Source organism: Gracilinanus agilis, chromosome 2, assembly GCF_016433145.1.
Source record: "Gracilinanus agilis isolate LMUSP501 chromosome 2, AgileGrace, whole genome shotgun sequence".
Lineage (NCBI taxonomy): Eukaryota > Metazoa > Chordata > Mammalia > Didelphimorphia > Didelphidae > Gracilinanus > Gracilinanus agilis.
Genome location: NC_058131.1, coordinates 179,443,206 through 179,515,294, shown reverse-complemented (window position 1 = coordinate 179,515,294; position 72,089 = coordinate 179,443,206). Strand labels below are relative to the sequence as shown.

The 72,089-nt window shown below is 35.0% G+C and overlaps 2 protein-coding genes across 6 annotated transcripts in view; both read left to right on the top strand.

The window, feature by feature from the left end:
- TIA1 (TIA1 cytotoxic granule associated RNA binding protein) overlaps positions 1–20,235 on the top strand; it is a 37,731-nt gene extending 17,496 nt beyond the window's left edge. The window contains exons 3-13 of one of the 5 annotated variants that reach the window (XM_044663574.1): positions 2,639–2,737; positions 3,347–3,401; positions 3,573–3,605; positions 4,888–4,975; positions 7,829–7,904; positions 9,844–9,952; positions 10,481–10,576; positions 10,683–10,767; positions 14,003–14,126; positions 15,182–15,324; positions 16,510–20,235. In XM_044663574.1, the coding sequence (XP_044519509.1) occupies positions 2,639–2,737; positions 3,347–3,401; positions 3,573–3,605; positions 4,888–4,975; positions 7,829–7,904; positions 9,844–9,952; positions 10,481–10,576; positions 10,683–10,767; positions 14,003–14,126; positions 15,182–15,324; positions 16,510–16,663 (1,062 nt within the window). In that variant the 3' untranslated portion in view covers positions 16,664–20,235. Of the gene's footprint in view, positions 1–2,638; positions 2,738–3,346; positions 3,402–3,572; positions 3,606–4,887; positions 4,976–7,128; positions 7,345–7,828; positions 7,905–9,843; positions 9,953–10,480; positions 10,577–10,682; positions 10,768–14,002; positions 14,127–15,178; positions 15,325–16,509 lie in introns of those variants that run through there. The other 4 variants (XM_044663573.1, XM_044663576.1, XM_044663575.1 and 1 more) reach the window with 4 other exon arrangements.
- Positions 20,236–32,885: 12,650 nt separating this feature from the next.
- Positions 32,886–69,461, top strand: C2H2orf42 (chromosome 2 C2orf42 homolog). Its single transcript, XM_044660890.1, has 8 exons — positions 32,886–33,708; positions 37,159–37,269; positions 38,556–38,660; positions 40,706–40,810; positions 44,499–44,606; positions 54,283–54,383; positions 57,881–58,043; positions 68,585–69,461. The coding sequence occupies exons 1-8, from the start codon at positions 32,886–32,888 to the stop codon at positions 68,791–68,793; spliced, it is 1,725 nt and encodes a 574-aa protein (XP_044516825.1). The 3' UTR covers positions 68,794–69,461.
- The last annotated feature ends 2,628 nt before the right edge of the window (positions 69,462–72,089 follow it).

Sequence of the window (72,089 nt, the reverse complement as noted above, 5' to 3'; positions counted from 1 at the left end):
CTCTGGATGCACTGAAATGGCCTTAGATCTACCATGTACCTATGAATTGGGCCAGAGGGTGGGGGTGGGAATCAAGGAATGAGACAGTTAAAGGGAGTTAAAAACTTTTCCCCCCTACCTTTTTCTTTCTTCCCATTCTAGATTTTTACCTTGACTTTAGGTAAAGGAAGAGTTTTAGGCTTTACTTTTGCTTAGAAAAGGAAAGATTGCCCTTGATAAGCTCACCTGAATACAGGGTTATTTTTGCTGGACTAATCTTTGAAGATTTTTATAAGTCATGTCTCCCCTTTCCTCTTCCCCTCACCCCAACCCTATCCCTTAAAAGCATGAATTCTCTGAGCATTTCTTGGGAGCAAAGGATTATATGAACATCCTTTCTTTGCTCTAATTTCCAGGTAGACTGCTCAAATGCCTTCTTGTGGTCCAGGCTTAGTAAGTCATATGAGCATTCATTTTCATTTGTATATTCTACTTGTAAGATAACTAGGTGCTTTCTAATTTTCCATTTTATTATATATAATGTTGCATTTTTATCTTTATTGTACTACCTTGTATCATTCTATTCCCTCCCCATACAGGAAGCTTTTAAAAAAAGATTTTTTTGGTGCCTTTTGTTTTTACACAATATTGTCATTTCCAGATAGCCTCCTTGCATCAAATGAGACCTCTTTTGCAACAAATAAAAGGAAAAGGAATTGACAGTTGATAATTCATATTCCTTTATGTTTCTACTGAAAGGAAAGAGATGCTTCCTTGTTTCTTTTTCTTGACCAAGATTGGCCATTATTACTAGAATTCAGCTTCATTTTAGTATTTTTTCATCAATTTTATTATCACTACATATTGGTCTTCAGGTTCTGTTTAGGATAATAAGATCATATATCTAGATCTGGAATAGACCTGGAGGCATTTACTTCAATCTCCCATGTCCACTCCCTCTATTTTTTTTTTTAAACAGGTGAGACCTAAGAAGTGACTTGCTCAGGGTCACACTTATAGTGGGGACTTTGAACTCAAGTTCTTTCGAGTTCAGCGCTCTTTCCACTACTGTTATCAGCTTCTGCCCCTACTTTATTTTATCTGTGTCAGTTCAAATAGGTCTTGCCTGTATTTCTCTGAATTTCTTATATTCATTGTTTCTTATGGTTCAGTAATATTACATGTATGGCAATTTGTTCAGCCATTTCCAATTTCAAAGGTCACACTTTGTTTCCAGTTTTTTGCTACCACAAAAATGTGCTGTTATGAATATTTTGGCATATAGTATCTTTCTCTTTTTGGGGAATGTACTCAGTACTAGGATCTCTGGGTCCAAGAGTATGAATAGCTTAGTGACTTTCTTACATAATTCTAGAATGGTTGGACTAGTTTATAGCTCCACCAACAGTGTATTAGTGTGTGCCTTTATTTCCACAACTGCTACATTAACTATTTCTGAATTTTACTATAATGGGGTATCAGATATAAATCCTCATTCTTTTTATAATTTGCATTTCTTCTTATTGATTTGGAATAGTCTTTCATATGCTAATTGATAGTTTGCAGTTGTGGTTTTTAAAAAATTCTTTGTTCATATCCTTTGATCTCTTATCTAATAGGGAAAAAAACACTGGTAGAATTTCTACAAGTTTAATAGTTTAAATTATACAATATTAATGCTTTCTTTGTTTTTTATAAGAGAAAAGGCTTGCATCAATGCCCCCTTTTGTAGCAAAATTGTTTCCTCAGTGAAGTCTTTATAAAATAATATTTGTTCTAAGATCTTTTTATTTCTTTTGGTGACTTTATTTTCTTGTCTATTTCTGATTGTTTTGCCTCAGTTTATTTGGATATATCTATAGCATTTTTCCACTAGTTAATTTAAATGCTTTAATTCCCCTGAATTTTGTTGAGCAGTAGAATTAAGAGATGGTTTTAATTTTTTAAAGAGATTATAGAAAGATAATCCCCTGAATTACAAGGCCATCTTGTATATCGTATGCATATTGTAGTGTGTACAGATAAAATATTGGAGGTGTTGTTGGTTTTTACATTTGAAATAACACCTCTTTCATTTAGTAATTAATGACCAAGAAACTTCAGCTTTTCCAGATGTAGCCATTTTCTAGGAAGAAACCAGTAAAATCCTCCATCAGCCAAAGTAATTGTTATAAAGTCCATGCACTAAAACCCATTTTATTCATGGAAAGCCCCTTTATATTTTCACTCAGAGACTATTTACTATTGTTTTAGACATGGTACTTTTAATAAATAAGCTTGGTAGTCTGTTTCTTAGTTTTTGATCACTTAGAAATTGAGTTCAGAAAGACTTTGCTGAAAAGTACATTTGCTTTTCTGTGTGATAGCTATAGGACAAAACCAAAAAACCTTCAAAAAGGAAAATTTACATAGCTTAATAGGTTACTTAGAAAGAGATTAAGTTGTATTTAATACATTCTGTCTTAAGGCAGCATGTTTTTAGGAAGATTTCCATGTGAAACAAATGCCAAAAAAATTTTTTTTAAATCACTTAGTTATAGCAGATAAATGCAATTTTCCCATGTACACCTTTTTTATATAGTAAATATTTTTAAGCAGGTTTAAGGAAATGTGTGACATGGAGCTTTAAGAAATTGTTTTACTGTGTTTTATTTAACAGACAGCTGGAAATGATCCTTACTGTTTTGTGGAGTTTTATGAGCACCGTCATGCAGCTGCAGCACTAGCTGCAATGAATGGACGGAAGATAATGGGTAAGGTAAGCTGTCATGACTGAAGGGTGGAGTGGAAATTCTAAAGTTCTTATATACTATTAAGTAGATGAGACACTTCTAAAATAGCAAACAAGGGTCAACTGAACTACAAAAGGTAAATTATGTTATTCCTTTTAATTTTTAATATTAAGGGAAGGTGGGGTAAAGCTTCTATATTGTAGCCTTCCTTGAAGGAAGAAACTACATTTATTTATCTTTGCATCCCCCCACTGTACCTCTGCATATAGTAGGTTCTCAGTTATTTGTTGAATGAAGGAATTTTAATTAAGCGTGGATGAAACCTCATAGGAGAAAAGGGTACTAAAGGGGAGGTTGGAAGCAAGAAGAAAAATGTCTCATCAGCTAATATTTAAGGTAAGATTAATCCAGTGATATGAACAGAGAGCAGGTTGTAGGATAGGTATTTTTCAACTTTTGTTTCTATATCATAGGTTAAAACTAAAACATTTAATATTTTGACCATAATCTAGTTAGTATTTCTTTTGTGTTCATTAGAGACTTGTGCAACTTCTTTTTATATGATGAATTCATGTTTTGAAAAAAGTTAGATTTAAATTTTTCTTGCATATAACTCTAGAAAATATTTTTTATAGGAGGTCAAAGTGAATTGGGCAACAACCCCTAGCAGTCAGAAGAAAGATACAAGCAGTAAGTGTATTTTATTCTCATTGATGAATTATTTTTATTGTACACATAGTTTTATTTTAAAGCATATAAGCATCATACATGTTTGCAGTAATGTTTTGATCATTATCCTAAGATATGATTTAATATGTTTGTGTTAATAAATTTAAGAACAAATCTAATCTTTGTCATCAGGTAGTACCGTTGTCAGCACACTGCGTTCACAAGGTAATTGTATCTTCTTAAACATAAAATGAAATATCTCTGAAGGGTATTCACTAACCACCTGAAGCTTTTTTGTTTTTTTGTTTTTTGTTTTTTATTTTTTTGTGGGGGGAGGGAAGGGCTGGCTGTATTTAGATTGTCTTTGGCAGTATTTCTCCCTTTTTCCCAGTATTGACAAAATGTGACCTGTAGTAGACTGTTTTAGTCTGGTGCTATTTCAGGTACTCTGAATCCCCTAGGGTAATAGCTGATGCTTTAGAAGTCCTTTATCCTACTAAAGAAGGGACAAGATGCTTTACTTCCTTGAGGTCATCCTTGACGTGTGCTACTCTTTACCCAGATCTTCAGAGTGCTTGAGTTGCTTCTGAAACCTGGGTTTCCCAAATGGCAACCTAATGTGTTGCTTAAGGCCGGCCAAATGAGGATAGCTAAAAATAGTTTATTGAAACTGATATCATACTTGTCCATTTCTAGAGTGTTGATCAGACTCTTCTGTACATATTAAGGTGTTGTGTATTTTTTTTTTAAAGAATGTATATATAATTAAACTATCTTCAGCTGTGGGAATCTTTATTTCTCTCCAGTGTACTCTTTAATGACTCTGACATAAAGTTGAAGGGATTACTGTTTTCATTCTGTTGCCTTCAGTCTTAGTTCACTTGCACATGGATTCACATAAACTGAATGGTGTAATGGCTGGGCAACCAAAACTGTTGGCTTTTGAGAAAACTGTCAAATACTTTAACAGCAAACTGTTGCAATGCAAGGTATTTCTTTGATTGTTCTTCACAAACTGTGGTTAAACCAAGTGTTATTATGTAGCTAGGTTTTGGTATCTTGTCATAACTGAAACATCTTTTTTTTACCACTATTCTGTTTTAATTTAGAAAGCATTATATAGTGGTTAACTGAATTAATGTGAATAATTAACACTACTTGGATAACTGTCATTCAATGTCTTTTTTGCAGAATTTAAATGAACTCATTATATAGTATTTTGTATTCTAGAATAGTGACTGGATATGAGTATAACCAAAAATATCAAATTCAACTTATGTACATTACAGTAACCTTTTAAAAACAGATCCTTGCTATAGTGTCAATGAGAAATTATTTTAAGATTACGATAGGATTTATATGCTTAGACTTAGAGCTGTGCTTTATGTGTAATTGTCCGGAAGTTATTTTATCAGCAATTTATTAAATTTACTTTTAAAATTTATTTTTCAAACTTTAAAATTTTATTTCTCTTTTTGCCCCACCCCTTTTCCTTCCTCCTTATAAGATCATTTCCATGTCTTTGTTGGTGATCTCAGTCCAGAAATTACAACTGAAGATATAAAAGCAGCTTTTGCACCATTTGGAAGAATATCGTAAGTAATAGATGGCAACTTAAACTTCTTTTACCCAGACACAAGCTTATATGATAATAAATTATTCAAATGATCCTTAATTTTTAGACTTTTAATTGTAACTGATCAATGCAGAAATATTAATATACATCTTTTAGTAACAGTGTGTCTTCTTTATAAAATCTTTATTCTTCAGTCATTTATAAATTTTTAGGTGTATCTTTTCTAAAGAAACTTGTTGGCCATGTTGCATTTCATTTTTTATCTGTCTTAAGAGATTAGTATCTAGTTTGGTGTCTGTATTACATTTGTATACACCAGGTGGAGGTTTTATTTTGGCATGCATTTTGTGTTGAAATATTAATAAAAACCTCAGTGATCACATTTAGGGGAAAAAAATTTAGTTAAAGAAACCAAGCTATTTTTATTGTTAACAGACATATATTAGTATTTCACGAAGTCCCCAAATGCTTGAATTTTGTTACTGGTCATAAATTGGTTATAAAGACAGACAATCTGGGTAGCAGTCAAGACAGCACTTCCTTGTTTTATAAAGCTTTTCGTTCTAGTGCATTTGCATAGTTCACTAGTTTTCCCAAAATGATAACTTATTTAAGGATTTTTCCCTTTGCTTCATCATTATTCCATTCAACCTTTATATTTAGCTAAAAGTTTTTAAAGGAACTATGTTCCAAATATGATTTTTTCCTTGATAGAGAAGAATATTCTAGTGATAAGAAATTGAATATTATGAGAAGTAATTTATCCATTAGTGCAAGAGTCAGCAAATCCGACCCATTACCTATTTTTGAGCTTGCTCTCACATCTCATATAAGAATGATTTTAATTTCTTTTGAGGTAGTAGGATGCTAAATGTAAGAAGCAGGCAAGAGATTAAAAATTGAAAAACTCAGAGGTGAAATAAAGACATATTAATTACAACATATTTTTAAACTTGCCTCAGTCTGTTTTAGGGTCTGGACATAATAAATAGTAGGACCAGCTGTTTTACAATCAGTATCTACTTTTATTCGTTCTGATACCTTATGTTGCACTTTCCCCTTTACATCATAGATAGGAATAAGGTGAATGAAATAGAACCTTAAGTTATTTTGTTTCATTCCTCTATAGTTATTCAGATAAAAGTCTAGGTGGAGGAAGAAATTAAAGATGCTGCTTTTTTTTTTTTGGTTGCCCTTTTTGTTTCTTGATTATCAAAAATTAGCTATATTTTAGAACCAACATATATGAAATGTAAATTTTAGTCTCAATTGATTTAGAACATTCATCCTCGTTAGCACATAACGTAGCTAATATCAATATGCTTTCCATTGATTTCTTTATTGGAAATTTTATACTTAGTTTTTTGTGTATATGTTTTTAAACATTAGTTTTACCGTGACTTTTCTTAATTTAAAATTTACATAAAAAGTAATAGAGTGAATCTGACAACTTTTTTTTTTTTTTACACTTTACGGTATTCAGATTACTTAAATCTAGAAAGCAATTTTTAGACACATGGTAGCATATTGATCACTCCCTCAACCTCTTTATTGAAGCTAAAAAGTTGTTCTTTTTCTTTTGTCAGATTCTCTCCTTTTTGAGCCTAGGAATAGGTTTAAATTAGATAATCAACTAAAGTATTACTATGACATAGTATTTAGACTACACAATCGAGTACATGTGCACAGAAATATAATTTTAAAAGTATTTTTAAATATCAAAAAGTGATTGACATTTACCTTTTTGTTAATCCATTGGGTCTAAAAGTGGCACACATGTTTCTCGAAGGTAATAGATATTATATTAGATCCTTTAACATAATATGGTAGATGCATGGCTTTTTGATATGTGTTTTTTGTGATAAGAATAGCCTGTTTTGATGGTGTGTAATGAGAGAAGGAATATTATATCATAACTGGCTAACTTAAAATAGATTGCCAGAGAAGTACAATTTCATTCCAGTTTTTTGAGGTATGGAGTTTTAGCTGTCATGGCTGGGTTTATACTCAATCTCAAATAATAGGGCTCTGGTTATTTTGCAGAGTATCTCTGAAGAATGTGGACAGAATTGCCCTGGCTAACTACAAGCTACGGTTCACAGTGGATAAATGTTGGAGTTCTTATTTATTTTCTGAATTTTATAAAATTTGCTTTTATGTCTTGTAGTTTCCAATCAGTCCTGTATGATTACTGTTTTAAAATGCAGTTTAAAATCTTAGTGTAAATTTTAGTGTGTAATTTAAACTGAAGTGTTTTTAGTGTTTTATTTTTCTTCAATAATGCAACCATTTCTGAAAATGTCAATTTCTCAAAATTTACAGCTGCCCACAGTCCAAAAAGGGGGTAACGAATTGACCTGAGAAAATTGAATTCAGTTAACAGGCGACGTATGCCTTTTTAATTCCTATTTTTTCCATTTTTTCTATTTTAACTTTTTTTTACTGAGTAGGTAGATTGTGTTGGTAAATAGCAAGTTGTAAATTTGCATGGTTAAAGAGAGCCATTCATCTGATGTGCTAGTGAGCTATAAGCGGCTTATTTAATGTGAATAGCTGCTTTGACCATGCCTAGTGCTTAACATAATGTAAAAGCATTTTGAACTACTGGGAATCAACTTCTGTAAAATATTTACATATATTTGAGAAGTTAATGATTTGCATGTTTATAAATTTGTTTAATTTACTGCTACATGAGAAAACATTAAATTTTATAATAGAAAAAGCAAAACTTGCTTTGACTATTTTGCTGGTGTGTTAAAGGGTCACTTTAATGATGAAACATGAAAATAAATTGTGCGTGAAACTCACACTTTTCTTTCTGTAAGAAAAGCTTGATTTGAAAAACTGAAATTCTGATTGCTTCTGATTTTAGAGATGCTCGAGTTGTAAAAGACATGGCAACAGGGAAGTCAAAAGGATATGGCTTTGTTTCCTTCTTCAACAAATGGGTAAGCTTTTACCTAATATGGAAAACGCGTTCAGCTTTTAAGTGTTACTAAAGAAATTAATATTTAGGCTTTCCTTTTCTGATCAAGCTCAGAATCATTCTGGCAGGTAATAGTCTTGAAATTTAGAAAGACCTGGCTTCAAGTCCTACTTCTGACATGTTGGCTGAAGAGGCAAGATGTTTTAACCTTTTTGTGCTCCCAAGTACATAATCCTTTAAGGGTATGAAAGTTACAGAAGAGATGCAGATTTGTATCATTGGAGGGGAATTTATTCATTGTGACTTCTACACTGATGAAACCACAGATACTTTCCTTTCCTACCATGAGGCTTATCCAGTACTGCTGTTCCTCATTATTTTTCACTTTTACTTATGATCATTTTCAGGTAATTAGTATTTCACCACAAGGTAGGTAGGGAGCCTTTAATCTTTTGCTTTTTATCTTTCATTTATTTAAAGAGGTATATTTTGAATCGTATGTATAAGGTACATATATGGGGAGGGGATCACAGAGACTGAAATTATTGTTTTAGATAAAGTTTGTGTCTTGTGGTTTTAAATTGTTCATATTTGGGTCTTTACCACAAGTTGTTGAAAAACTAGAAAATTTTGATGCAAAATAAGTTCTCTATTTGACAACTTCATAATCATTCATTTCAACATAACACATTTGAATAACTGTATAGTTTGTTATCCTTCATATCTTTGCTTTTTCCATTTGTTTTCCCAGAAAATTTTTTGAGGGTTGATACCATGAGATTTGGGAGTTCAAAAAAAAGAAAGCCTATGTCAATTCTAATAGTCCAGATAGATAATAAGAACATTCACTAAGAAAATGAAGTTTTTTTCTTTATAATGACTTCTCAAGGGCAAATTTTTGTTATATTTTTCTGAGATTTTGTTGCATTAAATATAACTTCATAAAAGTCCCTAAGCACATTCCTCAGCAGCCCTGTGAAGTAGGTAAAACCAATGTTCTTATTCTCATAGCAAAGAGAACTTGAGACTGAGGGAAGTTAAGGTTATAGTCACACAACTATTTTAAGATCCAGATTCAAACTCAGGTTGCCATGAGTACTCTTTATACCATGTTGGTTGCATGTATGGTAATGTTTCATTTTTGTTTTGTTACGGAATACCTTTTACTTTATTTTTAATAGAAAAAATTTAAAGTTACTGGATATTTCTTTGCTTTTTATACTGAACAAATCAAGCTTTTTTTTGATGATATGTTATGATGAATATAATGACATCCTCTGTGACTATTGATATTTAGAACTGTATGTTGTTGGGTCAGACTCTTTCTCTGTTTCTTGTGTCTGGTTAGTTGCACCTTATGCCTCATTGTCATGTTTTGCTACTGTCTGTTGGGGAATCAGAGAACTATTTTAAGTCACTATATTCTGGATAAGGGCTTGGCACCTTTCTAGTATATGGAGCTCCAGAGAGCTCTATCACAGGGGTCTTTTCACTTCAGGTTTTGGACTAGACTCCTTATGTTTGTGGTTGTCAGAAATGTGACTTCTGGGTAAGTGCAGTATTATTGTATGGTGATTTTGTTTTTTGGAAATTTTAAGTTTTAGAAATTGAAAGATAGTGATTTTAAATCCTAAAAGCTGAATTTCCCCATTTGTAAAATGAGGCTACTACCACTTGCCCTAAGGAACTTCTTCACAGGGTTTTAAGAAAAACTTTGTAAAATATAGAGTACTATATGTGTATGAGCTTTTATTGTTACCAATGCTTTTGTTTCAAAGCATCTCTAACCAAAGACCCTATGCAAATAAGCTGTATAGCTCATTTTTATTTTCCTTTCATTATTTCTTGCAATGATTTTTATTTGGAATTCTGTCCATAAATTTTTGGTAACCATAGTTTTGTCTATTGATTGTTCCTTAACATCAATTGAAGCTTTATTTTATGTTTGTTATGGTGAATAGGATGCAGAAAATGCCATACAGCAGATGGGTGGACAGTGGCTTGGAGGAAGACAAATCAGAACTAACTGGGCAACACGAAAACCTCCAGCTCCAAAGAGTACATATGAATGTAAGTGTTTTTTTTGTTTTTGTTTTTTTTGTTTTTGAGAAAAATATATTAGGTTTTAAATGGTGTAATTACTCTTGGAGACATTGTAGAACTAGAAAAGTAAATGTAAACTAGTTTTTAAAAGGTTCTTTTTAAATTATAGTATACTTATAAAATAATGGTGATTTGATGACCCTAATTTCAAGTTTTTTGATAAAATAGTAGAGGAAAAAATATCCAGTACTTTTCTTTTAAAAACTCACATCTTCTCTCTTAGAATTGATACTAAGTATTGGTTCTAAGATAGAAGAGCCCAAAGGGCTAGGCAATTGGGGTTTAAGTGACTTGCCCAAAGTCACACAGCTAACAAGTGCTGAATATTTTTCTAATAATTTTATGATTAGCTAGGGTTTGTGGATTAGTGAAAATAAAATTAGTGTAATGCATGAATTATGTTAATTGACAGTTAATTAAAACTTAAAAAATCATCATAATATTTATGACATTAAACAACTTTCTTTTTTTCTTTCTTTTTTCTACTTTCACTAGCAAATACTAAACAGCTTTCTTATGATGATGTGGTAAATCAGTCCAGTCCAAGCAATTGCACTGTGTACTGTGGAGGTGTTACTTCAGGCCTAACAGGTACACTATCTTAACAGCTCAGATTGATGGGTTTTATGATTCAATTTGAAAGCCAAAGAGTAAAAGTATAGGATTTTAGTAACTGAGATTCTTTTTTGAATTATAGAACAACTAATGCGCCAGACTTTTTCGCCATTTGGACAGATAATGGAAATTCGAGTCTTCCCAGACAAAGGATACTCATTTGTACGGTATGTTTTCTTGGCATTGTTTCTTTTTATATTTTAAAATATGTTTTCTGTGAATTTTAAGAAAGGCTCAATATTAAAAAAGCACTTTGTCTAGTCATCCATTTTTAGTAGTCCTTTAATGAATTAAATCATTTAGCCTAAACTCTTTTCATCTGTAGAAGGGATTTAAAGTCTGTTTAAATCAAAGAAAGAACCTAAGCCAAGTATGTTGATGGGTAAAATTATGTTGTAGGCTCATAGAGTATTAGAGCTAAAAGGGCTTTGAAATGTCATTTTACATATGACTGAGTCGTCCAGAAAGAGAAAAAGGACCTGTCCTTTATCACATCTCCCTAGACTTGAACTTCAGATCTAATGACACCAAAGTCTAATCATTTCTTTACTATACCAAGTATTACTTGATAGTGGAGAGGGGAAAAGATATTTGGGCCCATAGTATTACCTCTTGTTAAATCTATATCAAGCCAAGGGAGCAATTTATAATTTCAACAGAAATCAGGTGTTAGACATGAGATTTTATCTCAGAAAAAAAATTTCATTTATATTATTTCTGGGGGGAAAACTTATCAAGTAATTTTTCTCTATAATGTAACAAACAAGAGTGATTCAAGAATGATTAAAAATTTGGTTTCATGTAGGCATTTTCACATTATTATGCCCAAGCTTTCTTTGTAGTAGTTAACTTAGAGTTGTTGAAAAGGGAAGTACCAACATCGAGAAAGTTGTTTTAATATACATTTGCCAGTGAAGTTGAATAGAAATTTTCCATTTAATGTTTTTTTTTTCAGTTCTCATTCTTCTTAAATATTTCTGAAGCCTTTGACATTGTTGATCTCCTCTACCTTCTAGATAGTCTTTTTTTTTTTTAATGATAATTGTTTTCTTTTGTTTTTACCCTTCTGATTGCCTTTTTTTCACTCTCCTTTTCTTGCAAATTAATCATACCATGCTCATTAACCAGAGCTTTGTCCTTGGACATATGGACATTTTTTTCTCTTAATTTTTCATTCTAGGTGAGCTCATCAATTCTTGTGGGTTTACTTCTTGCCTCTATTCACATCACTTCCATATCTGTATTTCAGCTCATAATTGCCTACTGGACTGTTCAAACTGAATATCCTGTTACAATCTCAAATTCAACCTGTCCAAAGGAAGAAATCATTATCTTCCTTGTGTGCCCCCTCTCGCGCGCCCCCCCTCCCCCCCCCCGACACCTTGTTTGTCATCTTAGTCATTTTCAACTCTTCACTCTTAATGTCTTACATATTCACTTAGATTACAAATCTTCTTGCTTCCCATCTTCATAGTATATTTTATGTACTTTTATATCCCTTTCCTTTTGAGTACATTTTCTCCATAGCTGCTAAAACACTTTAGTTAAAGTACAAGCCTGGTCATTCAAGTACAAGCCTGATCATTCAATAAACTCTAGTGATACCCTCCTACCTCTAGAATCACATATAATCCGTTCTTCTTGGGCATTTCAAGCTCATAATAACCTGATCCCATCCTGTATTTCCAGGGATTTTTGAAGTTACTCTCTGCCACCCAATTATTTTCCTCATACGATATTCTGACTTCCTGGCACTCCCCTGATTTATATGCCCTAGGTTGCCCTTCTCTGCTCTTTCCCCTTAGAGTCCTGAACTTTTCAGGTCTTTTGCAGTCTCCCCAGCTGCTAACCTTTAAGGTAACTGTGCATCTTAATTGTATATCTCTTGTATAGTTTTATTTATATGTGTTTTCCCTGTTAGAGTGAAGCTCCTCGAGGGCAGACACCCCTCACCCCCAAAAAACTAACCAAACAAAAAAACCACACACATACAGTTTGGAGCCTCTTGGCTCTTGAATGATAATACAGAAAAGAAAGGATGAAGTGATAAAAGAGAGGGGATTGGCTGCAGGTGGACCTAGTGAGAAATGTCCAGCACTTGGAGCTAAAATTATACACAACTTTTGCTTCTATTTTTTAATTTTGCTGCCTTGGGATTAATTGCTTACTTTCCTGAAGTGTATCCTGTTAAAAATATGATGGCTGTTACTTGTACTTAGAACATTTTGACTTCCTTTCATACAGGAGTTACATGTTTGGAACAGTGATGGGCAAACCGGCCTACAGGCCAGATGCGACCCAAATGCAGCTCCTTGAAATGTTCTATCTGGCCACTTGACATTATTCCTGATCTGACAAATACAATGAGTAGGATACAATACAATGAAACCTCAAAAGAGTTGCCTTAGAAACAGACTGACAGATGAGCATTTCCTTTCCTTTGGCCCCCTCTTTAAAAAGTTTGCCCATAACTAGTTTAGAGCAAAGTTAATAACCCTTCAGGCAGTTTTAATATGTGGCTTCTGAACATCCATTATGCTTTTTCAGAAAAATCTTAGGAAATTGTGACACTTTCTGGGCTATTAAAATGGTTTGGGAATGAATTGGAATAGAGGTATTTTAAATAGTATTGAGTTAGAAACCCTTTGCTGAGAAAGGCAAATCTTCTTTAAAAAGGTTCAACATGAGGCCATTATCATGAGGTTAAAATCAAAAACAGTGTGAAAAGCTCTATTGAACAGAGTGGTGAAGGAGCACAAGTCATATTCTCTGTGATTCCATTTCTTTATCATTTAGATTCCTTTTAACACAAATCTGTGATTTTTGCCCATTCTGTTTTAGAGGCTTCAATGTTTTTTTTGTTTTTTTTTTGATGTAGCCTTAAAACCATGTTTGGGAATTGTACCAGTGTTTTCATATTTGCCACTGTTAAACAATTCTCCATGCTTTTACTTCCTTTGGTTTCTCAAACACAAAGGCCATAAGAGCACAGTTTTTTCTGGACTAGATGATTCCCTAAAAGTCCCTTCCAACTCTGAATCATGGTTTTAGATATTAAATTACTTGAAAGAATCAATAAAAATATTTTTCTGGAGGTGAGAGAGATTGGCTGACTTACTTTTTTTTTTTTTTTTAAGATTTTTTTTTTTACCCTTGTACTTCGGTGTATTATCTCATAGGTGGAAGATTGGTAAGGGTGGGCAATGGGGGTCAGGTGACTTGCCCAGGGTCACACAGCTGGGAAGTGGCTGAGGCCAGGTTTGAACCTAGGACCTCCTGTCTCTAGGCCTGACTCTCACTCCACTGAGCTACCCAGCTGCCCCCTGGCTAACTTACTTTTTAGAGATTTTATTCATGATGAAGATAATACATATTAGTTATTTTTAATATTGTATTTGATAGGTTCAATTCCCATGAGAGTGCTGCACATGCAATTGTTTCAGTTAATGGTACTACAATTGAAGGACATGTTGTGAAATGCTATTGGGGCAAAGAAACTCTTGATATGCTAAATCCAGTTCAACAGGTAAGAGAGTTCTTGATACTGGTATTTCATTTCTGGGCTCATAAGGGTTACTTTAGAATAAATATTGTTATTAAATCCTTGTTAATAGGCTTCTAGCTAAAATTATAGTGTATAAGGGCTGTTCCTACATGTATTATAGTTCCAGAGTGGTGTTTCATGGATTGCAGTGGTGACATGGTGAATGTGACCTCCTCAATTGACTCATGCTCACACAGTGGATTTAAAAATGCTCCGACAAACATAACAGGGTATTAAATCTTTTTTTAATACTTGATAGATTTATTCACATACTGTGCAGATAACTCACAAGCATGCTTGGGTCAATTTAAACAAAAATTGTTAATATATATATTTATTAGGGCCTTAAAATTGTCCTCCAGATTGCTGTGCATTATTCTTCTGTGCAACTAGTGGTTTAAACTTTGCACCATAGCGCTCTCCTCTGAAGAGAAGCTATAGATGGAGCACATAATAAGTAGGAGCTGGAATGTCCTGGATTGTGCAAGTATGCAAACCCAAATATAAATATATTTTCTAATTATAAATTAAGGGGTCATTATTTGCTATTTGAAATTAATCAATTGAGTATTTGTTAAATTCCTACTGTGTATAAGGCACTTTTATGTACCAAGGATTCACAGTAGGATTCCTTTAAATACCATGCTCCCTTCAGCACATTTAAAATATGAATCAGTTTATAGCCCTTGCAGAATAAGAATTCATAAAGCATTCTACCTGTAACCTTTAAATCAGTCATCTCTGCTTTTTTAATATCTCCCTATACACACACTCAAGTACAACATTTCATTATCAACACAGTTTATACTACTACATTTCAAAGAGTCTGCAATTAAAAGCGCCGAGCAGAAATACAGCAGTACAACCTCATTTTATTAAGAACCACTTGCCAAATTCTAGTTTGTTCTCAATGTGATAATGGCCCTTATGTATTGTGACTAAATGTAGAGGATATAGTTTTTATGTTCAGATTTTTTCTGCTTCGGTAATTTCATTATAATACTAACTTGAGTTGTTATAATTTTATTTAAAAGCAGAATCAAATTGGATATCCACAGGCTTATGGCCAGTGGGGCCAGTGGTATGGAAATGCCCAACAAATTGGCCAGTACATGCCTAATGGTTGGCAAGTACCTGCATATGGAATGTATGGACAGGCATGGAATCAACAGGGATTTAAGTAAGTGTGTTTGCTATTTTATTGTTGTTTGAATGAGGGCTGTTGGGGAGAAAATGTTGGACCTTTAGTGGACGTTATACTGCTTTTACTAATGCAAAACTACCATGTCAAAATTATTGGTTTGTGAAATACTTGTGTTTTTTACTTGGATATATTTGCTTGTAGAATTTACTTACAAATTGTTTTTTCGAATGTCTATTTTAATCATTTTTGTAATTTATCATATTATTTGGCAGCTTTTGATCATTTTATTTTCAACAAGGAAAATTTTTGATAAGTCTTAGCCATAACTTTACTATGGTCATACACAGTAATCCATTCTGGATACTTCACTGACAAGTTGAGTTTGTGAGTTTTTCCTCCTTAACAAAAGATGTTCCATATCCTAGAGGACAAAAGAAACCACTTCCAAGGATTGTTAATTCTAGGGATGATGGTGTATATTTGTGTGGGGATGGTGAACTGACATGTCCTTTAGAGTGTTTTTTAATGTTCTGCATGTGTGCAACATATATCCTTTCTGTGTCCCCCCTCCCCCCAGACCCTTTTATCTATTAGATAGTGAGATTAGGCATCTTGTTTCTGTATATAAAATGAAAGAAAAATATTGCCATTTGTGAAGAGAATGCTTTACTAATATTTTTTCCCATTTAGGAAAAAAAAGAATTTCATTTTATATATGTAAAAAGTGAGTTTTATCTCCTTTGTTAAGCCACATAAGATCATTGTGCCATATCTGACTTTGTGGTCAAGTTCTTTATTATTTCAATAGACTGAATAATGATTTTTCTTTTGCCTAGGGCCACAAATGATAGTATTTGAGATAAGAAACAAGATTTTGTATTTTTTTTTGAGACTTGTGGTTTAATATTAAGTTTAGCACCTGTTTAGAATAGGCTGCCTCATGGTAGAATAATTCCTAATAAAGAATATATCATGTTGCAGTATCCAAATTGGACATGTTGGAATGCTTCTCTTATTTTAGAAAAACCAACCAAACAAAACCCTGCCTTTTGCTTTCACAAGTTTTTATAGTTCTTTGGCTTGTGTGATTTGGCAATTTTTTTTTTTTTAAAGAGCAAATGAGAACACATGATTTCAAATTTCATGTACTGTGCCCTTTGACACTAAATTACCTTTTAATTGAGTGACTTCTCCTTTTCCCTCCCCTTGTTTTCTAACCAGTCAGACACCTCCTCCTCCACCACCACCACCACCACCACAGACTTCTGCACCATGGATGGGTGCAAATTATGGAGTACAGCCACCACAAGGGCAGAATGGAAGCATGTTGCCCAATCAAACTGGATATCGTGTGGCAGGTTATGAGACTCAATGAGAAAGGACTACGGAATCTTAACACCAGTGGCTTGAGGCTACAAGGAGTGTAGTAAAGCCTTTGTTTACTTAAAGATTTATCAAATCAGTCAGTGCAAATGTCAGATACAATGTATTTATTTAAAAGAAATTCATTTTTTAATCATGAAATTACTTGTCATCCACATTGTTTTAATAAGAAACAAGATGCTGGATGTCTGCCAATTTTTGCCTTCATTACTGTTTTTGATAATGTTTCTCAGATCCTTGTTTGAAACACAATAAATGCAGGGATTGCTGCCACTTTTTAAAATTAAGAGGCAGAAAATTGCACAATGTCGAACTTTTTTCCACTGAAGTAGTGTGCAGTTCTAGTTTGCATTCCTAATATGATTTAAAATGTGTAATATAAAAATGTACAAAAAGCCAAAACTGTGCAGAGTCTGAAAGTTCTTTGAAATCTTCAACTTGTGCACAATTCTGTGTTTTAGAAGAAAAGGCATTGTCTCAGCTGTCCATCTCCACTTTTGTCCTGTCTGTCAGGGTTTTTAAATATAAATTATTAGTTTACATCATTTTGTATCAACATTTTTTCACAAAATTTTGTCTTGCCTTATTAAAGTTCTGTAAATTATAGTTAAATGGGGAAAATGATGTTCAAACTTTTAAAAATTGCAAAACTTTCTCAGATGGATCGATAATTGCATTCATTTTGTGTTTTATATGAGAAGGTGCCTAGAGAATTCCCTGTTAGATTTGTTTTAAAGGATTTTTATCTTCTGTGATAAACTTTGCTGTGTACCAGGAAATATATATATATAAAACCATACTAAAGACAATTACCGAAACGTGATAAATTTCTATGAACCCCCCATTCATTTCATCTGTCAACTTTTACATATTACATGTATTATTTCACTATCATGTAAAATATTTTAGCAAATTAATATTTTGCACAGTTAGCAAACTTTGTCATTTCCTTATTTAAAGGTATGCAGAGTTGACATGAGATTTATATTTTACGTTTGCATGTCAGTATCAAATATACACTTTGGTAGTCTTTGAATACAAAGTCATCTGCTCTTATTTTTCAAAAATTAAGACAGTTGTAAGTAAAAAAGGAAAAGCTATTAATTTACTGTTTTCTAGTTGTTAGATTTACTCAAGGTAGAGTAAGTCACTTAATTTTAATATGTTCAACTATAGCTGTGAAATTAAAGATTATCCTTTTATCAGGCATGGGGTATATGGAGTGCTCCAAAATTTGCCTGAAGGACCAGCCGGGCAAAGAATTTTTAAAAAAAAATGTTCAGAGGCCAAAAAAAAAAAAAACCCAAAAAAAGGAAAAAAAGAAAGAAAAGGAAAAAAAAACACAACATTATGATAATCCTACCTCCTTAACCAGCCTTCAAAGAGGAGAGTCCTCATTGTAATTTATGATCCTTTTGGTACCTGCTTTTGTGGAGTTCCCAACTCTATAACTCATTTTCATCAGTGTCTCTTTGGGTTAGCTCCACACATTCAGGGGTTTTTATCTTTGATGGCTTCATTCTAGTTTTTAAAGTTTCTTTTTAGTGCATTTCAAAGTCTTTTGTAAGTCATGAGGGAATTTTTTGTTTGCTTTTATTTTAAAATGAAGGTCAAGCTTGGTCTCTTCAAACCTCCTCTTCCTTGCTTCACACTAGGAAATATTTGAAGTAGTGTGATTCCAGTATATACATACACATACATATAGATATATGTGTGTATGTATGCATATGTATGTGTATGTATATGTATAGTTGGGGGGTATCTTTTTTAAAGACCTTCAAAACTCCTGACGCCTTAGGGACAGGAAAGGCCTAAGGAATTTTAGTTTCTGGCCTATATCTCCAGGTAAGAGCAAATGACTCTTAAGCTGGTCTCTAAGCCAATAAACTGTAAAACTGGGGGCCAGAAAAGAATGTTCGTGTTTAATTCTCTGGAGATCAATTCTATGCAGCTGTACTAAAAATGTTTCATTGAGTCACTGTGTGTGTTTTTCAAGTGTTGGTACTTAAAAGTTTGCTTTATGGAAGTTGCGTAAATTTTTTTAAAAATGGAAACTTTATTTCCATGTTTAACTTTTTGCAGATCAGGGCATGCAACCCAAAACAGAATGAAAATGAAATACTCTAAAAAAATAAAATCAGGAAACTAATGTTAGATTCCTTTGACTTATGTGTCTATTTAGACATTTACTATATCATTCCAGATTTAAACAAAAATAGCTTTTTATTCCTGAATATCAAGAACTGCAGGATGAATTAATTAGATAGATTGTAGAGCTAGAAGGAACGTGAGAAGCCATCTAGTCCAGCCTTCTCCTTTTTATAAATAAGTAAAATAAGGCCCAGGGAGATTCACTTGGCAAAGTTACCCAGGTAATTTGCTTCAGAGGTAGGACTTGAACTCAAGTCTTCTGACTCCAGAGCCAGTGCTGTTTCCACTACTGGGCTATCTCCCTAATTTTGGTATAAACAGAAAATCAGATTTTCCTTTTTATTTTGATTACATAAAGTTAAAAATAAATACTACATTGTTCTTGATAACTTAATACCAAAATGCTCAGTACCTGCTGATGGGAAAGAAGGTGATTACTAGAAAGAATAACTGCTACTGCCTTACATCTTACTGGGAAAGGGGTTACTACTCAACAGTCTTGCATTTCAAAACCAACCTTAAACTGGATTTAAGCCTCCTTGTAGAACAAAGGGAATCATTCAGAGGTTCTTTTCATAATCTGGTATTCATATCAGGTAAGGAAATAAAGTGGTTAAAATATGATTTTTAAAAATTTTGCAATATCTTTTGCTATCAATTTAAAACAATTTACTACTGTAAAGGATCTAAGGTGACTAAAACTTGGTGGTTTATTAATCCAGTAATCTATCCCCAGGCTATTTGGTTATTAAAATCCCTTTATATTTTTACAGAAATCTGGGATGTGAGCATGTGTGAGTGTGGATGTGTGTGTGTATTTTCAACAGTACTGTTAAGTCCATTCATATACTTGATGGGACAAAAAGCTGTCAGAAACCACTGTTTGCATTGAGTGTTAAAAGCTTCAGAATAAGTGACAGTTATGATACAAATTCATTCTTGTCCCCTGATGTTGGTAGCTTTTCCAATGCAAAGGGCTCTGATTCACATGTTGGCTTTTCTTCCACTTTTGCCCATGTTCTTGTGTTTTTTCCCTTTTTAGAAACATGTTGAATTTTCTACTTCATTTGAAAAAGGAGACTAATTTTGCATAGGAACTTCAGTGAAAGAGGACGAGTCAAATTAACAAGGATTAAGTACTGTAGGGAATACCAAAGAAGTAGGAGACATGGGGCCTTCTCTCAAGGAGTTTATAATCTAGTTGGGTAACAAGATGTATAGAAATGTTAAATGGAGCAAGGTAGAAAAATGGGAGTGTTTAAAAATCAGCTTCCACAATAGCTCATTTGTTTTTTAATTAAATCAATGTCTTTTGGCTCTTGTTTTAGAATTTCAGGAATTTAATTCCAGAACAATCAAGTATGTTTTTAAGCCATTAAGGACCTTAATAAAATTTGTGAATTTGTGCCTCAATTTACAGTTTCATTGGTTTATTTTCCTTTTATTTTAGAGATCTTGCATGTGTGGGCGTTATAGCTAAGTTGCCACCTGCTATAACATGTCATTTGATATTCATTTGTTAGTATACTTTTCTTTGAAATCCACTTCTGTTGGGGTAGAGTATCACAAACGGTTAGCTTAAAATAGATTTTAAGGTTGAATTGATAGACTATATATAATAGCAAGCAAATCTTACGTTTGAAGCCAACTTCTAATAAAGTAAAACAAATCACTGAAATGACTGACATCATAGCATTACTATTATTAATTTGCTTTAAAAACTTTAGTAATTCCACAGTTGAGAATCCTAAGCCCCTTGGTTTAATTTCTCTTAATTCAAAAGGTAGCTGTAACTTAAAGTGGATTTTACGTAGGAACCTAGTTTGGAGGATCAACCAGTTTTTAATTATGTTATCACTTAGAACTGACCAGCAGCAAAACAAGTGGTTTTTGTCCTCAGATTCCTGATGTTGGGTTTTTCCAACTTCTATGCTGGCTCATTAAGGAGCTAGAAAAGGAGGAGAAAAAAATTCAGGAGAGGAAAGATGAACTGTAATCAAGTAATATTACTGAATTTTTAAAAATTATGTGACTGGTAAACTCTGAAGTTAGTGAAAAATATCTTGAGTATTGGCAGTTTTTTCCCCCCCAGATCAGTTCTCAGCATTGTGGGAAATGCCTTCTGCTGATATATATTGGCAATTAACCTGTTAACTTAAAAGAACTATGCTTTCTTAGAGAATTGCCTCTAGCATGGAAAAGTAATGATTTGTCCATGGTCATACAAATAGCTGGTATCAGTGGCAACTTCTTTGAATCAGGTAAGTGTATGGCTTTCAAAGGAAAAGTACAAGGAAAAGACAGTTCCACAAACTCATTTTGTTTCGGGTAAGTTTTTTAAATATGTTATTGTGTGTTACATTTATTCCATAAAAATGGATGATACATGGACAGAAGTGACCTTGTTATGGTTAAAACCCATTTTTAATACTAACTAGATTTAAGTGTCAAAGGTATGAAGGATTTGTTTTTAAGAGATGCAGAGGTGTTTGAATTTGGATTCACCATCAAATCCAGCTTTGTTTACATTTGAGTTTCTTCATTATTTTCCATAAAATTGAATAATGATGAGAATTATACGATAAAAATTTGCTGAAAATAAGGATTGGTTCTTTTAAATATATATACTAAGCTTGTATAACAGGGTTTAAAAGTGAAGCTTTGCCATTGATATGGCAACTGAAGGATAAATAAAAGAACTAATGGCAAGAGAGACTTGGGTTTCCATTTTATCTACTATACTTACTATGGGGAAATTTTCAGTAAGAAGATAGTGAAACATCCCTAGTATGGTATTTCCAGAACCTACAAAGTGTTATAAAATCTCTTTAAAGAGGTTTACAATATTATAATCTCTTTAACAATAAAAAATGTTAATTAAATATTTAAATTAGTAATTATTTTAATATTTTAAAACTACCAAAATTTTACACACAAAAGATTTCATCGAAAAAAAGAAACCTATGAAAGTAAAGTTGGAACATTGGTGCTGACTAGGTCTTTCTGAAAATAACAGCAACAAAACCTTAAGATATGAGAAAGATGGAAGGAGACAGCAGATAAGCAGTTTTCTTAATGCTTAGTTGTTTCCTAATGAAAGTTAAGGGTTTAAATTGAGATTTTATTCCTTATTTTGACCTGATAACAATTTACTTACAAAAGCCCTCAAAGGCATTCTTGAATTCAGATACATTGATCTCCCATGGAAATTATTTTGATTCATAGGATATAGGCAGGAATTATTCATTAAAATAAGATCTCTTTGAAAAGGGATGAGGATGTGGAAATTTGGGGTGTTCCTCTTGAAAAACTAAATGAATAGATGGAGTCATTCAATTAAGCCGTAAGCATTTACTACAGAGTTGAGTCCTGGTCCAAAAGTTGTTGATGTAAAATGGGATTAGGAGACCGGCTAACACTTTAAGGGGGACATTTATAAATTGGAGCACATTCAGAAGAGTGATGAGGAGGTTCAAGGAACTGAAGTGTCATTCAAGATTTAATTGAAGCAATCAAGGATATACAACTTGAAGGAAAAATGTGGAGAGGGAATAATGATAGCTGTCTCCAGATGTTTGAAAGATAGCATATAGATAAAATTTCTGTTTAATCCCTGCGGGCAAAGCTAAGTAGAAGTTATACATTTTAGGCAGATGAATTTTGATTCAATTTAAGAACATATTGATCCTTAAAACTGCAGTAGAGTGTGCTACACTAGGAGATAGTGAAATTTCATTGGAAAATATTTGATTCAATAAACATTTTAATGTGTGTAGAGCAATGTTCAGTTCTCACGAACCTTAGGGTCTTATGAATCACTGGTTACTGTAGGCAGTGGATACCTGGTTATATAGTCTGATCTCAAAACCTCTGACAGACTTGACTAGGAACACTGTCTCAGAACCTTTAAAACTGACATGGGAGCACAAGCATGTAATAGAAAAACTGAAAACAGCTGTGTTATCAAGTCCTGCACTTGGTATCCCTGACCATGCAAAACCGTTTCACCTGTTTATGCATGAGGACAAGGGAATAGCCAGTGCAGTGTTGATGCCGACTCTTGGGGATCAGTTCAGACCAATAGCCTATTATAGCTCCCAGCTACATGTGGCTAGGGGAGTGCCACCATGTATGAGAGCAATTGCAGCTGCTGCCCTAATGGTTAAGAAATCTTCAGATCTGGTTTTGGGAAGCAGGATTATGCTGTACTCGCCTCATCAAATAGATACCATCTTGAAAAACAGCAATCTGCAAGCGTTTACATCCCAACCCTTATCCCAGTATCAAATTGTGTTGCTGGGCAATGAGAACCTAACTTTCCATCGTTGTAAGGAGATATCAACCCAGCCATACTAGTCTGACAAACTACTTTAAAATAAATTGATGTAGGTATTCCCTTTGCTAATGTAGATCACAATTCATCCACCTCATCTCATTCTATGATTTTTGTCTAGCCCTCCCACACATCCTCCACAGAAGGATCCACCCAATGCATAAGATGCCTTTTTTTTTTTTGTTTTTTAATTTTAAACTCTTAACTTCAGTGTATTGACTTATAGGTGGAAGATTGGTAAGGGTAGGCAATGGGGGTCAAGTGACTTGCCCAGGGTCACACAGCTGGGAAGTGTCTGAGGCTGGATTTGAACCTAGGACCTCCTGTCTCTAGACCTGGCTCTCAATCCACTGAGCTACCCAGCTGCCCCCAAGATGCCTTTTTATAGCAATTGAACAACAACAGTATTTGGGCTGTGTCCATATGCTCTATGTGACTTGAGTTACTCTGTTTTTAGTCATGTTTCTTGGCAATCATAAGCAATTCTTACACAAATTGTTAATGTACAGCCTATTTGCATATACTGCACACTTTATCAGTGTTCTTTGGGGCTACCTAGTTTTGTTTTTTAGGAATTACATATTTCTTTGCCAAAAGTGGGAGAATATATCAATAGGAATTGACATAAGGAAACAGTCTGAGACTTAAAAGCGGTATTTTTTTTTTCCAAATGCAATTCAGGAAAAAAAAACAATGTATGACAAGGCTCAATGCTGTTTGAAGGTCTACAAGGTCGAAGGATTATTACTGACAAAATCTAGAAGGCATCATAAACCAAGTGGCAGTTAAATTGGGCTTTAAGGGATGGATAGGAAGGAATGTGACACAATGGAAAGAGACAATTGCTGGATAATTACGTATCAGGAATGTAGAAATGACTTTCAGACACTGTAAGATTGGATTAGGAAACCTAAATGGTGTCTTTTCTAACTCTTATCCTTCTGTGGTCTCTTCCAAACAAAGCTAATAAAGTTTAAATGTACAGTTGCATTGGTTATTCAGTATTTCTTCTTGGATCTGTGATTCTGGCAGTGTGGTTCTTTTTTTCACTGACAGATTGCACTCCCCATGAAAAGTCATTTTTGTACAGGTAGAAAAGTTCAGACTATTCAACCTATCCTGTGTAGTTCTTGTTTTCTTTGAACATTCTAAACAATTGTGATACTACAGCATAGTTTGTGACTTGTCTATGTGAATTTTACACTTGCCAAAATGCTTCTTCAGCAGCAAAGCAGTAAAAACACAACTCTGAGATAAATGGTGCAAGTATTAATGTCCCATTTTATAATTGAGCAAAATAGGTGCAGAGTTGAAGTTCATTGTAAGTCTTCTAACTCCATACAATTATCTCCTTTCATCAAACAAACAAGTTTGGTAAGAAAATGGCATTCTTGGCAGAATGGTACATGAAGGTTAAGTCAAATGCGAAAACACTACAGTACAAAATTAAAGGTACAGCAGCAGGGAATATACCATTGCTCCAATCCAGTGACATAGATTCAGAATTAGAAATGGAAAGAAGCTTAGATCATCAATCCTCATTTAATTTTATATAATGTGAAAATGGATTCAGAGACTTGGCTAAAGTCATAATCCAGAGTTGGGTCTATAAGGTTCCAAATTCAGTTTTTGTCAGCACATGTAAAGGCAAGGTTGAAATTTAGTCTCAAGGAATATGATAGAGGGTTGTAATTCAGATGGTCATCAAGAAACTTGTAAAACCAGTGCAATTTCCTCTCTCAACTTCATGTGTAAAGTTAAAGGACTGGACTAGAAAATATTTTTCCAGCTCAAATATTTTGCCGTTCACCAATCCTTAGTGGTCAGGGGAATGGAGAGTTAGCGTTCTTACTTGGATAACTGGCATTTAATGCAGTTAGGTAAAATTGAATTGCAGTCAATCTATAGTTTTGTTTTAGTCTCTGACTGAAATACAAGAACAATACATGGAACATTAGTTGTTTACTATATGTAAGACACTTGTGCTAAGTTAAGAATAAAAACCATGGAATAAATAACTCCCATGAAGGCAGAGGACCATCTCAGCCAAATATCCTATTTCTCATGGTCTAGCAAATATCAAATTAGAATCTGGCTCAGAACCATATTGCTGGCTTTTAAAAGGGTTGATTTGGGTTCAATCTTGAGTATTCTTGCTAAGTATTTTTCTTTGATTTTTGCTGAACCCAGAATTTGACATATCAAGAAAAGCTATTGAGTCTAAACTCCACATGCAAATGCTGACCAACGGCAGAATATATGTCGTTTATTTAACCTGACCAAAAAAAAAAAAAAAGCATAAAACGTGCATACAAACTCTTGGTTGTGATTTGCTCAGGGTTACTTCCTTATGTATACCCAAACTCTTAAATGACTTAAGACAATACTACTATGGTGAATCTTCCCTGGAACCCTAACGCCCCTCCAGGGCATCCTCCCCCAAAGGAAAGCTCTCGGTTTGCCAGCCCTATTCTCCTATACAGTCCTTTAAACAGTAATAACTATATAGTAATGTATACAGTATTTGGGTACCCCTCTGCCCCTCAGCAAGAGAAAAGTACTTCGGGACAGTAGTTGTCCACCCTCCTCTCCTAGATCAGTATGCATACTACAAATACATAATGCCTAGTTCCAAAAAAGGACAAATTCCGAGTTGGTTCGTCTACTGGATCTGGCTTCCCTTGCTGCTCATCTCCAGCTGATACTTTTTCCTAGAACTCTTGCTTGGTTTGAAACTCCATTAGCTCTGCCACTTCTGAACTTTACAAGCTAAAGCCAGGAATTTGCTGCCATTCTTATTGCTCATGGTTTCCTTGATGCACAGGATTCCATGGAGGCACTATATGGCTTCCTTTTAGAGAATGAAATCCATGTATGCCAGACTAGTTTCTCTTGGCTTCCCTATTTTTCCTTTTAAAGGTCAAGTGGCGAAACATCCTCGACCAGAGCACGGAATTTGGCAGATTATCAGAAACACTTTTAAGGGAAAAAATAACTGGTACCTTTTATATAGTTAAATGTGTTGTCCCAAGACAACGTTGGGCATATCCACTATAAAATGAAAAAGTATCAAAACCCTCAGGATACTCTGTATCTGATAACTTTAACTCCTTTTTTAAAGTTCGAGTTCAATTCTGCTTGAGAAGACGAAGATAAAACGAATATCTGTTCCGCAAGTAACGCTTCCTCTAGCGTGTTCCCACTTCAAATATTTAAGCGAATGACTTTGTGTGGTGTAGATGGCTTTTGTTTTACGTCCAGCATCCAGTACTCTACCCCTATGCTCCGGGCAGAGCCCTCTTAAAATCGTTATGGAATGTAATTTAATCCGGAAAGAAAAAACTACAACTCCCGCGGGCCCTTGGGGCGGAGGAAATGAGGCATGCGTAATTCTTCACGTGGGAGCTTCTCGGCCAATCGCAGTTGTTACAGTTGTCAGTTGGCGACTACTTGTAAAAAGCCATGGCCGAGGATCTCAGCTAAGGGTTTGACATCAGACTGAGACTAGGGCGAAGCTGTGCGCTGAGACAGCCAAAACAGGTATGTATGAGCAGTGTGGCGCGTCAGGAGGGGAGAGTTTGTCTAGATGCAGAGAACTGTCACATTGCCAAACCGAAGCATGGACTCTTGGCATTGAGGAAAAGAACCGAGCGAGACAGGTATTGCCGCTCCATTGCTCTGACAGGGAGCGGAAGTGACGTATGAAGATGCGGAGGATGCCGGGAGAAAGCCGTCCGCTGGGGGCGGCGAGGCTCTGGGGAACTGCTCGATTCAGTCACGCCCAGACGGGATGGAGACGAGGCGGTCAGGGTTGGAGGAAAGGCGGGCCTGGGGCCGGGGGAGGCCGTGAGGTGGGTGCCATGAGGGCCCATTCCCGGGGAAGAGGCTGACCATTTGAGCCTCCTGTCCACCTGAGCCACGGCAGCTGAATCGAAGAATGTCAGAACTGGAAGGGACCCTAGAGATGAGCCGAAGTAACCCTTTCATCGGGCGGCGGCGGAAACTGAGGCACGAGGAGAGGGTCAGGGGTTAAGAGGGATTTTCTCAGGGGGTCTTACGGCTAATTGTTGGCATAGTTAATATTCGAACTCCAGTTCTTCGATTCCAGATCCAGGGCTCTTTCCATTCCTCACCTTTTGCTTTGGTTCAGGAGGGGCTAGGGTGACCCAGGGGGAGGCAGAGGTGGTGCCTTCGGGACCTGGGCTGTGGGCTATGCACGCCTAGCTCCCTCGTTAACCACCTGTGTGATCCGGGAAAGGAGCCCAACCTCTTTAGCCTTAGTTGCTGCCTCTGTGGAAAGGGCTGATAATTCTCCTTATTAGCGTCTCTTAAGGTTTGTTGTGAGGAATGTGCTTTTTGAACCCCAAAGATGATGATTGTGATATCTAGCATTTCGAGGATTTAAGATTTGTAAATTCTGCCGTTTAAGGCTCAGTCACAACTACCAGTTATCTAGATAGGATCATATATATTTAGAACTGGAACGAAGGCAACACTTCTCATTTTGCACATATCAGAAAACAGCTACAGAGATTAGTGATTTATATGCCAGGGGCCGCAGTAGTAGTACATAATTGACTTAGGATACGAAACCAGATCCTAGATTTCAGTATTCATTTAAAAACAAACATCCGAAACGGATTTGGAAAACGCTTCATTTCTATCTCTGAGTTTTACAAAAAGACAAATTTCTACAAAACTGATAGCTAACGGGGTAAATGTCATATAGCTGAGAACTCTGTGTAAATAGTATTTTGTAAAAGAAAATTTCCTTTTTGCTATCTATATATCCTATGTTCCAAATCAGTACTATAATAATTGAACACCCCTTCCCCCAATAAAATATACCATTTGTGTTATTTTAAGATGGAAACAAGAGTATAGTGAAATAAGAACCAAACTCTTGAAGTGTTTGATCATAGTTTAGAGGTGATGCAGCTCCTATAAAGGTGAAAAGTACCCTCTAAAGGACTGTATTATCCAAGGAATATTAATCTACACAAAAATTATAATTTACATAGTGATATGCATTTTATAAAATGCTTTCTTCTGAGCATTTTAAGATAGGAGGAACATGTAGCATAATCTTTATTTTTATTACAGTTTTCAAAGTGACTTGTGATTATGATCATTTGATGATTTGTTATACTGTTTTCCCTTTATGCCTGGAAGAATGTACAAGAACAGCCTGTATTTTTTAGAAGCACAAACTTCTACAAAGTGAACATTTTATTATGCTTGAGTGGTGGTTCTTATATTTTAAAAGATACACACTAGCAGATAAACATCTAATAAGAATTAGGAAAACTTTTCAAAGTCCAGCCACACTTCATTGTGGCTAAAAATAGTATTTTTATAGTTTTGCTTTTAAAACTTATTTAAAGATAATAAGATTAAATCTGAAAACCACAAAATAGATTATTAATTAAAACTTGGTGGTTCCATTCACTGGTTTTTCTTTTGTTTATGGCACCCATCCCACGAATCTTGTGACTTTCAATACTTTGTTTGGGAAATGATTTTTTATGTATTAAAAATAGGTTTGATAGCTTTAATTTTTAAATTGTGATTTTAAATGCTAAACAAAGGAGTTTTAATTTTATTTTGGAGTCGAGGGAGTCACAGGAGCCACTTTGGACATTGAAGGAACATACTTATACTTTAGGAATGTCAATTACGCAGCTTTGTGTAGGATAGATTGGAGAGAGGGAAGACTAATAGGAGACAAACAATAGTTCAGGCAAAAGGTTGTGAGGGCTTGAACTTTATGAGTAGAGGAATGGATGGTTATTAGATTTGGAGGTAGAATCAACAAGACTTAGCAATAGATCGGAATACAAAGGGAGAGTAAAGATGATCCTAATGTTGCTTTCTTGGGTTAATTAGAATTAGAAAAGTTGGGAAGTAAGAAGGTTTTCAGAGGAAAGATAGTTCTCTTTTGGGCTTGTTGAAATTGAAATGCCTGATGATATAGATCTGGAGCTCCCGAATAGAATCATCCACATAGAGATATTTGAACCAATGGGAGCTGTAGAGATGACTAAGAAAAAGAGTATAAAGAGTGAAGAGGACTCAGTACAAAATCCAGGGATATATCCTGGGGGTAGGACATGAATTATAAGCAAAGGAGGCTTCAAAGACCAAACAGGATGAGAATTAAGAGAGAAAACTGGTATTAAAATTGCAAGGAAGATGAAAAGATTGTAGTTAGAGGTAGAAGGGATCAGTCACTTATTCCAACCCCTTCATTTTTAACATGCAGAAACTTTGATCCAGAGAGGTAGTATACTTCTTGAATAAGAACATGTCACACAACTAAGCAGCTATGCCAGGATTTTTGATGTCAGATCCTATATTATTTTTACTATAGGAGAGAATATCTAAGAGGAGTAGGAGTGGTCAGCAGTGTCAAGTATTTCATAATTGTGAAGAAGAATGAAAACTGAGAAGAAAACATTGAACAATTGGCTTTATACACACATGTATGCATACACACAGGGTTGCTGAATTTTTGTTTTGCATATTTTTTACTGTTTCTATGATTTAGGCAGATCAGAATTTCTCTGAAATTAACTTTCCTCACTTGTAAAATTTAGCTAATATTTGAGACTTCAGCTATGTCCTAGAATTGTGAAAATTAACTAAGACAGTCTGTGCAGAGTGTTTTGTAAATGACAAAGGTCTGTGAAAATGTGACCTATCGCTATCTTCTGTGATAAATAGTGATAATGCTTCATTCCGATAGAGTGGCTTCTACTTTTCCTATTTCTTTCCTGTGTTGTGGTCTAGTGGAAAGAGCACAGGTCTTAGAAGTAAAAGGCCTGGGTTTGACTTAAGGTTCTTATCAGTAAATCTGTGAATCAAGGTAAATCACTGAAGCTCCCTAAGTCTCTTTCCTCTTTTTTTCCTTTCTTTCTCCTTTATAAAATGGGGGTTATAAGTTATCACTACTTATCTTACAAGGTTGCTGTGAGAAACATGCTTTGTAAACCTTAAAATGATATAGAAACTTGGAATATTATTAGTTTCTCTCAGTCCTTAGGCATCCCTTGGGGTAGACAGTATAGATAATCTCATTTTTCAGAAATGAGGAGAGACTGTTGATACTCAGATCATTAAAGTGAGTTACCTAAGATCCCAGACTAATTAGTAGGAGAGGGGATAAAAATTTAGGTTTTCTGACTCAAAAAAGTAGCCTTTTTTAATATATCATGTGAAGATGATTAAGAGATAGGTTACAAAAATATATTGAATTTGGAAATTCTACACAAACAGCATGATTATTGGATAGAATATAGTGCATCCATTAGGAACTTTTTATTACAGTGAATCTGCCTTTTATCTGTATGAAAATTTCCCTTTACTAATACATCTTATATCCTATTCACCCTTTTTTACAAATGTTTTTGTTGGCTGACTATGCCATTCTTGTCCATGTTTTTTTTTTTTTTTCTTTAATGAATCCTCCACAGAGGAACTACCTTAAATGTTTGAGGTTTTTCTCAAATTCTTTTCATATTTTGTAGCTATCATTGCAACACTGGGCTATTATTTTTCATGTGCCATATGACTAGCCCATCTTTTAAAAATTTGGTGATGCTGATGACTTTTAATATCATAGAAATAGAGGTTAGCTCCTTCAAAACAGTTTTTTCTGTTATCTAGCATACCCTATCAATTTATCAATTCATTCCATGGAAACATGACTTCAGGAGAAAATTCTTTCCATGAGATCAGAACTGAGTGCATCTCCCCTGATGGATTGATTTATTGTATGACATATAAGCATGAGGATTTGGAGTAGTTTACAAAATTTTGGTTTCTTTGATTTCTTGACAAACCATATTTTCCATCATAGCCATCTATTCTCCACTGAATCTACCTTTATTTTTTAGTTTCCAGTGTCAAAGTAAATGTTGACATAGTTTGGAGAATCTTGTATTCTCATTATAATTCCTCTACTTTTTCTTTCCCTGGAACATATGTTGCCAAATGAGCAAGAGTCATTTTTATAGTGATCTGTTTGCTTAGTCTTATTGTGAATATTTTAAGACAAGATAATTGAGTTTCTCAAACAATTATTTCTTGTTGCCTTAGAGGGAAGTATGAGACTAGTACTTAGTTCTCTAAAGAGAACCTGTGACTTGTCCTTCTATTTAGTTATGTGGCTTTTATTTCTTTGGTTTGTTTCATGAAAATAATGTCAATATATGTTATTTATTTCCTCTAATAGTGTATCTTTTTCATAAATATCTCAGATTGAGTACTACCAATATAAGATGGAAAAGGAAATAATCAAATAACAAGGCCATCTTGGAAGCAACGCCAACAGTTAACAAAGCAAAGGTTTAAACTGTTTGGTCTTATAAGAAGCAATGTAGTATGAAGTAGTATAGAATCAGGAATCAGGATCTTGCATCCTATCTAGTCTTTTTTTAAACTCTTAGTTTCCATCTTAGAATTAATACTAAGTCTCTTTTCCAAGGCAGAAGAGTAATAAGGGATAGGCAATTAAAGTAATTTGCCCAGGGTTATAAAACTAGGAATTGTCTATGGCCATAGTTGAACCCAGGATCTCCCATCTTCAGGCCTGGTTCTCTATCCACTAAACTGCCTAGCCGCCCCTATCCTATCTAGTTTTAACTTTGTTCATGACTTAAGTCATCTTGGAAAGTCACTTAAATCCTTTTTGTCTCATTTTTCACTCTTTGTTGTAAATTTCCCTATTTCTTGTGGTATTACATTGCTTAAATGAGATAATATTTACTTGTAATTTCTTTGATGGTATAAAGCACTTCACTAATATTATTACAGTATTGTTATTTTTATTCTGAATTACAAGGGTAACTTTCTGACAAGTATTATCAGCTATCTCTTTTCTGGTGATGTTGGTACTTTTTATAACTTCTTGATCATCAAATACCATTCTGACCAATTTTTCTTCTCAGTACTTAATATCTTCCTATCATCTGTAACAATTCAGGTTCCTTCTTTGCTATTTGTTCTTTAGGCATTTTTGTTTTTCGTTAATTTTAGGCTAAAGTTGATTCACTATGGAATGTAACGAGAACCTTGCCTAATCTTTGGAACCATCAGCTAGGTGCCCTGCCATTGGTTGGTCAAGAAGGAGGAAGCAGAATGTCCTCATTGTTACACCATAAGTTTAAAACTTCAGACTCTGGTTTGGTTAGTGCCAACGACTTGAACAGGTTGGTTTTGGCCTGTTTTACTCTGGTGATCACAAGCTGATGAGATAAATACCTTGCCAATCCACAAAACAGTTTGGTCTTGCCATCACCCAGGTGCAACAGCAGCATTGCTACCTTGAGATTGGGGTTTTAGGGTACCCTGGAAGGGAAAGAAACATTTCTTTCCTTTAGTTCATTACTCAAGGACAGCATGTTAAAGCCAAAGGATTAGGCTAGATATTCTCTACTTCTTGGTCTTTTTATAGAGTAGAAGCTCATCCTGAAGAAAAATTTTTAATAATTTGAGAATATTAAATACCAATATTTTGTTAGACGTCCTAGAGACTATATAAAATACAGTTTTTCTGCCCTTTTATTTTGCTTGTAGATTCAAATTTATATTTGTTTGGGATTTCAGTTGGAAGGCGGTGAGTGATTTTTTTTGTAAATGCTTTCTTTAATGTTACATATAAATTATTAGTTTGTTATGAATTATATATCTCTGTTGATAGACTTAATGTGTTTTCTAGGGCCTGTGAAAAATGGAACCAAACTCACTGAGGACTAAAGTTCCAGCATTTTTATCTGATTTGGGAAAAGCCACCTTGAGGGGGATCAGAAAGTGTCCCCGGTGTGGCACATATAATGGAACCCGAGGACTGAGTTGTAAGAACAAAACATGTGGAACCATCTTTCGCTATGGAGCACGAAAGCAGCCCAGCATTGAAGCTGTCAAAATAATCACAGGATCTGATCTGCATATCTACTCAGTTCGACAGAGAGACAGGGGTCCAGATTATCGGTGTTTTGTGGAACTGGGTGTTTCAGAGACAACAATTCAGACTGTTGATGGTACCATCATTAGCCAGCTGAGCTCAGGACGATGTTATGTCCCTTCATGTTTAAAAGCAGCCACTCAAGGTGTTGTTGAAAATCAGTGTCAGCATATCAAGCTGGCCATAAACTGCCAGGCAGAGGCCACACCTTTGACCTTGAAAAGCTCAGTCTTGAACTCAATGCAGGCCTCCCCAGAAACTAAACAGACCATCTGGCAGCTGGCCACGGAACCTACTGGCCCATTGGTACAGAGGATTACTAAAAACATTTTGGTGGTGAAATGCAAAGCCAGCCAGAAGCATAGCTTAGGGTATTTGCATGCATCCTTTGTTCAGAAAATCAGTGCCAAGAGCATGACAGAGCGCCGGTTCTTTTGCTCCTGCCAGACTCTGAAATCAAACAAGTCAAATACCTCCAAGGATGAGCTGGCCCAGAGATGCATTCACTTCTTTGCATGCATCTGTGCCTTTGCCAGTGATGAGACATTGGCTCAGGAATTCTCTGACTTTCTCAGTTTTGATTCCAATGGTAGGTGGGGTTGGCACATGTGCTCATTTATTTCTAAAATGTGAAGGAATGGCTGAGTGGATTAAGTGCCAGAATCTTAAAAAGAGTGAGCAATAGCACCTGGTAGTGTTTTAAGGAGATCTTGCAATTTTAAGGAACAGTTGCTGTAAAATTAAAAGATGAAGGGCTTTCCTTATCTTTATCAAAAACAAAAATGTCGATTGATATCTAGAGACCTTTCACATGTAGCCTTTGCTATTTTATTTCTCAGTGAAACTAGCTGAGTGGGCTTACCCATTTTATAAGATTGATTAATAGGTTGTAAACATAGCTGTAAAATCCTCTCCTATCTGAGTATGGTAGACTACTTTGACGTTTGTTTCATCTAGTTTGTCACAATCTATAATTGATTATTCAGAGAATCACAAACCTCTGATTCATACTCTTAAGAAGATGGCCCCTAATGAATTATATAGATTAGATTTGAATCTCTCATCTGGATTCATAGTAGTCTTTAAAAAGTCCAAGAAACTTATATTTTTCTTCCTGGTTTTCTCTGATTTTTAATTTGCAGAAAACTATAATGCTTTTATTCCCTGTATAGTCCTTAAAGGTTCTAAAGTCAATTTGTAGTTTCTGATTTTATATCCATTTTGATTTCAGTAATATTTCCCTTTTTTCTTCCTTCAAATGAACAATAAAAAAAAGAGAAAAGAAGCTTTTATCACAAATATGCAGTCAAACAAAAATTCCCACATTCAGTATGTTTAAAAATTGATGTCTCATTCTGCATTTTAAGTCTATCTCTCTGGCGGAAGGTGGGATAGTATGTTTCATTTTTGGGCCTCTGGAATTGTGCTTTATCCTCGCGTTCATCAAAATTCAAAAATCTTTGAAAGTTGCTTGGTTTTGTAATGTTGTTTTATAAATTGTTCTCCTAGTTCTGTTCACTCAATATCAATTCATAACGAAAGTGCTTCCTAATTTCCTTTGAAACTGTTTATGGTCATTTCTTATGGCCCAATTTTCCATTATAGTCATTCATGTACCATAGTTTGTTTAACCATTGCTCAATAGAGGAGTACCCTCTTATTTTCCAGTTTTTTATACTAGGAAAAGGGCTGCTATTTTTGTCAGTTCCCTCTTTGTGTTCTTCTCTTTTTTGGGCTATTTGCTTCGTAATGGATTATGGGGTGAGAACAATTGAGTGACTTTTGGGGCATAATTCCAAACTGTTTTCTAGAATGACCACACCAATTCATAGCTCTTTCAACAGTGCATTAGTGTGCTTGTTTCCTTGCAGCATTTGTCATTTTCCTATTCTGTTATATTGCCAATCACCAGTGATTGTGAAATGGAGCCTCAGAGTTTCAGTAATTTACATTTCTTTAATTGTTAGTGATTTGGAACATTTTTTCAACATAATTATTAATAGCTTTGATTTTTTACTTTGAAAACTGGCCATACCCATTAAACATTTACCTATTGGAGCATGGTTCTTACTCTTAAAATTTGAATCAGTTCTTTGTAAATCTTGGATGTGAAGCTTTTTTTTATTAGAAGCTTGCTGAAGGGATTCGCCTCCCTTTCTCCCATTTATTTTCCATTCAATTTTAACTGCCTTGGTTCCATTTATGCAAAACTATCTAACTTTATGAAATCAAATTTGTCCATTTTATCTTCTGTGATCCTTTTGATCTTGGTTATGTACTTTTCCCTATCTGTAGATCAGAATGATAATTTTTTCTTTGCTTCTTCAATTTGCTGGTGATGCTACCTTTTATATTTAAGCCATTATCCATTTGGAGTTGGATCTTGGTATACAATGTGAAATGCTGGAATACAGCTAATTGCTTCCAGGGGCAGTTAGTTGGTATAGTGAGTAGAGTGCTGTGCTTGGCCAGGGTTAGGAAGAGTTATCTTCATGAGTTTAAATCTAGCCAAGATACTCACTTAGCTGTTTGATCCTGGGCAGGTAACTTAACCCTGTCTGCTTCAGTTTCCTCATTTTTCAAATGAGCTAGAGAAAGAAACTTTGTCAAGAAAACCCCATTGGGGTCAAAAAAAATCAGACAGCTGAAATGACTGAACAACAGGAATTTTTTTCATACTGCTTTCCAATTTTTCCAGCAGTTTGAATCAAATAGCGAGTCTTCATCTCAGTAGCTGAGATCTTTGTGTCTATCAAATACTAGGCCATTAGATTTATTTGTACTAAATGTTAATGTCCCTAATCTGTTTCATTGACTGACCACCTCTTTTTAAACTAGTACTAAATTATTAAGATGATTGCTGCTTTATAATTTGAATGATTTGAATGAATGATTCTTTCTTATTTTCTTTTTAGCACTGAGTGAGTTAATTTAGATACTATTGCAATTTTTATTATATCAACCTATCTATTTTTCTATTTAGGTCTGTGTCTATTTCTGTAGAGAGGATTTTGTAGTTGGATTTATGTAGTTCCTGATTGTCTTAGGAGATGGATTCCTTGAGTATTTTTTATACATTCATGACTGGAATTTGTCTTTTTATCTCTTGTTTCTGGCTTTTTTTTCTTTTGTTCATAACAAGAATGCTGCTGATTTATGTAGATTTATTTTATAGTCTGTAATTTTCCTGCATTAATTGATTCAATTAATATTTTAAGTTGACTCCTTAGGATTTTCTAGGAATTTAAAATCATTAAATCATCTGCAAAAAGTAGCCATTTTGATTTTTTCTTTGCCATTTTCATTCTTTTTATTTCTTTATCTTGTCTTATTGCTATAGCTAGCATTTCCAGTGCAATGTTTATATTTGAAAGACTGGAATTTAAGAATACTTTCAAGGGCCAAGATGTGCCAATTGATGTAGTGCATTTTTTTACCCCATAAGACAGAAAGAGATAGGATTTTATTTCAAAGTAAAATTACAATAAAACTTTTGTAGGGCAGCTGGGTAGCTCAGTGGAGTGAGAGTCAGGCCTAGAGACAGGAGGTCCTAGGTTCAAACCTGGCCTCAGCCACTTCCCAGCTGTGTGACCCTGGGCAAGTCACTTGACCCCCATTGCCCACCCTTACCACTCTTCCACCTATGAGACAATACACTGAAGTACAAGGGTTTAAAAAAAAACCAAAAAAAACTTTTGTATCACTTGATATGCTTGGTCCTTCTATTGTTAAGTAGTAGTAGTGATAAAGACATATTTGCTTTGCTCCTCAACCTTACTATATTTCAGTGATTAGAAAAAAACCAACCAAAACTTAATTCTGTTCAGTTGGCATTGTCATCTAACTCTTTATCTTTAAGCTTCTATGCACACTCTCCTTCCCCTCTTCCTCCTTGACCTTTCTCTTGTGTTGAAAGTCTGCCTTAAAGCAGATTTAATTAAGATTTTTGGGGTTTGGATTTTTGTGAGTTCAGTTTTCTTTAAATGGGGCACACTGGATCTCTTAAATATGATTTTTAATTTAGAGATCTGTTTTCTAGGTCTTAAAGGGATTATTGTGCCCCAGTTAGGTTGCCATCCAGAATCTTCAGCACAGATTTGTGAGTCCACTGCCTCTAAGCCAAAGAAGAGGAAAAGGGATGAAGCATCTGGTGAGAAGCAGCTTTTGACTTTTGTTTTACTCTATTTCATATATTCCTATGGACTCTCTTGATTTTTTGGGAAATTGCAAGAAATGTTCTTTTTTAGAGTAAATCAAGGAGTGGATTCATATCTTAACAGTTGAAATAATTCAACCTCTCCAACACTGACTTTTTCTTTTTAAACCCTTACCTTCTATCTTAGAATCAGTACCGTGTATTGGTTCCAAGGCAGAAGAGCTATAAGGACTAGGCTAATGAGGATTAAATGACTTGCTCAGAATTGCTAGGAAGTGTTTTGAGTCTAGATTTGAATACAGGGTTTCCTGTCTCTAGGCCTTGTTCTCAATCCACTGAGCTGCCTAGATGCCCCTACCTTTGACTTGATAGTTTCTTGTCATTGAATTCTATCTTGTAGAACTGACAAATTTTGCATCTTAAAGTTTTTTTTAAGTCTAATTAGAACTATTCTATGATGCTTGCTAAAGCAGGACTATAAAAGTTTCCCTCTATCTAGAAAAGGACATTTTTCCCTTTTCCAGCTTCACCTGCTTTTCAGCAGTTTTGTTCAGGGAGATAGAGCTGGAGACTACACTGCTGTCTGGAGTCTGCTACCATTTACATTTAGCTAAAGGGTGGGGTAGGGTTATATAGGTACAAATAGCTGCATATTTTTGATGGATTGGTTAGTATTGCTGGACATTTTGCTGCCTCTTTTTCTTATTATAAAGGATGGATCTCTGGGAGAGAACATACATTTATGTATATATTAGATAGATTTAAAAAGAAAGATATCAGTGGAATTTTATTTAAAATAAAATTTTCCAATTCCATTTTATTTAAGTTTCACATTCTCTCCTTCTTCCAACACTCACCTCCACCCACTGAGAAGGCAAGAAATACAAAACCATTATAAATATGAAATCACACAAAACAAATTTCCTATTTGCCATGTTTGAACATCTAAGAAAAAGAAAGAAAAACAATATGCTTCAGTTTGTACTCTGAGTCCATCTTTATCTGGAGGTTGGATAGCATTAAAAAAAATTTGTTGACCTGAAATTTTCACATGTTAAGATATAATTCCTTTCTTTTAAATACTCAGTTCCAGTGTTAGTTAAGGAAGTCTAAAACTATATGTAAAGATTTATTATAATTTCTTTTCATAAAATATGTGAAGAGCATCCAGGCATTATGTAGGAATCATTACATTTTTTTCAGTCTCTGCAGGGATTAAGATCTTCTATATGTATATCATACAGACATATTGCTAAAGTTTTCAGTCATTTGTATTTTAGGTACCCAGACCAGTAGTCCACTTTTGGCTCAAGATTCAGTGAGCAGTAATCTAAGAAAAAGCAGCTTGAAAAAAACAGCAGTCACTTCTTCTATAAAAAGGCAGGGTAAGTGTCTTCTTACTGGGATGGTTTCAAGTGGTAGAATTTTATCCCTAGTTTCTTTTGAGAATTGTTCAACCAGTTGGATACTGAAAATAGGAAGAGTTGCTATGATTTTTGACATTGGTATTCAAGGAAGCTGGGAAATAGAAAGGGGGAGTTGAATAATGACTGGATCTTATTTGTATTACATTTGGAATATAAATAGTAATTATTATTCTATTAAATCATATCTTTTAAGTGAACAGTTTTGGTAGGATGAATGGATTTTGTAGATTTTTGGGAGGGGAAGATAATTCTTTGTTTAGTTTCTTATCCACATGCATAATTGGTATTGCAGTTCCTTTCTCTAGTAATAATTTACAGTTATATGGTGCTTTCTTGTATACATTCATCCTCTCATTTGATCTTTACAATAAACCTGTGAGGTAGGTAGGTCAGATAAACAGCTTTGTGTTTCTACCAACATGTCCAGGTCTTCTTACAAAAAAATATTGCTTGACTGAGTGATCTCCTCAAGCCATCATCTTTTATCTGTTCTCTTTTTCCCAACCACATTCCTGGAAAGGATCATTAATACTTGTTGCTTCCATTTCTTTACCATCACTCCTACCTCACCCCAGCCTCAGTTTTCAACCCCCTGCCATTTGACTTCCAACACTATCACTTGATTAAAACTGTGTTTTTCAGGGTTACCAATGATTGCTCTAATTTTTAAATTAAAAAATATTTGGGAAATCTTTAATGCTTTAAGAAAAAACAGCTCTGTGATAGTGAGCTTTAAATTCTTCAGCCAGAAGACTTCACTGTTTCTTGATGGTCACTTCTATTGCCATCTCCCAAAGACTTAAGGTACTTCTCAGAACCTCTTTAGACTGTGACTTTGTAAATTTAGACTAACACACTCCTTTCTCTGTTAGGGGCTATCTTAGTATATCATGAAACCTTTCTTCTGCCAGCCAGAGAAAATCTTTTCTTGATTGAATTTCTCAGACCATTCTGCTTGGATGTCTCCTATGCATTTGTCATAGTAGAATTTGCATTGTACTTATCTGTTCATGATGTCTTGTCCCACTAATGATAATAATAGTTAGTAGTAGTAGTAGTAAAAAAATTTATATAGCATTTTAATTCTAAGGCTTACAAAATGTAATCAATAAGATTATGAGGTAGATGGTACAAATATTATTCTCTCCCATTTTATAGATGAGCAAACTGAGGCTTAGGTCACAAAACCAGTAAAAATCAAAGCCAAGATGCCATCTTAGGAGTCTTGACTTAAAATCCATTGTTTTTTTACTAGAATTTGCTGCCCTTACTAAATTGTAAGTTCCTAGAGGGCAAGAACCATGACTTGTTTCTTCTTTGAACTCTTAATACCTAGCATAGTACATTGTATTAAATATATTTATTGATTTGATTTAAATGATGTATTAGATATTTTTTGGTTGAGACCTATAATGTCGTTGTTAGGAACTCTCAGGGAAAGGTAGTTCCTTCTACCAAGGTATCTGGGCAGCTGTCCTGCAACTTATAGTCTTAGAGAGTTAAATGACTGTATATGTTAGAAACAAGATTTGAACTCAGGCCTTATGGACTCCATAGCCAGCTCTCTATTCACTACCCTGTACTCCAGATACATCTGGTTGTATAAGTGTGGTATAATCCAAAGTGCAGAGCTCAGTCTAATATACTTTGAGGTAGGCTTTGGTTCTTAAGAAGCAGCTTAAGCTATTTTGGTTTCTTTGGTGATAGAAATTTAAAAGGAATTGGGTTCCAATTCATTAGGAACTAGACTAAAATGCTATTTTCTGTGTTATGCTTAAATTTATTACTAGGTTTAGAAAATTCACCAACTTCTCAGTATGTTAATTAGTTTTGTTCTAAAGTTTTCCAGTTAGTATACAAATCTTTTATTTTAGTCTCTCATAGTAAAAAAATTTCAACTCTTTGCTTTTCTGATTCTTTCAAACTAACCAACTTTCCTCCATGTTCTTGACTTTGTATTGTGAGCAAAAGTAGTTGTTCTTGAAGAGATCCTTGTTTTTCAGCCTGTAATCAGCTGCTAGATGAATCACAAGTGACTTTATCCTTCCAAGATTGGCTGGCCAGTGTCACAGAACGCATCCACCAAACTATGCATTATCAGTTTGATGGTAAGTACTAATTTTTTGACTGAGATTTTTCTGGAAGCAGAAGGAACTCAGTTGTATATAGAGTTGTTACTTTATTCTGAAAGAGCATTATTGAGCTTTTGTCTGTTACTTTGTTTCTGTCATACTAATAGGATGAAAATTCAAATGCTTCAGGCAAGAAGGAATGAGAAAGTTGTAGTGGATGAGAATAAAAATCACAGCAAAAATACAGTGCTAATAAAAAGTCTTAAGAAGTGTAAAAAAAAGTAGGAGTAACTAAAATTTAGTGAGTACCCACTGTACTTACTAGCCCTGTGTAGGGGATATGAGAAAAGTTGAAGAGGTAGTCTAAGATCTAAGGATGAAAATTTAATGGAGAGAGGACAGATACATGACAGAACAGCATGCTAAGAAAACATAAGCAAGTGAAACAATATAATTACTCACCTTTATATGGCACTTTAAGTGCTTTCTCATTTGATGTTGTAAAATTATATGTCCAGGTGTTTAGTCCTGCTCAAGTAAATGGAAAGACTACATTCAGGTGTAAGATTAGTTGTTGAAGCTTATGTTTGGAAAGGACATTACAGATACAGGGAGGGCTAGCCTTAGATCAGTGATTCCCAAAGTGGGCACTACTGCCCCCTGGAGGGTGCTGCAGTGATCCAGCAGGGCAGTGATGGCCACAGGTGCATTTATCTTTCCTATTAATTGCTATTAAAAAGAATTAATTTCCAGGGGGCTAAGTAATATTTTTTTCTGGAAAGGGGGCGGTAGGCCAAAAATGTTAGGGAACCACTGCTTTAGATGGACCATGCAGGAAACCCATCAGCCATATTCTTGACAGATGGCCATCTGGCTTCTGTTAACACACCCACATTACAGAGAACATACTACTTTGCAAGGCAGCCCACATTTTATATTCATATCTAGTTCTAGTTAGAAATTTTTTTTTGAGCTGAAACCTATTATCTTCTACCAGTGTGCCTTATTTCTTCCTTCTGGAGCAAAGTAGGTTAAGTTTACTTCCTCTTTTTGTGACATTCTTCAGATTGCTGAAGACAAATGTCATTGCCCCCTAAGACTATTCTTCTATAGGCTAAACATCTGTACTTCTTTCAATCATTCCTCAAGGCTTGATTTTCAGACCCTTCATTATCCTAATCACTTTTGAGATACTGTAGTTTTTCTGTGTCCTTCTAAAAGTATAGCATGCAAAATTAAACAGAATTATGGTCTGACTTGGAAAAGTTAGGAAAGGCTTAGTGGAGGTATTGAATCATGAAATGGAGAGATTATGGCTTTGGTTATAGAGAAGAAGAACAGGGCATTTCAGGAAGATTATATTACAAATGTAGATATTACAAATCACATGGAAGAAAATGATATCCTGGGAATGGAAACAGATTTGGGTGACTGAAATGGAATGTGTGCTAGAATGTACAAACAGGTGATTGTAGTGAGATAATAAGTTCCAGAATCTTGAAATATAAGCTAAAAAGTTAGTATTTGGTATAGAACACATCAAACTTTCAGCAAACATTTAGTAAGTGCTTACTATGATGCAGACACTGTACTTAGTAATAGGGATACATTGAAATGCAAAAACATGTCCCTTGCCCTCAGTGGAACTCACATTCTTTTTTTAAACCCATATCATCTATCCTAGTATCAATTCTAAGACAGAAGAATGGCAAAGCTAGACAGTCAGGGTTAAGTGACTTGCCCAGGGATACATAGCTAGGAATTATCTGAGACCAAATTTGAACCTAGGTCTTCCCATTTCCAGGTCTGATGTTCTATCCACTCTGCTTCCTAGCTACCTTGGAACTCACATTCTAATGAGGGAGAAAACACAAAAATAACTATACTCACATAAGATACATATGCTGTAAGTAGTGATAATTTCAGAAGGCAGGCATTCACAGTGGAAGAAATGCTTCTTGCAGGAGGTTGAATCTTGAAGGAGACCAGGAACCCAAAAGTAGAAATGGATATGAAGAAGGAATACATTCAAGGCAACCCATAAAATGGGACAGAGTTGAGATAAGAGGGTCATGTCCCAGGTAGAGCAAGAAGGTTCCTATAGTTGGGTTGTAGTGTTGGGAAGGGTACAAAGAATGAGAAGAGGAAAGGTATGAAGGGGTCGATTGGTAAAGAGATTTATTTTAAAAAAAATTACAACCCTTTTCATTTTAGAATCAATACTGTGCATTGATTCTAAGGAAATAGAACAATAAGGGCCAGGCAATGGGGGTATAATGACTTGTCCAGGGTCACACAGCTGAGAAGTGTCTGAGGCTGTATTTGAACTTAGGACTTCTCATCTTTAGGCTTGGCTCTCAATTCACTGAGCCATCCAGCTACCCTTCCCCCACCAAAGGGGGCTTTAAATGGCAAATGTAGCATATTAGATTTGTTACTAGAGGTAATAGGGAACCACTGGAATTTATTGATTAGTAGAATGGCATGATTAGACCTGCATTTTGGGTAAATTGCTTTGGCAGCTGAGTGAAGTATAGAGTGGAGAGACTCAAAGTATGAGGACTGATTAGAAGGCTGTTTTAATAGCTTAGGTGTGAGGTGAGGGTTCCCAGGAGGGTGGTGGAGGCTGTGTGAAGTGGAAAGGAAGTTAAGTGTACAAGAGAGATTATGAATGAAGAAATAGGAAGATTTAATGAGTTCTGCAATAGTTTGCTACTAATAGCAAATACAGTGATCCAGGACAATTCTGAGGGTCATAGGACAAAGAATGCTATCCCCTTCCAGAGAAAGAATTATTGGAGTAGAAAGGCAGATAAAAACATGATTTATCACTTGTTTATTTGGGCTTTTTGTTCTATAAGATATTTGCTTATAAAAATGTATAACCCAGATTGAATTGCTTGTCACCTCCAGGAGAGGGGAGGGAAGAAGGGAGAGAGAGAGAATATAGATCATATGATTTTGAAAAACATAGATGGAAATTTGTTATTAAAATAAAAGAATTTAAAAATTAAAAAAAGACTTAATAAGTTTCACTTTACCTACTTGAGGATGACATCAAGGTTTCAAGACTGGGTGACAAGGAGGACAGTTGTGCCCTCAATAGTATTAGAAGAGTTGCAAAGAATAAAGCAGGCAGATAGAGGGCATTTTTTTCTGTTATAACAAATGATCCTGTGTATTTTCCACCTATTTGTTGGTATCTGTTAGGAAAAGGCAGAGCTTTGGCAAGACAGCTCTGAAACTATAGAACTCATTCTCTGAACCATTCTGTTTCTACCTTGACCAATCCTTGTTAACCTTAACATTTTGTGTTTTTGAAGTATTTGGATAAGAATTTTCCAGTTTTTTGAATTTCTGGCATGATGATTAAAATCAGCTGATGTGTTTAGAGAAAAACACTCTATAGTAGATACTTGTCTGTTGTGAGTAGTATTCATAAATATGTAATAAATTTTATTACATTTTTTATTGATCAAAAAAGACCCCCAGCTTTAGGTCTAGAATTGATTCTAACTTGTGAAATATGAACTTAAACATTTTTTTTTCATTAACCAAAAGCTGAGACAAAAATTCACTTTTTGCTTCTATATGAAGAAATCTCACTGACAGTAATAATTTAAATTTTAATTGATCTTTAATACCATGGCCTTTTCCATTTCCTCAGTAAAAAAATTTTTTTTCTTGGTTTCTTTACTTTAGTTTCTTTTCATTTTTTTCCTAGGCAAACCAGAGCCATTGGTGTTCCACATTCCTCAGTCCTTCTTTGATGCTCTACAGCAGAGGATCTCTGTTGGAAGTGCAAAGAAAAGGCTCCCTAACTCCACCACAGGTACAGGATCTTTCAGGAAAACTCAGCCTCCTGGCCTTATGGCATGCAATATGAAGGGTGGTTTTTCTGCCAGCATTATAGAGTCATGTGCCAGTAACATGAAGCAGGGGATTGGTGCTAATACATTAGGCTGGAAATATTGACCACATTTATTTTTAAACTTTTACTTTCCATCTTAGAATCAGTACTATATATTGGTTCCAAGACAGAAGAGCAGAAAGGATTAGGTAATGGGGGTTAAGTGACTTGCACAGAATCACACAGCTAGAAAGTATCTGAAGCCAGATTTCAATCCAGGATCTCCTGTCTCCAGACTTTACTCTCTAACTGAGGCACCTAATTACCCCTGACCATACTCTTAAAAGGCCAAGTTTTCATTATAATACGTATTAATCAAATGATTCAAGGAGATTCAAACCTGGGAAGTTAAAAAAGATGAAGTCATATTACTGAAAGGGTTCCTTACCCTAAAGTTTGATAATTCTTATATCTGGATAAGACTTCCTAAAATATCATAGTATATGATGGTTTTTGATGACCATTCTTTTTTCTGTGGCTTTCAATTTTGAGTTGTGACGTTATTTAGAATGTCTAGATAACTCTCAGGCTTGATCTACATATATCATTACGTCATTATTGTTTTACTTATTTATAAGTTTTATGACTTTTTTGCCAAAGATCACAAGACACTAAATCAAAGAACTTCAGTCTGGTAATTTTAATATTAAACTGCTAGAAATAGGAGAGAAAAGGCAGAGAAGAGTGACTAAAGTCAACCAATCATCATGCATATATTGAGAGCCTATTCTGTGCTAGACACTGAGCAAAATGCAGGGGATACAAAGAAAGAAAAAAGCTTTTCTGTCCTCAAGGACCTCACAGTCTAATAGAGTAAATCATTAGTGGTAGACCATCTAAGAATAGGTATAGTTGGGAATCCATGCTTCTTCCTCTGTAAATATTATTTGATGAGAGGATATTGATTTCTAGGAAACTTATGACCTCTGTTTTCAATAGTACTGCCCATTTATTCTTATGACCTTAGTTTTGTGAGGGATACATCTCACTTTATTTTTTAATTTTAATTTAATTTCTGTCTTGGTATCAATTCTTAAGACAGAAAGAGCAAGGACTAGGCAAATGGGTTAAGTGATTTGCTCAGGACCACACAGCTAGGAAGTGTCTGAGGTCAGATTTGAGCCCAAGTCCTCCTAGGTGGCACTTTATCTGCTGTACCACCTAGCTGCCCTCCCTTCTTTATTTTTTTGCAAGCCAAACCACATATTATGGAACTCTTTTATACAGGAGATCCCACAAGTCTGAGCAATTAATGTTTTTGCAGTTGTTTAGATCTAATTTTATTTGTATGAAAAGTGTTTTGTAATTGTGCTCATATAATCCCAGTGTTTGTCTTGGCAAATAGATTACCAAATATTTTATATTGTCTATAGTTATTTAAATAGAATTTTTCTTTATAACACTTGCTGCTGATTTTTGTTGGAAATAAATAGAAATGCTGATGATTTATGTAGGTTTATTTTGTATCCTGACACTTTGCTAAAGTTATTAATTATTTCAATTAGTTTTTTAGTTGATTTTCTAGGATTCTCTTAGTGTACCATCCTATCATCCATGAAATGTGAGAATTTAGTTTCCTTATTGCCTACTTTAATTCCTTCAATTTCTTTTTCTTCTCTAATTGCTAAAGCTAGCATTTTTTTAGTACAGTATTAAATAATAGTGGTGATAGACATTCTTGCTTCACTCCTGATCTCATTGGAAAGGCTTCAAATTTATCCCCATTGAAGATGATACTTGTTGATGGTTTTAAATAAATACTACTTATTATTTTAAGGAAAGACCCTTTTATTCCTTGCTTTCTAGTGTTTTCAATAAGAATCAGTGTTGTATTTTGTCAGAAGCTTTTTCTGCATCTATTGAAATAATCATGTGATTTCTTTTAATTTGATTCTTGATATGGTCATTTATGCTGATAGTTTTCCTAGAATTAAACCAGCCTTGTATTCTTGGTATAAATTCCACATGGTCATAGTGAATAATCCTTGTAATATATTGCTGTAGTCTCTTTGCTAGTATTTTATTTAAGATTTTTGTATTAATATTCGTTAAGGAAATTTGTAATTTCTTTCTCTGTTTTGGTCTTCCTAGCTTAGGGATCAGCATCATATTTGTGTCATAAAAAGAATTTGGGTAGGATTTCTTCTTTGCTTACTTTGCCAGATAGTTTGTATAGTATTGGGATTAATTGTTCTTTAAATGTTTGATAGAATTCACTTGTGATTCCATCTGGCCCTGGGGATTTTTTTCTTGGGGAGTTCATTGATGGCTTATTCAATTTCTTTTTCTGAGATGGAATTATTTAAGTATTCTATTTCCTCTTTTGTTAATGTAGACAATTTATATTTTTGTAAATATTCATCCATTTCACCTAGATTATCAGATTTATTGTCATAATTGGGCTAATTGACTCCTAATAATTGCTTTAATTTCCTCTTCAGTAGAGGTGAAATTACCCTTTTCATTTTTGATACTGTTAATTTGATTCTCTTCTTTTTTAATCAAATTAGCCAATACTACCTATTTTGTTTTTCATGGAACCAACTCAAAGTCTTATTATATTATAAGTTCTATTATTAGAACTAAAAATATTAAATTAGTCTTGATTGATGTCACATGTTAAAACCAGTGGAAATGTGCATTAGCTATTGGGGGGGGTGAAGGGGAAAGTAAAAACATGAATCATGTATCCATGGAAAATTTTTCTAAAAAATAAAATAAAAACAACTAAAAATATTAGTTCATAGTTCTACTTTCAATTTTATTAGTTTCTCCTTTGATTTTTAGAATTTCCAATTTAGTCTTTAGCTGGGGATTTTTAATTTGTCCTTTTTCTAGTTTTTCTTGTTGCATGCTCAGTTCATTGATGTGCTTTTTCTCCATTTTATTGACATAAGCATTTAGGGGGATATAAATTTTCCCTTGAGTACTGCTTTGGCTGTGTGCCATAAATTTTGATGTGTTGTCTCCTCTTTGTCATTCTCATTCTCTTTATATAGAAATGCTGATGATTTATGTGGGGTTTTTTTGTAGCTTGCAACTTTGCTAAAGTTGTTGATTATTTCCACTATCTTTTTAGTTGATTCTCTAGGGTTCTTTAAGTAGTCCATCATATCATCTGCAAAGAGTGATAACTTGGTCTCCTCGTTGCCCATTTTAATACCTTCAATTTCTTTTTCTTCTCTAATTGCTACTGCTAGTGGTTTCTAGTGCAATGTTAAATAATAGAGGTGATAATGAGCATCCTTGTTTCATGCCTGATCTTACTGGGAAGGCTTCTGATTTATCCCCATAACAGATGATGCTTGCTGATGGTTTTAGATATATATTGTTTGTTATTTTTAGGAAAGGCCTTTCTATTCCTATACTTTCTAGTGTTTTCAATAGGAATGGGTGTTGTATTTTGTCAGAGGCTTTTTCTGCATCTATTGAGATAGTCATGTGATTTTTGTTGGTTTGCTTGTTGATATGGTCAATTAAGTGGATGGTTTTCCTAATATTGAACCATCCTTGCATTCCTGGTATAAATCCCACCTGATCATAATGAATAATTCTCTTGGTCACTTGCTGGAGTCTTTTGGTCTTCCCGGCTTTGGAATCAGTACCATATTAGTGTCATAAAAGGAATTTGGTAGAATTTCTTCTTTGCTTATTATGTCAAATACTTTGTATAGTATTGGGATTAGTTGCTCTTTGAATGTTTGATAGAATTCACTTGTGAATCCATCAGGCCCTGGGGATTTTTTCTTAGGGAGTTCTTTGATGGCTTGTTCAATTTCTTTTTCTGATGTGGGATTATTTAAGTATTCTATTTATTCTTCTGTTAGTTTAGGCATTTTATATTTTTGTAGATATTCATCCATATCCCTTAGATCGCTGTATTTCCATATAATTGGGCAAAATAGTTTTTAATGATTGCCTTAATTTCCTCTTCATTAGAGGTGAGATCTCCCTTTTCATCGTTGATACTGTTAATTTGGTTTTCTTTCCTTTTTAAAAATTAGATTAACCAGTAGTTTGTCTATTTTGTTTTTTCAAAGTACCAGCTTCTAGTCTTATTTATTATTTCAATAGTTCTTTTACTTTTGATTTTATTAATTTCTTCTTTAATTTTTAGGATTTCTAATTTAGTTTTCATCTGGGGATTTTTAATTTATTTGCTTTCTAGTTTTTTAATTTGCATGTCCAATTCATTGACCTTTGCCCTCCCTAATTTGTTAATATTAGCACTCAAGGGTATAAATTTCCCCAAGTATTGCTTTGGCTGCATCCCATAGATTTTGGTAAGAAGTCTCATCATTGTCATTCTCTTCAATGAAATTATTAATTGTTTCTATGATTTACTCTTTAACTATTTTGGAGAATCATATTATTTAATTTCCAATTAATTTTTGGTTTGCCTCTCCACGTACCCTTCCTAATTATTATTTTTATTTCATTATGATCTGAAAAGGTTGCATTTATTTTTTCTGCTTTTTTGCATTTGTTTGCTATGTTTTTATGCCTTAGTACATGATCAATCTTTGTGAATATACCATGTGCTGCTGAAAAGAAGGTGTATTTGTTTTTGTCCCTATTTATTTTTCTCCATTTATCTGTTAACTCCAATTTTTCCAAGATTTTGTTCAAACATTTCTTACCTCTTTCTTATTTATTTTTTGGTTTTATTTATCTAGATCTAATAAAGGAAGGTTCATGTCTCCCGCTAGTGTAGTTTTATTATCTATTTCTCCTTGAGCTCTGCCAGTTTCTCCTTTAGAAATTTGGATGCTATAACATTTGGTGCAAAGATATTGAGTACTGATATTTCCTCATTGCCTATACTGCCTTTCATCAGGATGTAATTACTTACCCAATATTTTAAACTAGATCTATTTTTACTTTGTCTTTGTCAGATATCATGATTGTGACTCCTATCTTCTTTTTCTCAGTTGATGCCCAATAGATTTTTGCTCCAGCCTTTTACCTTTACTCTGTGTGTCTACCTGGCTCATGTGTGTTTCTTGTAGACAATATATGGTAGGATTTTGGTTTCTAATCCACTCTGCTATTTGCTTCTGTTTTATGGGTGAGTTCATTCCATTTACATTCAGAGTTACTATTACCAGTTGTGTATTCCCCAGCATTTTGACTTCCTCTCCTTGTCCTGCCCTTTCTTCTTTCACTATTTCCTTCTATACCAGTATTTTGTTTTTAATCAGTCCCCCTAATCCCACCCTTATTTTACTTCCCTTTTCCCCCTTCCTTTCTTATTCCCCTCTTTTTTCTTTAGGGTCTTTTTGAGTTACCTCCCCACACTCTCCTTAGTATCACTTCCCTCCCCACCAGTCTGTTTGTTACCCTTCTACTTGTTACAATTAAAAATTATAAAGACTGATATAATAAGAGAAATTAGTATTTTAATTAAAGCCATGGCCATGTTGGTAAAATATATATATGACCGCGCCTATCTTTTAATTTTACCGCTGGAGCCCATTCTCTCTCCCGCTCGCCAGCCAGCTCCTCAGGAAGACCAAGGGCCTTTTCTAGGCCCTCCTCTGAATTTAAACTGCCCCCTGTGTGGGGACCTTTGACGTCCCCACGCCCTAAGACCCATTGGAATCATGGGTAATGTAGTCTCAAAACCCCCACGTGTCCATAGGGAGTCTGCTAGACACTTCCAAATAGCACTTCCCTGAATTTAAAACAAACATACTTCTCTATAGGGCATGAATCAATTCTCTGCCCCAATGGATCTGATTGTTCTTCCTTTTTTGAGTTAATTTCATTGCACATAAGAATTAAGTATTTCCTGTCCTCAACCTCTTTACCTTTCCTGTGTATTGGTCTTCTCCCCCGCTCCCACCATGTGCTTCTTTATGGAATATAAATTTACCCCATTTTGTCTGTTTTCCCACTTCTCTTAATATTATCTCCTTTTTTTAACTTCTCGTTTTATATATATTTATACATACATGTAGAAATCTTACATTTCATTCTATACAGTTTGTCACTGTTCCCTCTTAAGTATACTTCTTCTAGCTGTCCTGATAATGATAACAATTTTTAATAGTTATCAATATCAACTTTTCTTATAGGAATACAAATCATTTGAACTCATTGGGTCCATTAAAAAAAGTTGTGATTTTTTTTTTGTTTGTTTTTTTCCCCCCTTCTCTTAATTACCTTTTGGTGATTCTCTTGAGTTGTGTGTTTGGACATCACATTTTCTGTTTATGTCTGGTCTTTTCATTCTCTTTAAATGAAATCAGTGATTGTTTCTATGATTCGTTCTTTGATCCACCTGTTTTGAAGAATTAGATTATTTTGTTTCCAATTAATTTTTAATTTGCCTTTTCATGAACCCTTGTTGATTATAGTTTTTATTGCATTGTGATCTAAAAACGTATTATTTCTGCTTTTCTGCATTTGGCTATTAAGTTTTTATGCCCTAGCACTCTGTTGACGAACATATGGCATGTGTGCTGGAGCGGGGGGGCTGCTGTTCCCTTCCCCCTCTCCACATGTGTCTGAGGACATTTTCCCTATCACCCTCCCCTCTGTCCAGCAGCCGAATAGGAGTGTTTCCTCCCTCCCCTGTCTGGGGTAAAGTTGGGGGCTCACATGAGGTGTGAGGGTTGCAGTTTGGGCACTTGGTCTCTAAAAGGTTTGCCATCACTACCCTAGTACATGGTCTTTTTATATGTACCATATGCTGCTAAAAAGAAGGTATATTCCTTTTTATCCCTATTCAATTTTCTCCAGGTTCTATTAAATCTAACATTTCTAAAATTTTCTTCACTTCCTTTATGTCTTTCCTATTTTTTTTTTTTTTTTGGTTAGATTTATTTCATTCTAATAGGGGAAGGTTGAGGGTCCTCCCTTGTATAGTTTTACAATCTATTTTCTCCTTAATTCCTTTAGTTTCTCCTTTAAAAATCTGGGTGCTATACCATTTGGTACATATATGTTAAGTGCTTATGTTTCTTCATTGTCTGTACTACCTTTTATCAAGATTTAATTACCTTCATTATCTCTTTTAATCAGATCTATTTTTGCTTTCTCTGAGATCATGATTACTACTCATGATTTTTTTGTCTTAGTTGGAGCCCAATAGATTCTGTTCCAGAACCTTTACTCTCTGTGTGTGTCTTCCTACCTTAAATGTGTTTATTGAAAACAATTTATGGTTGGATTCTGGTTTTTAATCCACTCTGCTATCTGCTTCCATTTCGTGGGTGAGTTCATCCCATTTACATTCACAGTTATAATTACCTTCTGTGTATTCCCCTCCATCTTGATTTTTTATCTTTTAATCCTGCCCTTTCTCTTTTCACTTTTTCCCTCCATACCAATGTTTTGCTTTTAGTCACTTCCTCTTTGCCTCCCTCCCCCCTTCTATTATTCTCCTTTCCACCACTTCCCTTCTTATTCCCCTTCTACTACTTTGAAGGGTAAGATAGGATTCTATATTCCAATAAACCTGGCTCTTCCCTCCCTTGTCCAATTTCAGTGACAGTAAAGTTTAAGTATTATCGGTCACCACCCTCATCCTCTTCTCCATTGTAATAGTATTTACTTCCTCCCCTTTGTCTCTTTATGTGAAATAATTTACCCCATTTTACTTCTCTCTTCCCATTTCTCTCAGTACACTCTTTTTTTTCACATCTTCCTGAACAGCTTACTACCACACCTTCTATGTATGTTTCTTCTAAATTATATGATAATGATAATTTTTAAGAGTTACACATATCATCTTTCCATACAGGGATATAAACAATTTTGACCTTATCGAAGCCCTTAAATTTTTTTCTCATTTACCTTTTTATGCTTCTCTTGAATTTGAATTTGGAAATCAAATTTTCTGTTAAAGTCTGGTCTTTTCTTCAGAAATGCTTGAAATCTTCTATTTTATTAAATGACCATACTTTCCCTTGAAAGACTATAATCAGTTTTGTTTGGTAGGTGATTCTTGATGTAAACCCATTTTCCTTGCCTTCCGGAATTTCATATTCCAAGCCTTCTGCTCCTTCAATGTGGGAACCTGCCAGATCCTGTGTAATCCTGTCTGGGGCTCTATGATATATGGATTGTTTCTTTCTGGCTGCTTGAAGTATTTTCTCCTTGGCCCAGGAGCTCTTGAACTTTTAACTATAACATTCCTGGGAGTTGTGATTTGGGGATTTATTGCAGGTGATCTTTGGATTCTTTCAATTTCTATTTTACTCTTTTATTTAAGAACATCAGGGCAGTTTTTAAAATAATTTCTTGTAATATGATTTCTAGGCTTTTTTTTTTTTTTGGCATGACTTTCAGATAGTCCAGTATTTCTTAAATTGACTCTCTTGGATCTACTTTCCAGGTCAGTTGTTTTTTTCAGTGAGATAGTTCATATTTTCTTGCATTTTTTCTATTCTTTTGATTTTGTTTTGTTTCTTGATGTCTTGTGAAGTCATTAGCTTCTGTTTGCCCAGTTCTAATTTTTAAAGACTGAATTTCTTCTATGACCTTTTGCTCCTCCTTTTCCATTTGGTGCATTCTACTTTTCATGGAACTCTTTTCTTTATTGGATTTTTTTTTGACTCTTTTTTTAGTAGGTCAATTCTGTTTTTTTGGAAACTTTTTCTTCATTGGATTTTTGTGCCTCTTTTCCTAGTTGACCAATTTTTCTTTTTAAGCTTTTTTCTTTTTGTATTACTTTAATTTCTTTTTCCCATTTTATTTTGATTTGTCTTATTTTATTTTTGAGTTCTTCCAGAACTTGAGACCAATTCCCTTTCTTTTTTTTTTGGTGAAGTTTTGCATGTGGTTGCTTGGATCTCACCACCCCCTGTTGATTCTATGTTTTGCTCTCTCTATGTCCGCATAGAAAAATTTGAGGTTTAAGTCTTTTGCTGTTTGCTTATTTTCCCAGCTTTTTTTTTTTTTTTTTTTTTTGCCTGTGAACTGGGAATTCTGAAAGTTGCTTGCTGATTTGTCTCTTCTGCTACTGGCTTACAGGGATTGGCATTTTAAGCTATTTTGCCCTGGGTCTAGATCTTCACCACAGCTACAAGCTTGAAAGGACCCTGTGCAATGGACTTCTGGGCTTCACTATGGGCTGGTTCTAGGGCCTGAGACTTCAAGGGAGTGGGTCTGAAGTGCTCTTTTGTTGGCATATCCCACCATCTCAGGATCCCAAAGTTAGCCTATGTCTAGTTGCAGAATCTGGCACAGTAGGCGGTGGGGGAGGTTGGCCAACATTCCTTTGTGTGCAGTTTTGCTTCTGGTTTCCCCTTATCCTGTGAAAAATCAACTCTCTCTGCCTACCTTTCAAGTTGAGTTCAGTGGGAAAACCCCCTTACTTTCTCTTGGTGTTGGGTTTTGACTCCTGTCTTTTTGAGGTGCTTTTTAAAGATTGGTTTGGAAGGATTGTCAGAGTGGGTTTTGGCTTTTGCTGCTACTAAGCTGCCATATTGGCTCTGCCCCATCATTAACTCTTTAATGAATATAGAATAAATAAAATCAAAGTCACTGTTGTGTAAAGCTTTTAGTAAATCTAACAGTTCTCTATAAATATCAACTATGATTATTTTTTTTTCAGTTATGATTATTAACCATGTCCCCTTTTTAATTGCAGCTTTTGTGCGAAAAGATGCCTTGCCACTGGGGACCTTCTCTAAATACACTTGGCACATCACAAATATCCTGCAGGTTAAGCAAATCTTAGATACCCCAGAGGTATGAAAAGTTTGTTATCACAGCTGTCTGGTAAAAAGCACAGAAATATGACAGACACACAAACCTTAATTTGTGATTCTTACCATGTCAGGTGCTGGCTTTAAAGTTGATCTCTCTTTCTGCTACAAAAAGTTTTTTTATTCAAAGAAATGCTGGTTTATTATTTAATACATGTTATATATACTTCGCTTAGTAAAATCCAAGAAGTATAGCTGAAAGAGCATTAGATTGGATCAGGAATTAGATTAGAATCCTTTACTCTCCTCTTTACTTGGTGTGAGGTCTTGGTTGCCACTCTGTGCCCCAGTTTTCTCTTCTACAAAATGAGGCCTTTTCTAGCTCCAACTTTTATGACAGCATAGATAACCTATTGCGACAGTTCCCTGAATTGTAGAGGCTTTCCTCTTTTTGTAGTTGAAGATGATATAAATTGGTGGCTTTGTTAGACTTCTTTAGTTTTAAGTATTCTTTTTAAGAAGAAAAAATATTTATTCACTAACCATATTTTAAGTACCTACTAATTGCAGAGATACTGGAGGTATAAAGACAAAATGAGTAGTAGTCCTTTCTGTTAAAGAACTTACCTTCTACCAGAAGCTTCTAATGTGTATTCAGATTACTATATACATAATTTTTTTTCTTGTGTCCTAAAGTTTAGGAAAGGCATTGATAAACTAGTGTGTCCACAGGAAGGGGGATTAGACTTTTTTGTTTTTGACCTCTCAGATCAGAAGCAGGAACTTATTTAAGTTGTAAAGGGGTAAATTTATACTTAAATGTCAAATCTAAGAACCAAACTTTTAACGATTAGAGCTATCCAAAAATGGAATTGACTGCCTTGTTGGAGGTCTCCCAAGCAGGGGCTAGATGGCTACTTGTTGGATATGGAATAATGGGGATTCTTTTTTGAGTATGGATCGAACTAAATAGTTACTGTGGTTCCTTCCAACTCTAAAATCATGATTATTTGAGGAGAGAGAATATCAGGGATGTGCTGGAGCCAGCTTATACCAACTTAGAGGTAATATTAAAATTTTCAATGTGAGCAAATGTTAACATCTCAGAAGTTATCAAATGTTACAAATCTGGGCTCAACTCATGGTGTTTTTGTTTTTTTTTGGCTTGTCTAGATTTTTAAAATTACTGTTTAAAAATTTTAAATTAAAACCTTTTTTATAAATCAATATATTATAAGTTGCTACATTATAAATAAATAAAATTAAAATAAAGACAACTAAAAAATAAAATAAAAATTAATGTAAATAAATATATTATAAATAAAACCAATTTTTATTAAAAATTTTTATTCAAATTAAAAAAGTTAAAAGTGTGTTGGCATGCATTTTTTTTTTCAGAGAGCTGGTTATAAAACATTTACTAGCATACTTGGTAAGAACACTAACAACCTTTCTTTAGGAAGTAGCACTTGAACTAAGGATTCTAAGAATTGAAGGTTAGGAGGGGAGAGTGCACTTTAAGAAAGATCAGGCAGTAAAGAGCTGAAAATCTAGGGCTGAAAAATAGAATACACTGAAGGTGAATGATGTGAAGTAAGTCCAGAAAGGTGGGCTAGAGCCAGATTGTGATGAGCTTTAGATAACAAACTGAGAAATTTATACTTTATCCTGCAGGAAAGAGAAAGACACTAGTGTTGTGAAAACTGGGGTGACTGTGCTTCAGGAATATAAATTTGGCAGCTGTTTGGAGGAGGCACTGGGAAGGGTAGCTTTTAGAAGTAGAGAAATTAAGAGGCTATTGGCAGTAGTCTTAAGAAAGGGGTGATGAATAACTGAACAAGGCACTGGCTTTGTGAGTATAGGGAAGGAGATGGATGTGAGATGTAGAATCAGATGGATAAGACTTGTCAAGCGAGTGGATATAGAAGGTGGGGGAAAGAGAGGACATCACTCCATGGTTGCAGACCTTAGTGACTAGAACCGTAGTGGTTTCTTCAACACAGATAGGGAAATGTGAAGGAGAGACAGATTTTATAGGGATGTTAATGAATTTCCTTTTGACCTTGTTGAGTTGGGGATGACAGTGGACCATCCATAGCAAGATGTCCCATAGGAAGTTGGTGATAGAGGACTGGTAGTCAGGAGAGAAACTGGTGTGCATATATAGCTTTAGCAAATATTTATCTGCATAGAGATTATAATTGAATTCAAAGGGGTTAATGAGAATTCCAAGAGGAAGGATATGGAAAAAGAAGCAGGCCCAGGAGAGAGCCTTGGAGAACATACATTGTTAGGCAGGGAGTTGAGTGCATCATGGCTGGTAATCCAGACTAGGAGACAAAAAAGAATCAGAGAGAGAAGAGGATCACAAGGAAAGAGCAGTATCAAGGGAGTTAAGGCAGGAGAATAGTGATCAGGGGGAAGGGGGGTGGTCAGCAGATCAGAATCCGAAGAGGTCCAGAGGGAGGAGGCCTTCTGAGAGAAGTCCTATGAATTATAGCTTTTAAGAGAGCTTTGCACTAATTGTTAACTTTTGGTATTAGGAGGATCTTTCTTTGCAATGTGTTTACATATAAAACCAGCAGTGACTGGGCTAGTATTAAGAAACCCATACTTTTCTGATGATTATCGAAATCTTTGATTTCAATGGCAGTCAGTTTGAGGCTTTGCATGGATCATATGCTGGGTGTGCTGCTGGAGGCTTAGGCATCAAACTTCTGCAGAGCTGGAATTCATGTCATATCTAACACCATTAAAATAGTCATCTATTTGCATTTTTCCCACCCTGTGGATATCTTTGAGCAATTTTAAAACTTTCTCTGAACAGATAATATAGACTTGGGAAATGAATTTATTAGTTGAGGGTTAGTTATACAATGGAAAGGCTAATGTAGTGCAACTGATTCAATACCAGTTTACATTGATAAGTAATATCAAATCCCCAGACGAAAGATAACCAACTTTTGTAGTGACTGTGTAGCTTATATGTGAATTGTAGACTAGTCCTATGGGTCCTGAAAATATACAATAGGCTTCAATGATTATCTCAGGGCAACCCATAAGTAGTTTCTAGATGTAGGTAGAATGGGAGAGAAGGAAAAAGGCAAGCCATAGTACCACTAGGTAAAGGGGAATTCAATCAGAAAGTAAGGCTTTATTTTGGAATGGTGGATGATGGGCAGCCATTGGAAAGTTTTGAGGAGACAGGTGAAATTAGGTGGCATATGAAAAAATAAGCTTATTTACAAACCAAGGAACAGTGCTGATGATAAGCAGAACTGAATGAAGTTGCAGTGATTCCTGGAGATAATTAACTTGCTATGGTTCACACTAAGGATTGCACTATGGATGCAGAAAGTAAAGGATGGATGTGTGCAGGAAAAAGGATTGAGTTTGCTGACATAATCATTTTGAAGTGCAAAGGAGAAATCAAATGTTTGAGTGTACTGAACCAATAGAGTTCAAAAAAATCATTGAATTGTCTGCTTTACTAAAGATTTGGCCCTTCTAATTCTTTTCTGGTATTGTCTTTGTGATTAGATGCCCTTGGAAATCACCCGGAGCTTCATCCAGAACCGAGATGGTACTTATGAGCTATTTAAGTGTCCTAAAGTGGAAGTAGAGAGCATAGCAGAAACTTATGGTCGTTTAGAGAAACAACCAGTGCTCCGACCACTGGAATTGAAAACTTTTCTGAAAGTTGGTAAGTTTAATGAATGTTTGGTAATGGTACTTTTGAGTCTGCTCTGTATATCAAACCTTCCTCAAGGTATTTGATGAAGAGGTTAGTTAAAGAAATGACACATTCTCTGGAATTGAACAACCTACTTTTTTAAACATAGGAAATCATAGGTTTTAGATCTGGAAAAGACCCTATAGATCATCTAATTCCCTTATTTTATAGATGAGGAAAATGAGGCACAGAGCTATTAACTGACAACCTGAAGAACACAGTGTTAGCAGGTAGCAGAGATTGGGCCATAAATCCCAATTATACTATACCACACTTCCACTCAATACTTTCCATAATTCATTGATGAGGATTTTTCCTTTCTTGATGCAAATTATAGTCCACCCTGCCTTTTTCATCCTGTATAATTTTTATCCATGTTCTTATATAGTTCTGCAGAGATTCGAACCAACGTGCCTTCCTCTTTTTGAGGGTTTTAGTGGAGTGTAGATGGATGTCCTCCTTCTGTGTTTCATATAAACCATTTAACTTTTTCTCTGACTTTTTCTCTTCATATATATATTTTTTTAAACCCTTGTACTTCGGTGTATTGTCTCATAGGTGGAAGATTGGTAAGGGTGGGCAATGGGGGTCAAGTGACTTGCCCAGGGTCACACAGCTGGGAAGTGGCTGAGGCCGGGTTTGAACCTAGGACCTCCTGTCTCTAGGCCTGACTCTCACTCCACTGAGCTACCCAGCTGCCCCCTCTTCATATATTTTTTGGGTGACATTTCTTGCATATGATCCTTCTCTCTTTCTGATATTGCCACCACCTTGGTTCCAAGCCCTTATTCTCTTCCCTGGATTATTACACTAGCTTTCTGGTTGCCCTCTCTGCTTCAGGTGCCTCCATTTAGGAAGAAGCAATTTTCCTAAAATCTGAGTCTGACTATGTAAACCCCCTACTGGATAAACCGGAATGATTTTGCTAAATTGCCAACATCTCTTTGGAGAATAGATCTAGTATTACTGGGGCAAAACATATGCACAGTTTTATAGTTCCTAGGGTGTAGTTTCAAATTGTTTTTCAGAATAGTTGGACCAGTTCACAACTCCACCATCATAGTATTAATGTTCCAGTTTTTTTTTTTTCACATTCCCTTCAGCATTTGTGATTTTCTTTTTTTGTCATGTTAGCCAATCTAGTACTCATGAAGTAGGTGGTATCTTAGAGTTGTTTAATTTTCACATATCTAAATCAATAGTGATTTAGAGTATTTTTTCATGTGACTATTGATAGCTTTGATTTCTTCTGAAAATTTTCTGTTATATACTTTGATTTATCATTTGGGAAATGGCTCTTATTTTTATAAATTTGACATGATTTCCTAAAAATTTGAGAGATGAAGTCTTTTATCAGAGAAACTTACTGAATATAATTTTTTTCTTCAGCTTCCTGATTTCCTTCTCATTTTGATCATATAGGTTTTGTTGGTATAAAAGCCTTTTAATTTCATATAATCAAAATTATCCCTTGTACTTTCCATGATCCTCTATCTCTTGTTTGTTCATAGATTCTTCCTTTATCCATAGATCTAACAAGTAAAATATTCCATGCTCTCTTAATTTGCTTATGGTATCATCCCTTATATATCATGTACTCATTTTGACCTATCTTGGTATACAGTATGAGATGTTGATCTATGCCTAGTTTCTGCCAAACTACCTTTCCAGCTTTTTCAGCAATTTTTGTCAAATGGTGAATTCTTACTTCAAAAACTTAGATCTTTTTCGGTTATCAAACACTATATTATTGTGGTCATTTACTACTGTCTATTGGGTACCTAATTTTTTTCATCAATCCACTTATTTTCTTAGCCCATGGCAGATTGTTTTGAGGATTACTACTTTGTAACATAGTTTGAAATTTGGTAGTTCTAATTGCCTTCCTTCACATTTTTTTTCATTCCCTTGATAGCCTTTTGTTTTTCCAGATTAATTTTGTTACCATTTTTTTAGCTCTTTAAAGTAATTCTTTGGTATTTGATTAGCATAGCACCAAACAAATAAATTGATTTAGATAGAATTGTCATTTTTATTCTACTGGCTTGGGATATTTCTCCAGTTGTTTAAATCTGTTTTTATTTATGTGAAAAGTATTTTGTAATTGTGTGCAGGGTTTGTCTTGGCAAATAGACTACCAAGTATTTTATATTGTCTGCTGTTATTTTAAATAGAAATTCTCTTTTTATCTCTTGATCTTGGACTTTGTTGATGGTATGTAGAAATGCTGATTATTTGTGTGGTTTTATTTCTTGCAACTTTGTTGAGGTTGTTAATTTTTTCAATTATTTTTTTAATTGATTCTCTAGGGTTCTCTAAGTATACCATCATATCATCTGTAAAGTTTGATTCTTTTCTTTTCTCATTGTCTATTTTTATTCATTCAATTTTTTCCCCGTCTTATTTCTGTAGATAACTTTTCTAGTTGAATATTGAATAATAGTGGTAAAAATGGACATTTTTGCTTCACCCCTATTTTTATTGAGTAAGTGTCAAGTTTATTCCTCTTGCTAATACTGCTTGCTCTTGGTTTTGTAGAGATTTTCATTTTAAGAAAGTCTCCATTTATTTTCATGCTTTTTGTTGTTTTTAATAGGAATGGGTATTATATGTCAAAAGTTTTTACTGTATCTATTGATATAATCATATGCTTTTTGTTGTTTTTCATATTGATAAGGTCAGTTATGCTTATAGTTTTCCTTATATTGAACGAACCCTGCATTATTGGTATAAATCCCACCTGGTCATAGTAAATAATCTTTGTGCTAATATTTCTCTATTTTCAAATGGAAATCCAGTTGGATCACCCACAACTTAATTTCTTCCAAGATTGTGATGAACTGAGATTCACAATCATTCTTAGTATAATGTATATTTTTAAAAGTTAAGTCTTTATAGAGTTAGCAAGGGATCATTAAAAGCACTGTGCAAAAATTCGCAAATATAATACACTACTCTTTTCTGCTTATTCAGTTTTGTGGCCAACTATAGTGCCTGGCCCAAATATAGGTACCGATATATTAAATCATTCATTTGTTTGTCCTAATCTGAACAATAGGTATTTTTCATCCTTTTTTTGGTTTTCCTTTGAAGATTGTTATATACTGTTTTTTAGTAATTATAGATCTCATTGAGGAAGAGGTCAGCACACTATCATCTTTGAACAGGAACATCCGAAAGGCCTCATTTCACTTTCTATAGAGAATTCTTTTTTCATTTGGACTTCATGTAAGACATCTTCCATGACAGTGACAGAGACTTTTTTTTTAAGCATACTCCTAGTCCCTTTAGTCTTTTTTGTCATCTTATTCCCCATATTTTTCAGTATTATTTTGTAGATATGAATACCATCTATTGGGAGGTGCAAATTTTAGAGTTTTAGTTTGTATGTATGTGAGTTTGCTATTTAGTTGAGGACCAGTTTAGCCTTGCACCATTTGTGAAAATCTGAGCAGCTCACAGTCCTAGGTTATCAGTTTGATGGCACATAGTTAGATCTTGACCTTCTCTGTCAAAGCATATAGGCCTGTTTCACTTATCCTTTGATGATTCATAGATTCTTTAATGTTTATAGAATGAACATATTTTTGTTTTTTGGGGTGAGTTTTTTTAATCCTTACCTTCTCTTAGTATCAGTTCTAAGGCAGGAGAGTGGTAAGGGTTAGGCAAGCAAGGCTAAGTGACTTTCCCAGGGTCACACAGCCAGGAGAGGTGTATGAGGCTGATTTAGAACCTAGGTCTCCCCGACTCCAGGCCTGGTATTCTTTCTGCTATGCTACCTAGCTGCCACTTGGAACATTCTAGGAACTCTCTTTCTGCCATTATAATACATTTATTTATGTAGGTTTAGATAGAACCTAGCCCATTCACTAGTTCAAGTTCCATCCTCAAAAAGTTTACTGTTTGAATAGTCAATATTTTTAGCAAAGGCAACTCATGAAGATGATCTGCTAACAAATGAAAAGTGTAAAATGGTGTATCAATGGACAGATTGCTCAGATGGAATCACATTTAATTTATTCACAATTAATTGGGGAAAGCCAGTTTCTGAATAAGTTTTAAATTATTGAATATTCTTTTAATTAACATCTTATGTATAATTAGTCAGATCTGTCTCATATGGTACTTGAGTAATAACTATAAATGCCATTTAGTACTTTAAAGTCTTCAAAATGCTTTATATATATATTTGAGCCATAGCACAACCCTGTGAAGTTAATATAAAATTATTTTTATTTCTAAAGTACAAATGAGGAAATTGAAGCTCAGGCAGGTTATGTGACTAGCTCATATCAAATAGTTTATCAGAGTAAGAATTTGAACACAAATATTCTTTTTTTTTTTTTTTAAGCTCTTAGAATTGATACTAAGTATCAGTTCCAAGGCAGAGGAGTGGTAAGGGCTAGGCAATAAGAGTTAAGTGATTTTCCTAGGGTCACACAGCTAGAATGTATCAGAGACTAAATATGAACCCAGAACCTCCCATCTCCAGGCCTGGTTTTCTATCTCCTGAACCACCTAGCTGCCCCGAACACAAGTATTCTTGACTCTCAACTTCACTGTTCTATATTCTATGCCACTATGTGCTATAGTTTCTCATAGTGTATAGTGAGAACATTTCTTAGGAAAACTACTTTAAAAAGTAGGTGTGAATTGCTGGTAATTAGCACAATGTCTATAAATTGATATCAAAGTATAGGAAAAGTTTCATAAAGATTAGACATACCTTTTCTGCAAATAATTTTGTAAGCTCTTTCAAGGCATTAAAAAGGTAAATTTAGCTTTTTGTTTAAAGTACTCTCCAAATAAGCAAAATATCTGACCTGGTAAAATTGAAATTTACTTCATTGAAAAGATTAATTTGAATGCCTTTATTTCATATGAAACTGAATATTTTAAAAGTACATAGTAAATTACACACGTTACTTTCAAAACTCTCTTGTTTGTTTCCTTCTGAGTTTCCTTCTGTTCCATGCATTTAAAGAAATATATATTTCAGTGATCCTCTTTTTTGATATCATTATTGCTAATCTCTCTTCTCTCCTCAGTCTTTTTTCCTCCAGTAAAAAAATGAGAGGAAAAAAAACCCAAATCTGATGACAAATTAGCATAGTCAAGAAAAATGAATCTACACAATAGCCATGTCTGAAGTTGTATGTCTTTTTTTTATGTATCTGAATCCATCTCCCCTCTGAGAAGAGGAGGTAACATTCTTCATCATACGTCTTCTGGAAGCAAGTTTGGGCATTGCACTGATCTTAGGTATTTCAGAGTTGTTTTTCTTTATAATGTTGTCGCCCTTGTATAAATTATTCTCCTGAGTTTTTTTGTTCTCTAAAGTATATTGGTCCATAGTACCAAAGAAATGCTGAAATCTTCTTTTTCATTATTTCTTACAGTGCATAATGTTCCATTACATTCATAAACCACAGTTTGTTCACTTGAAGGGCACTCCCTTGGATTCTAGCTCTTTTCTTTCTTTTTTGTTCCTTTTACTCCCCACTTTGGTATCAGGAACTTTGTTTTGCTTGTGACCATTCTCTCCAATGTTATCTTCCCTCTTAAACGTACCCTACTTTTCTACCCTCCTAATTGTTTTCCTATTGAATTTGATGTACTTCTATATCAAACTCTGTGTATTTGTGTGTGTGTGTGTGTGTGTGTGTGTGTGTGTGTGTGTGTGTGTGTGTGTGTTGGGGTGTGGAGATTATTCATTTCAGAGTGAAAATCATCTGATTCCCACTTCACCATCTATATATACAGTGCACCCCAATTATGAAAAACAATAATTTACACTCACTTTCCTTTCTACATTAATGTCTTCCTTTTAACCCTCCCTTTTCTTTCTACACTTCATACTTTCAGGACAGAACCAATGCATCTCCAGAACCTCTGTTTTTCTTAACTCCTTTTATATTTTTTGAAGACATTAAAGTTCTGAAGGATTCTTTTTTTCTCCCCCATTAGAATATTAACACTACATCTTTTTTTTTTTTAACCTTTATTTTGCTCTCTGGTTTTAATAGATATAGGCAGTTTTCATTTATTATTTCTTAAACTTTGGTGTCCAGGTTTTTAAAAAATTATGATTTTTCAAGTACAAGGATTTTAAATTGTCTCTACTTGTTTTCCAGATCAGTTGTTTGTGAGGTCAGGTAATTTATATTCTCTTCTATTTTTTCAGTCTTGATTCTATTCTGATATTTCTTGCTATCTCATTGATTTCAGTTTTGCTTATTCTAGTTTTCAAGGAGTCCATTACTTGGGTAAAGTTTACCACTTTTCCTTCTAAGCAATTTAGTTGCCTACAAATTTTTTTCTGTTAGTGCTTTTATGTCATTAAAAAAAATCTCACTTCATTTCTTTTAGGTAGTCATATAGTCCTTGTGGAAAAAACATTTTTCCTTTGAATCTGCTTGCAGTTGTTATGAAGTTATTCACTCCTTTTGGGGGAATCTCTAGATCTACAATAACTTTTGATGCTGGTTGGTATTTATTTTTACTTATTTATGTTTCACCTTAGTTTTTGTTCCAGAGCCAGGCTCTGACCCATGCTGTACTTTTTGATCAGCTGGTCAACACTGCTCATTTTTCCCTGGGTCCCTTACTTTCTGATACTGACCTCTAGTTTCAGAGGTTAGATCTTCCTAGATCTCTGAGGTTGATAACACTGCATCCTCAGGTTCCTCTGTGTCATCTCAAGATTGAGTGCTAGAGACCTTAGAGTCCCTGGTATCTGGGCAGTCCCAGTCTCTGCTTTGCTTCCTTCATTGGTCACTGCCGCTCCCAAGGGGCTTCATGGTTCAACTCCTTTCTCTCCCTTGATATTTCCTTCCCACCCTAGGGCTTTCCTATTTCACTCGAGTGATCATACTTTCTTAGGGAGTTGGCTGCTTTCTAGCTCTCTGAACACAGGAACTCTGTCTTTGCTTGTGCTTTCTTGATGCCTCCCATTCCTATTTTCCATAGAATTTTGGATGACTTTTTGTTCTGCAGTGGAAGAAATTATAGAGATTTTTCATTGGATTTTTTTTTTTTAATAATTATTTAGGCTGGTGTGGATTCCAGATTTTTGCTGCACTAAGTGTATATTAGTGCTGGGTGGTCTGCCTCCCATTCAAACAACCATTTTGTGCAAAAGTTCCTATTTCCTTTTTTTTTTTTTTTTTAACCCTTAACTTCTGTGTATTGGTTTCTAGGTGGAAGAGTGGTAAGGGTGGGCAATAGGGGTCAAGTGACTTGCCCAGGGTTTCACAGTTGGGAAGTATCTGAGGCCAGATTTGAATCTAGGACCTCCCTTATCTAGGCCTGACTCTCAATTCACTGAGCTACCCAGCTGCCCCAAAAGTTCCTATTTCTGTATTAAAAAAAAAAATTAAAAAAAAATTGCATTCTTAAACTGTAAATGTTGCATCAATACACCTTTTGAGGAGCATAACTTTTGAAAGAGTTAATTCATATATTTGCCTGAAAGGCACTATACCAAGTACAAAGTCATACACTTGTGATAATGTCTCCATATATAAACATACTACAGAGACATATTTATATATAAAATATTTCTCTGCCCTTAAATAAAGTTCTATACTTGTATTGGCGAACCTATGGCACACATGCTAGAAGGGGCTGCTCCCTTCCCAATCTCCACATGTGCCCGAGGACATTTCTCTCATCACCTGCCCCTCTGCCCAGCAGCCCAATGGGAGTGCTTCCTTCCTTCCCTGTCTGGGTTAGGTTTGGGGCTTATATGTGGCATGAGGGTTGAGGTTTGGGCACTCAATTTCTAAAAGGCTGCCATCACTGGTCTATGCCATCCATGTATTTTTTTTAAGGGAGGAGAGAAGAGGGAAAGGTACCTTACCAGGGGTAAAACCACCTGTCATCCATGTGTTTTCTTTTTTCTTTTTTTTTATTCAAAGATATTTTATCTTCCCAATTTCATGTAATAAGAATTTTCAACACAATGAAAAATTTTCCAAAATTATAAGATCCAAATTGTTTCTCTCCTTTCCTTCCCCCTCTTAGAGCTGTTAGCAATTTGATCTGGATTATGCATGTATTATCCATCTATGTATTTTCAACAAGCCTCTCTATGGAATGACCTCTTTGTTGTAAGGTACTGAATGATACAGAAACAGATTATACATGGAATTCCATGTAAAGGGCTTACATTCTTTTTTTTTTTTTTTTTTAACCCTTGTACTTCGGTGTATTGTCTCATAGGTGGAAGATTGGTAAGGGTGGGCAATGGGGGTCAAGTGACTTGCCCAGGGTCACACAGCTGGGAAGTGGCTAAGGCTGGGTTGATCCTAGGACCTCCTGTCTCTAGGCCTGACTCTCACTCCACTGAGCTACCCAGCTGCCCCAGGACTTACATTCTAAAGGGGGATAAACAAACAAATATTTATAATACGAAAAAGAGTCAGTTATGTGTGAACAAGAAGTTCAGGTACTATACCATGAGAAATTTGAGGAGGAAGAGATCATTTTCATTTGGAGGGAGGTCAATTCTTTTTTTTTTTTTTTTAGATCTCTTCCACAAAGTGACTAATATAGAAAAATGTTTTACATGACTGCACATGTAAAATCCATATCAGATTGCTTACCATCTCAGGGAAGGAAGAAAATATATAAAAATATAAAAAAAAAAAGGAAAGGAGAGAGAAAACTTGCAACTTAAAATTTTTATTTAAAATGTTTAAAATTGTTTTTATTTTTTGATAAAACTCTTCTGTCTTACAATCAATACTGTGTATTGGTTTCAAGGCAGAAGAGAATGAAGGACTAGACAATGGGAATTAGTGAATTGTCAAGGATCTCACAGGTAGGGAGTGTCTGAGGTCATATTCGAACCCAAGATCTCCAACCTGTAGGCCTGCTTCTCAATCTAGTGAGCCACCTAGCTGCTTTAAAATTTATTTTACATATAATTGGGGAAAAATTAAAATATTTAAAAATTATGTGAGATAGAAAAAAGAAAAGACTAGTGAATGAGCCATGAATTGGAATCAGAAATCCTTGATTCAGGTATCAGCTTCTTAGCATACTAGCTAAGGCAAGTCAGTTTACCTGTGTTGGTCTTAGTTTCCTCACCTGTAATAAAGAAATTTGGAATTAATGATCTTTGAAGTCCTTTATTGTTGTCAGTCCTATATAGTTTACTGTTTTTCAGGTTCATGCTCTAGAATTTGATGACTTATGTGGTAACAAGAGTGTATTCCAGATGAGGGAAATATTAAGAATGAAGACAGTCATGTATCAACTTGGTTTAGAACCTAACATTTTTCAGTGGTGTGATGACCAAATTCCTAAGCAGTAAAGCGAAGTCAGCTATGTGAATAGAAGCACTTCAAACAGAAATAATGTGGTGGATTTTGATACTTTGATGCATCTAAGCTTTTAACAGGAGACATCATGGTGAAGTGCAGTGGCTTTACATTCACATAGAAATGAGTGCCTGTAAACTGTACGTAAGGATTCCTGCAAGCTACATATTTACTTAGCAATCCAGACATATTTAGATACTTCTTTTCTCCTCTTACCTTCTGTCTTAGTATCAGTTCTAAGGCAGAAGAGGGACAAGGGCAATAGGGGTTAAATGACCTATCCAGGGACGCACAGCTGGGAAGTGGCTGAGACCAGATTTGAACCCAGGTTCTTTTGATGCCTGGTGCTCTATCCACTGTGTTAGCTAGCTGCCCTTATATATTTCTTTTTTTTCATTATTACATCAAGACATTAAAATTAGATAGGAACTACATTTTAATCTGGTTCAAGCCATACCCGGGAGTGTGGTAGGCATCATTCATCTATGGGATGCATATTTGACACCTTTGGGATAGTGGATAGAGAGCTGGCCTTGAAACCAAAAAATCCTGCCTTCAAGTTCTGTTTCTGACACAGTGGCCAAGTGACTCTGGGTAAGTAACTTAAACTATTAGTGCCCTAGACCTTAAGTTACTGAGAAGGTACTGATCTGCTTTGGTAAGAAGAGTTTCCTCTGCTGGGAATTTTCTGTGTCAGTGAGGTCATTGGTCTACCCCTCTCCCTTCATGCCCTCTCCCTTCCCTGCCATTCCCCCCCCCCCCCCCCCCATCAGATAATATGCTGCCTTCTTATTCTGAAAAACCCCTAACCTTTCTATAAATCCCACTACATAACTCTTCCACCTTTTTCAGTCATAAATGTTCTTGATAATGTCTTTCATACTACTTTTTATGCATTAATCATTGTTGGTAACATGTTCTAACCTGTTTACAACAGCCATTTGTCTTTTGCCCTTTAGATCACCTACAATTATAAGTCTAATGAGAGCATAATGCTCTATGATATGTTATTAACTAATTAAAACTGATCCTTAATACAAAGAGTAATGAGATAAGAAGATAGTTCATTTGTATTCTAGAAAGGATTTTATCTACCATCTTACATATCATACTATTTCCCACACTTGATTGTGTCCAAAATACATAGGTGAAAATTCAATATGTGATTATTGTTTCTCCTTTTAGGCAACACCTCTCCAGATCAGAAGGAACCAACACCTTTCATCATTGAATGGATTCCAGATATTTTGCCTCAGTCCAAGATTGGTGAGCTGAGAATCAAGTTTGAATATGGCCACCATCGGAATGGACATACAGCTGAATACCAGGAGCAACGGCCCCCATTAGACCAGACCTTAGAGTTGACGCCTTTGACTACCATCACTTTTCCATGAAGCAAAAGAACCTTTTGCTGCTGAGTTTGCACATCCCCACTCCTTGGCAATTTCAGATACTCCTTAGGCACTTAGACATTGACAGTTTTCTTAGCAAACTGCTTTTTTATAGGATGCTGTTTTCCAAAGCATCCAAGTGGGTTATGTTGATGAAAAATCTTATTGTAAATAGCATGTTTTGGTGCTGCTCTGTGTGCTCTTTAGATGAATTGTGCTGTATTTCTGCTGGGGTTTAAGTGTGGGGAGGAGAAACCTTCCCTTATCTGGCCATTTCCTTTAGAACTTATTTCTATCTTTTTTCTAGCACTCTTAAATCAGTTAGCTAAAACTCAAATCTTACAGAGAGTGTTAGAAAGATAATGCCCTAGTTAGGACAAATGTATTATCATTTGGAGCATCCTGGCATGGCTCCGGTTATGCTTCTTGTTATTTTCTTAAAATAAAGCACATTGTCACTCCTTTTCAAGATGACATTTCATGTTGATCTGCTTACAAATAAGAAACCTTCCCTTGGATTGAGCTGATAGTGAAATTGGGTAAAGAAACATAGGTGTTAGGATTTCTAACCAATACTTATAAAACTCTTCATGCCCTTAATATTGGATTTATTTTTTTTCTCTGTACTCCCAGAATGCTATTAGCCAGTAAAATCAATTCTTGTCTCTGAATTTGTCACTTAATATTATATCGAGCGCCTACTACATATTCAGCAATTTATCAAATACTAGAGGAGAGATAATAATGTAGGAGAAAGAGAACATGCAAAAGCCATGGTCCTTGCCCACACCAAACTTAGAGACTTGTTGGGGAGATGAAACTAGTACATATCAAGTGATAGCATACAAGAATAATCTATACTTTAGTTTTTCCTACCAATGTCAATGAGAGGTGGAATAGTAACAGAAAGCTTCAAGGAAGAGGTAGGACTTTTTGATTGAAGAATGTATGGGGTTTGGATAGTTAGAGATGGGAAAATATTTCAGATGTGTAAAATAATAGAATGAAGTCATGGTTTATTCATAAGGCCAGCGAGGTTATGTGTTAGGAAGAAGTAGGAATGTTTAGAGAAGATATGGTTGGATTTTAGAGGGATTTGAACAACAGACAATTGGCTGTTGAAGAATTTTGGGTAGAGAGTTATAATGAAAGCAATACTAATGGAGATGCACATGGTAGGATTCCCAATAGATTGAAGATAGGCAACTTTGGAGTCTTCATGTAGTTGAGGAGTAACTGTGGAGTTGGAGGCCTTGGGATTGAATTCTGATTCTGCTACTTAATATTTGTGTGACCTTGTGCAAATCATTTATCCTTTTGACCTCAAGATCCTCCATACAATTAGAGGGTTACATGAGTTATACATAAAGTCTCTTCTTTAAATTTTCCAAGATTTACTTATAAGATTAACTTCTCAGAGGGCACTGATTGGATTCTAGTCCCAATGACAATACATTAGTTTTGTTCTTTATCTGTATATCTCATCTATTCTTTAAGGTGGGGTGGAGTAGAGGTGTAGCTAGAAGAAGAGCAGTTTTAAAACGTCCGGTATGGAGGGGAGAGTAATCTTTCCCTTTTTCTCCTTTAAAAGAAAAAGACATTGACTCTGATAACAGCCAGGCTAACCCAACTGTATCCTCTGGGTGTTCTGGCAAACCTTGCTGTTTTGGTCATATGAAGTAGTACTGGAAGTTGTGTCAAAGCACTTAGCAATCAACTGGATGTTGGTTTTATGGTCTGAAGAATGTCAAGTTCGGGTTTGTATGATGGGACACCCCTGACTGGAGAGGTTTGAGAGCTTTTTTGATGGAGTAGCAAGACCTTTGAGAGGATCTGTAGTGACCTGAAGTTGCAAACTGGCAGATCTAATAACTTTGACAGGCTTTTGGAAGAATCTACTAGTAGTGGATGGTAAGCCAAGATCTATTAAGATGAAGCAGTCCTAATGGAACTATTAAGAAAAGAGCTAATAAACCCATTTGAGCAGTGTGAGTTTGTCCAATTTAAGGTAGGCATGTTGTTTTTGGCCCAGTAGGGGCTCTGGCTAGTGGGGGTCCCTTCTTCCACTAGAGGAAGGATCTTGAGCCTTTTGCCCCTATATCTGAACTAAAAACTAAAAAAGTTCACCTCATGTAGGTGGGGCTTTTATATTAACTGGCCCCCTTCACAGTAAGAAAGGTTATTTGTGGGGCAGCTGTACTTATAATGTGGGCAGCTAGAGGACATAGGATATAGGATAAGCTCGTGTACCACAAGGACCATAAAGGGATGGGGAAGGACTCCATAGTGATGGGGTCATTTTCAGAATTTCCCCTTACGTGAGGATCTCCCAGTTAGCTAACTGTTTTGCCACTCATGCTGAATGAAGCTCACTTGACACAGGACCATAATTGAATTGCCTTGGTTATTCTAAGAATCAAGAGGTCCTGAGCCAACCTTGAAATACTTAGAGTAGCTACTGGTTTTGTCCCCATAACAAAAGTAAACCATGATTTTGGTATCAACTTCAAGTCAGAGTTCATCCAGCCTTCTTTACCTACTAAGTCTTTGTACTGTCCATGAAGAATAATAGAAGATTCTACATTGAAGCTATTGGGCCCTCATTGCAATCACCAATAGACTAGAATCCTCTTGTCATCGAACACAACCTTGTTACTCAAAAGGTCAGTCTGTGATATTTAAACCTGGTCCATAGTCATGTGATCCTAGAACTGGAAAGTATATTGTCCATTTAGTCCAACCCAAATATCAGCAAGAATCACCTCTACAACACAGCCAAATGATCCTATAGTCCTTGTGTGAAGCTATACAGGTAGGTAGAACCCATTTCTCTCTAATGGAATATGACCATTCTGGAGAAAAGCAGATAGTGCCTATTTTACTTTTTGAAGCCTTCACTATTGAGAAGTATGGAGGCTATCCATTCCACTTTTGAGAAGTCCTCAAAGATGAGAAATGTGGATGGCACCAATTTCTCAGTGTCCCATGTTGAGAATTGTAGATAACAATTCATTCCACTTTTGTATGACTTATAGTTGACAAGTATGGATGATAGCCTATTCCACTTTAGAGTGGTCCTCACAGTTAAGAAATTTGGATGGTGCTCATTTCACTTTTGGCAAGTCTTCACCTTTGAGAACTGTTGATTGGCAGCCCATTCCCCTTTTAGGAAGTTCCCACCATTGACAAATATGGATGGTAGCCCATTCTACTTTTTTTGTGGCTTTCTCTTTTGAGAAGTTTGAATGGTAGCTCATTTCTTCTGAGTAGTCCTCACTGTTGAGAAATAGGTATGGCAG

Bases quoted from the DNA above. Each gene is read 5' to 3' on its own strand.
- C2H2orf42 (XM_044660890.1), top strand. From the start codon at position 32,886: ATGGAACCAAACTCACTGAGGACTAAAGTTCCAGCATTTTTATCTGAT. The intron at 33,709-37,158 runs GTAGGTGGGGTT...TCTGTTTTCTAG, and splicing joins TCTCAGTTTTGATTCCAATG to GTCTTAAAGGGATTATTGTG. The intron at 40,811-44,498 runs GTAAGTACTAAT...TTTTTTTCCTAG, and splicing joins TATGCATTATCAGTTTGATG to GCAAACCAGAGCCATTGGTG.